We start from the raw sequence: 72,089 nt of genomic DNA, 5'->3' as shown, positions 1-72,089 counted from the left end.
GAGAGGGATACAGTTAACGGTTCGAGTCCAAATGACCCTTCAACAGAACATTTTTTATTTTCGCTTCTATATCCTGGTTTCCTGAATTTTGGTCATCCCTCTTTAATATGCTAACCCCATCATTAATTAACAGAGTCACCCCGCCACCTTTTCCTAGTTTCCTGCACTTCCTAAATGTCACATGCCCTTCAATATTCAGATCCCAATCTATCTCATCCTGTAGCCATATCACTGTAATGGCTATCAGATTTATTTCTATTTGCACGATCAGTTCATCTGTTTTGTTTTGAAAGCTATGTGCATTCAGATACAGAGTTTTTAGTTTTGTCCTTCTATTATTTTTGTGATGTCTAGCCTCAACTGCTGATTTACTCTTAGATTTGTACTCTCTGTCCCTTCCTGTCACAGTCTGTTTATCATTTCCCATATTAATACCTGTATCTTTTGCTTCGTCTCTACTCTTTGGTTTACCACATCTTCTCAAATTTGATCCTTTGCTTCCACTATTTAGTTTAAAACCCTCTCCACTTCCCTAGTTAGGCAGCTCATGAGGACACTAGCCCCAGCACGGTTCAGGTGTAGACCATCCCAACGGTACAGATCCTACTTTCTCCAATACTGGTGCCAATGCCCTACAACATGGAACTCAATTCTCTCATGCCAGTCTTTGAACCACGCATTCATTTCTCTAATCTATGCCAATTTGCATGTGCTTCAGGTAATAATCCAGAAATTATTACCTTTGAGGTTCTGCTTTTAATTAGGTGCCTAGCTCCTCATGCTTACTATGCAGAGTCTCCTTCTTCTTCCAGTCTATTTCATTGGTACCTATACGGACCATGACCACTGGATCCTCCCCCTCCCACTGCACATTCCTCTACAGCCTGGGCAAATATCCCAAACCCCCGAACCCCATCAGGCAACCATCTGGACACTCGCTCTTTGCTGCAGTGAGCAGTGTCAATCCCCCTCACTATACTGTCCCTACTACCAGTTACTTTGTGCTCCCCCCACTTGAATGGCTTGCTGTACCACAGTGCCATGGTCAGTCAGCTCATCCACCCTGCAGCTCTGACTCAGATCCAAACAAGCTGAAACAACCTCAAACCTGTTGGACAGCTGCAGAGGTTGATGCTCCTGCACTTCTGCCTTCTGGGTCCCCTTACCTGCCTCAGATAAAGTCACACCCTCCTGTCCCTGACCACCTTCCAAATCAGCAGACCCTATCCTAATGGGTGTGACTGCCTGTTGGTGCAAAGTGTCCCGATAACTTCCCCCTCCCTAATGTGTCGCAGTGTCTGAAGCTCTGCCTCCTGCTCAATGACTCTGAGCCGTAGCTCCTCAAGCCACAGTCACTTACTACAGATGCGCTTGCCCTGGATAAACTGGGTATCCAGGACCCCCCCACATGCTGCAGCAATGATACATCACCTGTCCTGCCATACATATGTACTGTAATTAATTACTTAATTATTTTATTCAATTATTTATTTTCTTTTATATATTTATTAATCTTATCACAAATTCCTGTATTATTTTAAACCTTAGGAATAGAATAGACGTTGGCCACTTACCAGATACTCACCAAACAACTATCTTATTCTCCTCAGAAGAGCAAGAACCAGTTTCTACAGGGTGAAAGAATTAAAAAAAGCAAAGGGGCAAAAAGCAAAGGGGCACCTCTCTCCCCTCCTCACCAAACTCTCTCAGCTCACCAGACTCCTGCAACCCATTGAGGTTGTACACTTAGTGCTGGTCTCATTGAGAATGTTTGAATTTATGTGTTCGAATCAAAGGGACTAGCTGAGTCTCTGGGTCCTCTTTTCACTCGCTCTTTTAGGTGGGGGTCACTGTATCCAGGTCCTCTTTTCATTCACTCTTCTAGGTATTGGTTACTGCTTAAGGGGCCTCTTTTCACCAGCTCAGGACAAAGTGGCCCTGGGAGCTCTCAATATCAACATCAGATCCTGTGAATTTTCATGACATCAGGTCAAAGATGGTCAAGGAAACATCCTGCTGGTTGCCACCTACTGTCCTTGCTCAGCTGATGAATCAGTACTCCTCCATGTTGAAGAGCACTTGGAAGTGAGCTGGCCAAGTCCTGAAGGGTATAGCTGCCAACAGGATTGCAATAGGAACCAACAAGAAGGAAAAACCTAACAGATCTTGCTTTCACCAATCTATGTAACAAAAATGCATCTGCTCAAGACAGTACTGGTAGCAGTGATCATAGCACAATCCTTGTGGAGATGAAATCCCATCTTCACACTAAGGACACCTTCCTCATGTTGTATGGGACTGCTCAGAGCCTGGGCCTCTTAGCTCTTGACCTCGTTACAGCCTTAGTCCAAAAACAAACAAAAGAGCTGAACACAAGAGGTGAGGTGAGAGTGACTGCCCTTGACATCAAGACCACATTTGACCGAGTATGGCATCAAGGAGCCTGAGCATAACTGGAGTCAATAGGGATCAGGGGGAATTTCTCCACTGGTTGGAATCATACATAGCACAAAGGAAGATGGTTGCGGTTGTTGGGGGACAATCATTTCAGTCCCAGAGCATCACTGCAGGAGTTCCTCAGACTACTATCCTAGGTTGCTTCATCAATGATTTTCCCTCCATCATAAGGTCAGATGTGGGGATGTTCACTGATGATTTCACAATGTTCAGCACCATTCGCGACTCCTCAGATACTGAAGCAGTCCATGTCCAAATGCAGTGAATCCTGAGCAGCATTCAGGTTTGCGCTAATAAGTTGCAAGTAATATTTACATCACACAAGTGCCAGTCAATTGGCATCTCCAACGAGAAAGAATCCAACCATCACCCCTTGATGTGCATTGCAATTGCTGAAGCCCCCATTGTTAACATCCCAGGGGTTACCTTTGACCAGAAGCTGAACTAGACTAGCCATATAAATACCGTGGCTACAAGAGCAGATCAATGTCTGGGAATTCTGCAGACAGTGGATCACCTTCTGAATCCCTAAAGCTTGTCCACCATCTATAAGGCACAAGTCAGCAGTGGAAAGGAATGCTCTGCACTTACCTGGGTGAGTGCAGCTCCAACAAAATTCAAGAAGCTCAAGGCCATCAAGAACAAAGCAGCTAGCTTGATTAACACCGCATCCACCGCCTTCAACATCCACTCCCTTCACCACCCAAGCACAGTGGCAGCAGCGTGTATTATCTATAAGATTCACTGCAGCAACTAACCAAGGGTCCTTCGACAGCACCTTCCAAACCCGTGACCTCTACCACATAGAAGAATAAGGGCAACAGATGCATGGGAACACCACCACATGCAAGGTCCCCCCCCCCCCCCCAGCTACACGTTATCCTGGCTTGAAACTATATTGTGGCTTCTTCACTGTTGCTGGGTCAAAATCCTGGAACTCCCTTCCTAACAGCACTGTGAATGTTCTACAACTACATGAGAGGAGGTGATGGCATAATGGTACTGCTGTTGGACTGATAATCCAGAGACCAAGGGGTAATGCTCTAGGGACACAGGTTCAAATCCTGCTATGGCAGTTGGTGGAATTTAAATTCAATAAAAGTCTAATGATGACCATGGAATGATGTTAAAACCCATGTGGTTCACTAACATCCATTAGGGAAGGAAACTTCCCCTCCCACCCCCCAGCAGATAAATCAGTGCTCCTCCATTTTGAACATCACTTGGAGGAAGCACTGAGGGTGGCAAGGGTGCAGAATATACTTTGTGTGGGGGAATTCAATGTCCATCACCAAGAGTGGCTCGGTAGCACCACTACTGACCAAGCTGGCTGGGTCCTAAATGACATAGCTGCGAGACTGGGTCTGCGGCAGTTGGTGAGGGAACCAACAAGAGGGAAAATGTACTTGACCTCATTTTCACCTGCCTGTCGCAGATGGATTTCTCCATGACAGCATCGGTAGGAATGACCACCACACAGTCATGGAGACAAAGTCTCGCCTTCACATTGAGGATACCCTCCATTGTGTTGTGTGGCACTACCACTGTGCTAAATGGGATAGATTTCAAATAGATATAGCAACTCAAGACTGGGCATCCATGAGGTGCTGTGGGCCATCAGCAGCAATTGTGCTCAGACACAATCTGTAACCTCATGGCCCGGCATATCCCCGACTCTACCATTACCACCAAGCCAGGGGATCAACTCTGGTTCAATGAAGAGCGCAGGAGGGCATGCCAGGAGCAGCACCAGGCACATCTAAAAATGAGGTGTCATCCCGGTGAAGCTATAACACAGGACCACTTGCTTGCCAAACAGCATAAGCAGCAAGTGATAGGCAGGGCTAAGTGATCCCACAACCAACAGATCAGATCTAAGTCCTGCCACATCAAGTCATGAATGGTGGTGGACAAATGAACAACTCACTGGAGGAGGAGGCTCCACAAATATCCTCATCCTTCATGATGGAGGAGCCCAATACATCAGTGCAACAGATAAGGATGAAGCATTTGCTACAATCTTCAGCCAGAAGTGCCGAGTAGATGGTCTATCTTGGCCTCCTCCAGAGGCCACCAACTTCACAGATGCCAGTATTTGCCAATTAGATTCACTCCACATGATATCAAGGAACTACTGAAGGCATTAGATACTGCAAAGGCTATGGGATCACAATTTTGAAGCAATAGTACTCAAGACCTGTGCTCCAAAACTTGCCATACTTCTATCCAGGCTGTTCCAGTCCAGCTACAACACTGGCATTTACCTGGCTACGTGGAAAATTGCCCAAGTAGGTCCTGCACACAAAAAGCAGAACAAATCCAACCCAGCCAATTACCATCCCGTCAGTCTACTCTTGATCATCAGGAAAGTAATGGAAGGGGTCATCAACAGTGATATCAAGCGGCACTTGCTTAGCAATAAACCGCTCACTGACGCTCATTTTGGGTTCCTCCAGGGTCACTCAGCTCCTGAACTCATTGCAGCCTTGCTCCAAAAATGGACAAAAGAGCTGAACTCCCAAGGTGAGGAGAGAGTGACTGCTGTTGACACCAAGACCACATTTGACAGAGTGTGGCATCAAGGAGCCCTAGCAAAACTGGAGTCAATGGGAATTGGGGCAAAACTCTCCGCTGGGTGGAGTGATACTTAGCACAAAGGAGGATGGCTGTGGTTTTTGGAGGTCAGTCATCTCAGCTCCAGGACATCACAGCAGAAGTTTCTCAGGGTAGTGTCCTAGGCCCAACCATCTTTAGTTGTTTTGTCAATAACCTTTCTTCCTTCCATCATAAGGTCAGAAGTGGGGATGTTCGCTGTTGGTTACACAATGTTCAGCACCATTCGTGACTCCTCAGATACTGAAGCAGTCCATGTCCAAATGCAGCAAGACCTGGACAATATACAGGTTTGGGCTGACAAGTGGCAAGTAAAATTCACACCGCACAAGTGCCTGGCAATGACCATCTCCAACAATAGAGAATCCAGCCATCGTCCCTTGATGTTCAATGGCATTACCATCACTGAATTCCCCACTATCAACATCATGGGTGTTACCTTTGACCAACAACTGAACTGGACAAGCCATATAAATACTGTGGCTACAAGAGCGGAACAGAGGCAAGGAATTGGTGTGACAAGTAACTCACCTCCTGACAAGTCAGGAGTGTGATGGAATGTTCCCCACTTGCCTGGATGAGTGCAGCTCCCACAACACGCAAGAAGCTTGACACCATCCAGAACAAAGCAGCCCACTTGATTAGCACCACATATACAAACATTCTCTCCCTCCACCACTGATGCATAGTGGCAGCAGAGTGTACCATCGACAAGATGCACTGCAAGAGTTCACCAAGGCTCTTTTAACAGCACCTTCCAAACCCATGACCACTACCACAAAGATGGACAAGGGCAGCAGATAGATGGGAACACCACCACATGGAAACTCCCCTGCAAATCACTCACCATCCTGATTTGGAAATATATTGCTGTTCCTTCACTGTTGCTTGGTCAAAATCCTGGAACTCCCCCCCACCCCTTACAGCACTGTGAGTGTGCCTACATCAAATGGCGTGCAGCAGTTCAAGAAGGCAGTCCCCCACTGCCTTCTCAATGGCAACTAGAGATGGGCAATAAATGCAGGCTCAGCCAGCAATGCCCACAGCCTGTTAAAGAATTAACAAAAATGAGAGATTCAGAACAGATACACCAGCTCAGAGCTCAGCAACCATGAGGCGCTGCAGACCACCAGCAGCAGCTGAATATTGTCTGCCACAATCTGTAATCTCAAGTCTCAGCATATCCTTCACTCTAAAATTATCATCAAGCCAGGCGACCAACCCTGTTTCAATGAGGAGTGTAAAAGAGTTTGCAAGGAGCAGCACCTATAGTGTACCTATAAATAAGATGCCAACCTGGTTTTGTTACAACATGGCGAACAATGAGAGCAACATGCTATCTACAGAGCTAAGTAATCCCTCAAACAAAGGGTCAGATCAAAGCTCTGAGGTCTTGGCACATCCAGTCATGAATGGTGGTGGACAATTAAACAACTAGTGGTAGGAAGAGGCTGCATGAACATCTCAATCTCAAGGTGGGAGCAAATGACATTGTTGAAGCATTTCCAACTAACTATCTTCAGCCACAAGTAATGAATAGATAACCCTGAGGTCCCCACCATCACAGAAGGCACTCTTCAGCCAATTTGCTTCACTCCACATGAAATCAAGAAACAGCTGAGTGCAGTGGATAGAACAAAGGCTATATGGGCACTGACAACATCCGATGCTGAAGACCTGTGCTACAGAAGTAGCCACACCTCTCGCCAAGCTGTTCAAGTAGAGTTACAACACTGTATTTGGGCATCTAGCTAACAAAATAGAAAATTGTCCAAATATGTTCTGTCCACAAAAAGGACAAATTAAATTCAGCCAATTACTGTCCCAGTAATTTGAATCATCAGCAAAGTGATAGGTGTTGTTGACAGTGTTATGAGGTGGCACTTAGCAATAACCTGCTGCCCAAAGTTCAGTTTGGGTTCCGTCAGGACTACTCAGTTCCAGGCCTCATTACAACCTTCATCCAAACATGGATAAAATTCTCAATTCTAAAGGTGAGCTGAGAGTATCTACCCTTGACATCAAAGCAACATTTGACCAAGGTGTGACTTCAAGGAGCCAGAGTAAAATTGAAGTCAATGGGAATCAGGTGGAAAATTCTCCACCAGCTAGAGACACACCTAGCACAATGGAAGATGGTTGTGGTTTTTGAAGCCAATCACCTCAGCCCCAGAACATCTCCACAGGAGTTCAACAGGGCAGTGTCCTAGGCCAATCATCTTTAGTTGCTTCATTAGTGACTTTCTCTCTTTCAAAAGGTTAGAAGTGGGGATGTTCACTTTTGATTGCACAATGTTCAGTTCCATTCACCTATAGTGCAGCAAGGCCTGGACAACCATCAAGCTTGGGCTGATTAGTGATAAGTAACATTCGGATCAAACAAGTGCCAGGCAACAAGAGAGAGCCTAAACTTCTCCCTTTGACATTCAATGTCCTTAACATTGTTGAATGTCTAACAATCAACATTCTGGGGATCAGTATTGCTCAGAAACTTAACTGGAGAAACCACATAAATGTTGCAAAAGCAGGTCAGAGACTAGGAATTCTGCAAAGCAACTCACTACCTGACTCCTAAAAGCCTGTCCACCACCTACAAGGTAGAATTCAGGAGTGTGATGGAATACTCTCCACCTGCCTGTGTGAATGCAGCTCTAACAATACTCAAGAAGCTTGACACCATCCAGACCACTTGATTGACACCCCATTCACCACCTTAAACATTCATTCCCTCCACCACCTGTGCACAATGACTGCAATGTGTATAATTTACAAGATGCAGCACCTCCCAAGCCTGAAACCTCCACCGCCTAGAAGAACAAGGGCAGCAGATGCATGGGAATATCACATCCTCCAAGTTCCTGTCCAAGTCACACACCATTCTGGACTGGAAATATATCATCATTCCTTTTTCAATGCTGAGTCAAAATCCTGGAACTCCCACTCTAACAATATTCCCTGTAAAATTTTGTTGTTGTGTATGACTAATTTTTTCAGTGCACAGCACCTTCAAATTTTTATGCATGGCCACTGTGCATGTGTGGTTTTTAACCCAGGACAAGGCCTGTGCAGTACTTTCCAGCTATGCACAGGCGCATCTTAGCAGGAACATTGCTACCCAACAGAAGTACCTTTACCACACAAATTTTTGCAGTTCAAGAAGTGGTTCAAAGCCACCTTCTCAAGGGCAGTTAAAGATAGGCAATAAATGCTGGCGTTATCGACAATGCCTTCATCACATGAATGAATGAAAAAAACTGTTTGTAAAATACTTTAATGGCATTTTTCATAAATATAAATAAAGATACATACACATGTTCGTCCTTTATTCGTCATCAGTAACAAAACTAGATTTTCACAACTGGATCAAACCAGACGATTATCAGAGAACCAATCATTTTTATTTTGATTAATAGTCTAGTTCTCACATTTACACATGGTCAGAAAATGTGTAGTCAAACTTATTTTTGGTGAATGTAGTGCATCTGGAAACAACTGAGGAAAGAGCAGTAGTTCACTAAAGGTCATTACTGAGATTCCAGACTGCTTTAGAAAAACTGAGATTACTAATTCAGGTGAACTTTTGCTGTCCCTCAGGTTTAGTTGGCGAAGTGACTGACAGCTTGAGCAAGAGAAAAAAATTAAACAATTCCCCCAGGTCACACTACCACTTTCCCTTGTTCAAGTCAGTTTGTCATTTAGACACCTTGGCCTTTGAGAATTATATGAGGAAAGATCTTGTGTGTCCAACGTTCCAGAAATGTTCAAGCAGTGTGCAGTGCTCTTGGGTAATGCTATACAAAGCCTGCTCTTCATATGCTTTGTATTTGTTTTGTTTGATTGAGATTTTGAAATCAAACACAACAAACATGACACAAAATTGAGGGCGATACTGAGGAGGACTGCAATAATTACAAGAGGACAATAATAAGTTTGCAGAATGAGCCAAAAGTTGGCAAATGAAGCTCAACATGGATAAATATGAGGTGGTACATTTTGGTAGGGAGAATAGAGAGGACATTTATTGCTTGGAAGGTGCAAGACCAGACAGGGTAGAAGAACAATGGGATCTCAGAGTACAAATAATTCAATCACTGGAAGTTATGCCACAGATTAGCAAGGGCATACAAAAAGCAAACCAGGACAAGACTTTATTTATAGAGTGATAGAATTGAAAAGTAAGGAAGTTATGCTAAACCTGTATCGAACCTTGGTTAGACCACACCTAGAGGACTACATACAGCTCTGGCCGCCATATTATTAAAAGGATACAGAGGCACTGGAGAGGGTGCTGAAATATTTACAAGGCTGATATCAGAAATGTGTGGGTATAATTACCAGAAAAGGATTGACAGGCTTTTTGTAAGAAAATAAGGCTGAGCAGTAATCTAATAGAGGTATTTAAAATTATGAAAGGTTTTGTTAGAATGGATACAGAGAGAATGTTGCCCCTTTTGGGGAAGAGCATAACTAAAGGCTGTTACTAAGAAATCCAAATTGGAATCCAGAAGAAACTTTTTTTACCCAAAGAGTGGTAAGAGTGTGGAATTCGCTACCACAAGGAATGGTTGAAGTGAATATACCGTATACATTTGAGTAATAGGCGATCTCATGTAAAGGTTGACCTCTGGCTTTGGCCAAAAATCCTTAATGTTTCATGCATTTTGTCATATATTGCTGAATCCTCATTTTGAGGGATGGTAGAGCAATTTGATTTTTCATGTTATTTGATGTACAATGCTACACAAGTTACTACTGGTAATTATAATTTTCTGATGTCACATTCATGCTACCAATACTATTAGATTACCTACACTTTACTCACAATATCCTCTGGTAGCATACTCAAATTTATAAAGCTATTTAGGATGACAAATACCATCAGTTATGAATCCATTCAGACGTGGAATGCCAGCAAAGCAATAACAGATGCTACCAACAGTTTTGCCAGGTTGGAAACTGCATTTCTGCCAATGCTGCCCACTAAACCAGCCAACGCTATGATAAATAACCTGTTACTACTGGTAATTTTAATTTCCTGATATTATGGTTGTATCCACTAGTCCTTTTGGATTATGTCCAGTTTCCACTGCTCATATTCTCTCTATTTTGGGTTGTAATGAAGAGACATTCCTGACAGGCCCAAATTATTTTAATAAATTTATTGTACATTTGATTAATATCTGTCTCCATGGAGGTTTTTATTTTATAAATAAATAATTAATAATAAAATACTGTTTTTGACATCATACTCTGCTAATACAATTCACACTATTAAGCTGTTTGAAAGGAGAATTCCGTTTGGCTACTTTTTGGCTAGTTTTGGGGCCAGTTTGGCAGGGACAGTCTCTGACCTAGTAACTCTGTGATCAACTGATGTACCGCTGTAAACAGTTAGGTAGCAAGACGCTGGGAGAGAATGGCACTACAATTAACATAAATTAAAGCGAGATAAATCTTTACTTACATATTCTAAGTGGAGTGTAATGATTGACTGTGTTTTTTCCTTCATTATACCTGAGAAGCAATCTAGGTTTCAGCTACCACTGCTTAGCTGACCGATAGCATGACATAGCTTACCAATAATTGGTAATATCTTTCATGTTTTAAGATAACAATTGTCCCTCTAACATGTGTGGATTTCAACCGCAAGAAAATATTAGTCGTGTGGAAATTGACCCCACACTTTCCACCTAAAAATTAAGTCTAAAAAACTCAACTACACAAACGTATATGGTAGATGCAGCTAAGCGGGTGCTGGACAAACATTTGAGGGAAAAGGGTTATAATGGTAGATTTAGATGAGGAAAGATGGGAGGATCCTCAAGTGGAGCATAAACACTGGCATGGACTGTTTGGTCTGAATGGTCTTTTTCAGTCTCATATATCCTATGTAATCCTATCTAAACAGGCAAACTGAATAAAAATAAATAAAATTGAATAAAACAGAAAGAAAAAGTAAGAAAAAAATAAATAACTTTTACAATAATATTGTGCATTTTATGACCTCAAGATATCCCAAAGCGCTTTACTATCAATGAAGTACTTTTGAAGTGTAGTCACTGTCAGAATGTAGAAAATGCAACAGTAAATTTATGCACAGGAAGCTCCCACAAACAGCAAAGAAATAAATGACCAAACAGACTGTTTGATATATTTGGCACCACTTGGACTAAATTTAATTATAACACAGATGGCTGAAAATGCCACAATGTGCATCAGTGATTTACATACATACAACTGTGATTTGTAACTAAAGGTTGCCCACAAAGTATACACACAAGGGCGGGGATGTTCCGGCCCCGTTGCAGGCGGGACCCGCCTTGGGCAAGGCTGTGCCTCAGCCAGAAGTCCATTGACCTGTGGTGGGACCAGAAGATCCCGGTGGCAGGTGGGTTTGGAAAATCCCGCCTATGAGCATCGATGATCCCTGTCAGAGGGTGGGGTGGTTGGGTATCTCAAGCTCAATCCAGTTGCTCCTTCCTCTCAAGGAGTCAGCCATTGGGAGGAAGATCAGCAGATGCACACCGTGGAGTCATCCACCCAGGTGACTCCAGGCGTATCTGGCCCATCCGAATCCCCTCATCCTGTGGCTCCAGCAGCTCCAGCTCCACAGGCCGAGGGGGATGCCACACAGCAGGATCCTGAAAGCTGGCCGGAACCCTCCAGGTCTCAACTCTTCAGGGACACTCGCCAGGTTCATCACAGATAGGACATTGCAGTCAGCAGGCTGCTTCCACCTCCACTGTGGCTATCAGGGGAGCAACAAAGCGTGGTGGAAGGGTTAGAAAAAAGTCAAGAAAATTTAGTTTGCACAACATGGGCATGGGTGTTAATCATTGGTACTTAATGTTAACCATTGTAAATACATTCCAAAGAATATCTCCTTGTCTATGGCTCCTTGATATTTTGACCAGTGCTCATGTCAATCAGATGCGAAACCTTGGTTCCTGCACAAAATAAAGGCTGTAATCCAGGTCCCCTCCCCTGTGCAGAGTGTAGCCTTTGAGCACAGTGATTGTCTGGCTTCAAAGTCACTGTCCAGATTAGTGATGTCTGCACCTCCATGTGGATTGTATTTGCTGCAAGAATCTCGCACCCAAACATTACTGGGTTCTGTGATGCTTTCTGTGCACTCTCAGCACGTTAGAGGTAGGGCTGTCCCCCCCATCTCGACACCTTTCCTGACAGGTGAAGGTGTGGTACTGAAGGGAACAGGTGAAGAAGCCTGCCAAAGGATCAAGTTGTTTTAAAGTCCATGTGGCTGCTGTTTCTCAGCAGCATCTCCATTGTATGAGACTCTTTACAGAGTGTATGTGAGCCACCCTCAGCCAGACAGGTGTCAAACATTCCCAGATGCATTGTGAAGATCTCAGGAGTGTCTCCTGAGATCTTCCTGGAATGCCTCCAGGAGTGGAGGTGGCATCTCACCATCATCCTTCTGGAATTTTGTGGCAATGAGGGCCTCACAAGTGCATCTGCCTCATCTGACCAGTGTAATGGCCTCATCTCCTGCACCCTCATCTTTCAGGACCTCATCACCCTCATCGCCTTTGACTTCTTCCTCATCGGAGGAGACTTGCAGGCTTTTGCATCATCCAAGTTCTTCCCTCTTTGCATCGTCAGGTTGTGCAGCATGTAACAAGTCACTATGAGGTGTGACACCCTCTGGGAAGTGTACTACAGTGCTTTGCCAAATCTGTCCGGAACCCCATTTTCAGGATGCCAATGATGTGCTCAGCCAAACTCTGGGTTGTGGCATGAGCCTCACTGTAACTTCTCTCACCATATGTCTGAGGTCACCAAACGTGTCATCAGCCACGTCCTTTGTGAGTAGCCCTTGTCTCCGAGGGGCCAACATTGCAACATATGTGGTCCCTGGAAGATGTCAAGGCTGAGACCTGCTGAGGATGTATGAATTGTGGACACTTCTGGGGTATCTTGAACACACCTGCATGATCCGTTTGTTACAGTCGTAGACCAGCTGAACATTGAGTGAGTGGAAGCCTTTGCAGTTCACAAACTGGACTGCTTGTTACCAGGGAGATTTAAGAGCCATGTGAGTGCAATCGATGACATCCTGCACCTGTGGGAATCTGGAAATCTCAGCCTATGTCTAGAGATGCTTGAAGTGGATGAAGTATCTTTGTTTTATCTTTGTTTTTCATAACCATTTTTATTCTGAAACAGTCGCTTGCCTGAAGCCAGAGACTACATTGTGAGGGTCAACACTGCATCAAGCATTGTTGATCAGGAATCTCTCCCGTTCTTACCACCTGCCTTACACATGTTGGAAGGATTTGCAGGTTGACAACCAGCCTGCTTTGTTGCATTATGAACACACATTCCTTGGCCATCCGCTCCTGGAGCATCTGGCTCAAAGGTAGGAATGGTAACCACTGTGCCACATGACTTCCTCTGATATACACTTTACCATCGAATGACAATCCTAATGATATACAGTTTACAATTCAATAATAATCCTGGCGAAATGCAGTAATCCAATAATAATGCTGACAATATATAGCTTATTATCCAATAATTGTTCTGACAATATACAGTTTACAATCCAATAATAATCCTAATAATATACAGTTTATAGAGGGTGCGCCCCTAGCCATGCTGCTCCAGTACAGCTAAAACACTGGTATCAACTCAGCAATGTGGCAAGTTGCCCAGGTATGTCCTGTACACAAAAAGTAGGACAAATTCAACCCGGGCAATTATCACCCTAATGGTCTACTCTCGATCATCAGTGAAGTCATGGAAGGAGTCATCAACAGTACTGTCAAATGGCAATTGCTTAGCAATAAGCTGCTCACTGATGCCCAGTTTGGGTTCCGTCAGGGTCACTTACCTCATGGGCTCATTACAGCCTTGGTTCAAACATGGATAAAAGAGCTGAACTCCTGAGGTGAAGTAGGAGTGACTGCCCTTAACATCAAGGCATATTTGATCGAATGTGGCTTCAAGGAGCCCTAGCAAAACTAGAGTCAATGGAAATCAGGGGGAAAGCACTCCACTCATTGGAGTCACACCTAGCACAAAGGAAGATGGTGTGGTTGTTGGAGGTCACTCATCTCAGTTCCAGGGCATCACTGCAGGAGTTCCTAAGCATAGCATCCAAGGCCCAAGCATCCTCAGCTGCTTCACCAATGACCTTTCTTTCATCATAAGGTCAGAAGTGGGGATGTTCACTGATGATTGCACAATGTTTAGCACCATTTGCAACTCCTCAGAGACTGAAGCAGTCCATGTCCAAATGCAGCAAGACCTGGACAATATTCAGACTTGAGCTGACAAGTGGCAAGTAAAATTCATGCCACACAAGTGCCAGGCAATGATCATCTCCAACAAGAGAGGATCTAACCCTATCCCCCTTGACTTTCAATGGCATTGCCATCACTGAATCCACCCCCGCCCCCCATCAACATCCTGGGGGGGTTAGTATTGACCAGAACTGAACTGGACTAGCCACATAAATACTGTGGCTACTAGAGCAGGTCAGAGGCTAGGAATCCTGTGGTAAGTAACTCACCTCCTGACTCCCCAAAGCCTGTCTACCATTTACAAGGCACAAGTCAGGAGTGTGATGGAATACTCTCCAATTGCCTGGATGCGTGCAGCTCCAACAACACTCAAAAAGCTCAACACCATCCAGGTCGAATCAGCCCACTCAATTGGCACCACATCCACAAACTTTCACTCCCTCCACCACCGATGTACAATGGTAGCAGTGGCAATGTCTTCGGGGTTACCATTGACCAGAAATTGAACTGGACTAGCCATATAAATACTGTAGCTACAAGAGCAGGTCAGAGGCTAGGGCTGGGATTTTCTGTGCCCACTGGTGTCAGACGCATTCAGCAGTTCACAACAACATAAAACGTGTTTGTGATCGTCCGCTCAGCCTGCCGACAATGGGCCACGTTTCTCGTCATCAGACATCGGGAACCTCTTTGTAATATATCTGCATATCATTATTAGGCTAGCCCTCTGGAATCAGCCCCCACCCTGCTGGGCTGTTCGCCCACGTTTGCAGGAAAACATGCCAACTTATTTCACAACGGCATTTAAATGACGTGCACCTGGCAGGCTGCACTTCACTTGGGACTTCAAGATTTATTTGTCTACCTTGCTTTGGCCAGCACTTGCAGTCATCAGCACCAGGCTTCATAGACAGTACCACATCACTTTTATCAGAGGCACATGACAGGTCTCTACTTACCAGATCAGCCATGTATGGGTGGACTTTCATTGGCTGCAGGACTAGGGCTTGCTTGGGGAAGGGGGAGAAGTGGCCGCAGGCAAAGGAAGAGGCTGCAGGACAAGGGCTGTACTGGGGAAGGAGGATATCCCAGGGTATGTGTGGGGGCACACGTTGATCTGTGCAAGTGGCCTCAAGTTGGTAAGGACTGAGGAGGCAGGGGAGGTGAGGCCAGATGGACATGTGAGGGTATTTGTATGAGAATGGGTGATGATGACTTTTGATGAGCTGGCAGTGAGTGAGATGCCAGTGAATGTGTGATGGGGTTGAGTGCGTGAGTTTAGAGTGATGAGATGGTTGCCATACCCTGGCTGCACAGATGAGATCATTCATCCTCTATCTGCACTGGATGGCCAACCTCTTCTGTGCAGCATTGGCACTGATCACCGCTGCCATCGCCTGCCAAGCTGGATTGGAGATGCCACTGCCCATCCTGTAGCCAGAGTGGGGGTAGAGGACTTCGCGGCAGGCCTCGATGGTATCCAAAAGGCGTTCAAGCAATGAGTCACTAAACCTAGAGGCTGCAGTATTTTTGCCTTTCTTGGACATCTTCCCTGTAGTAGTCCTGGGCTGAAAGCATTGAGATGTGTGCGTGTGTCTTGACTTTAAATGTAGCTCCCGGAATGATGAAGCGTGATGGCGTGGCGTGCTAATGAGAGCATGCCCACCATCGAAATGCCATGTTTCCTGGAAATACGGTGGGTTTGGGCTGACATGGCGTGAAAAACTGCCATTGCAGTCGGCGGGTAAAACATCATTTTACCCGTTCGCTGCCGTACTTGGTGCAAATCTGCGAAGATTCTGCCCTAGGAATCCTGCAGCAAATAACTCATCCCCTGACTCCCTAAAGTTTGTCGATCATCTACAAGGCACAAGTCCAGAGTGTGATGGAATACTCTCCAGTTGCCTGGATGAGTGCAGATCCAACAACACTCAAGAAGCAATAACATCCAGGGCAAAGCAGCCCAGTTAATTGGCACATAGACTCCCTCCATCACCTCGGCATAGTGGCAGCAGTGTGTACCATCTATAAGATGCACTGCAGGAACTCATCTGCCTCCTTAGACAGTACCTTCCAAACACACAGCCACTACCATCTAGAAGGACAAGGGCAGCAGATACATAGGAAAACCGCCACCTGCAAGTTCCCTTCCAAGTCACTCACCATCCTGACTTGGAAATATATCGCCATTCCTTCACTGTTGCTGGATTAAAATTCTGGAACTCCCTCCCTAACAGCATCACGGGTGTAATTACACCACATGGACTGCAGCGGTTCAAGAAAGCAGCTCACCACCACCTTCTCAAGGGCAACTAGGGATGGGCAATAAACGCTGGCCTCACCCGTGACACACACATCATATGAATAAATTTTTAAAAATTATTTTGATGATATACAGTTTACTATCCAATAATTATTCTGACTATATACAATTTATGGTCTATTAATAATCCTAATGTTATACAGTTTACTATACAATAATAATTCTGATGATATACAGATATACAATGCCAGGAAACTGCGTCTCCCTATCAATTGCTTGTCTTCAGCACATTCAAAACTTAAGTACCTTGCCCTTCATTGAACTGCTGCTGATAAAATTATTTAATATTCCCAATTGATATTTTAAAGTTTTTTTTAAGTGTTTAAATGCTTATAAAAGTACTTTAAATTGATGAAGAGTAAAAGTTTGCAAAAGTTTAACAACTACTCAAAGTCACCATAAAGCATTACAAAGCACCAAGCTGCACAGTGACTGAATGCTTCAGCTAAAGGGGAGTCACTTCTTCCAGTGATGTCTCTGGGGACGTGGCTTCACCGAGATAACCCCTCGCCTCTCGCCCTCGAACATGAATTCACCACTGGGACCATGCTGCAGCTGGAAAAGTAAGTTCCCACTGTAGCCTATGGACAAGGTAGGTTTGGTTTCCCTTGGGCAGTCAGCAGCCAGCGGCACAGCTTCATCGCTCAGAGGAAAATCTGGACCAATAGTTTTAACGTGAAGAGAAAAGAAAATGTTTGCAAAATGTTCAAGATTACAACAACAACTTGTATTAATATATCATCTTTAAAACCATAAAATGTCCCAAGGTGCTTCACAGGAGCATTATAAAGCAAAAAAAAAGACTACAAGTCATATATAGAGACACTAGAATGAATGACCAAAAGCTTGGTCAAAGAGGTATGTTTTAATAGTCTTTTAGTAGTACAGAACTTGAGTATTAATGAAAAAAGAGCCAGGTTGAAGCTTTTCATCTTGCACTCATCAGGACAATTGCAAGAATATCCATGTCAGGGGAAGCAACAACTTTATACTGTATGAGATGCGAGTGCTGATTGGTTGGCAACTGGACTCTGATTGGTAGAGTTGTGGCCATGGAGAATGCACCAGTTAATTGTAACTGACAGTTAACTGCCAAGCATTGTTTGAAATTTAAACCAGGCAGCTTGATTCTGATTGGTCAAGGCATTGTCCTGAGGAATGAACCAACAAATGACTATCACTTATCTTAGTTAGCTGAAACAGGCACAATGTATGTATATGTTCTTTCTGTCTGCAAAGAACAGGGCCCTCTGTATTAGTATATGTGGCTTCCAGTACATGCAAATGTGCCACACCATGAGCCTGATTGACAATCTTAAATTAGTTGTCAACCTAATTCTTAACACACTGAGGATTATTTAACAAATGTTGTCCAATCGTGGAATCACATCTAATGTTGGACACTGTCAATGGTGGGGAAACTGAAATCAGGAATGCTCAAGAGACCAGAATTAGATGAGCACAGATATCTTGAAATCTTGTTGGGCTGGAGTAGATTACAGAGTTATAGAGGGACAAGGCCATGAAGTGATTTGTAAACAGGGATGAGAATCTTAAAATAAAAGAATTGCTTGACCTGTATCAATGTAGGTCAGCGAACATAGGGTGTATAAGTGAACGGAACTTGGTACAAGTAAGGACATAGAGAACAGAGTTTTGGATAGCCTATGTTTATGAAGGGTAGACTGTGGGAGATTGGCCAGGAGTGCATTGCAACAGTCTAGCTAGAGTTAACAAAGGCATAAATTATGGTTTCAGCATCAGATGAGCTGTGCTCAGGTAATGCTATGGAAGTGGAAATAGGCAGTCTTAGTGATGGTGAGGATATGTGTTCAAAAACTCATTTCAGGGTCAAATATGGCACCAAAGGTGCTAACAGCCTGGTTTAGTTTTGGGTAGCTGCCCAGAAGAGCTATGGATTTGGTAGCTCAGGAACGGAGAATGGAATGGGGTCTGAAAACAATGGGCTATAGCTTCCTCAGAGTGGTGATCGGTGTCTGATTGCCACTCTGTGCCCAGTTACTTACACAAAATTTCTTCAGTGCCTGTCTCACCCGACCTTCCGACTCAGGCCAGGCAAGATCTAGGCAGCATAGCCCAGTGTTGAGGGCCAGCAGAGCCGGATTGGAGAAGGACACATCCCCTTTCTTATGGCACTAGTTGCCGTAAATCAGGTAAGTTTAAAGGTCCAATTCAAATTGACAGGGAGAAGGTAAGAGTCTAAAGTAAGTGGTTAAGATTTGGGAGGTGTGGGGGATTGGAGGATGGATGGGGGTGGGGCGGTTCAGACATTGGGGTGGTGGGAGAGTTGGACATTGATGGGTGTGAGTGGGAAGTGCATGTTCAATTGGGTTGTGTGTGGGGGGTCGGTACAGCAATGGTGGGGGTCAGGTCAAGTGGGCTCGGGTCAGGGGTTGGGGGTTCACCCTTTCCGGGGTGGGGGTGATCGAGTCAAATCAGGTTGGGGGCAGTCCCATGGGGAGTTGGTCGGAGGCGGGTGCAGTGGGGGGAGTTCCCTCAGGGGTTGAGGGTGTGTGGGGAATCCCGTGGGCAGGGGTTGGGGGGGGGGGGGCGGTGGGGAGATGGGCGGTGGGGGGATGTCTGTGTCTTAACAATAGTTACCCAGAAGTTAGAAGAGGTTTTAATTTTTAAATCTTTTAATTTTTTTTGTGTAACTATTTGTGTAACACAACTGGAACATCAAAGTTTGCAATTTAAATCACATTTTCAGATGATTCCCAGAGCAGGGCAATTGCCCAGAGGGAGTTTGCACTTCCTACCAATTACCGTGTGAACCCTTACCTTTGAAATTCCGAGGGGGGTTCCCCAGCGCAGCTTTGGACATCTGACACTAGGAACTCCGAAGTTATGGCCCAATGTCTTCGGTGTTCCCAATGTTCATTGGAAGGGGTTTCTGCTCATCCAGTACAGGTTGTTGGATAAGCTGTCTCATAAATTAGCAACACCAGAGTTGAAAGAGAAAGGTGGTGGTGAGTTACAGCTGAGTGTTGTCAGCACACATGCAAAATCTAATGCTCTGCTTTTGGATGATGCCACTGAAGGATAGCATGCAGGTGATAAATAGGAGAGGGTTGAGGATAGATCCTCTGGGGACAATTTGGAGCAGGAAGAGAAGCCATTGCAGGTGATACTCTGGCTACAAGTAGGTAGGTAAGAATGGAACCTGACAAGTTCAGTGGAGAGACATTGCCCTAATCTTCTTCTCCCCATGCCAACTGACATTAGAGCCCTGATTTTAACTCTGGGTGGGTGGTGATCATAACAGGAAAGAAACACCAGCATGGAGTTGCGGTTATTTTAGTACAAGCCCACAAGGAATTCTCACAACACTTTGAACAAAACTTACTTAGGTCTCTTCTGGCCATTCTACCTCCTGCTAAATTTTGCTAATGATTTTCGTGTCATGGATATCTGCAGTTAAGAATTCAGCTGCGCGGCTGATGACATTTTGAATCTAAGGCAGGCTTGTCAGGTTGTCTTCCTGAACAGGTTTTTTATTAAGTGAAAATGGCACTGGGTGGGAAGGCATCAGGAACATGGTGTAAACACTCGAAACTCTCATTTTTCCTCCCCGCCTACACTATGGGCAGAATTTTCTGCCTGCCGGGCAGGTGGGCCTGAGCCAATCTCCGGCGGCCGGGGAGCCGATCCCCACTGGAGAAGCGGCCCGCGCTGCCATTTTACATGGATGGGCCAACTAACGCCCGCCCAGTGTGACGTCCGGTGGGGAAGCGCTATGCACTTCCTGTACGGGCGGGGGCGTTCCCCAAATGCGAAAGTGCGCTCTTTCGCGCATGCACATGAAAGACCGCACATCTCCCTGAGACTAAGTGCTGCCTCAGGGAGATCGCTGACACTTTTAAAAAGATTAAAAATAGGAATTTAAAAATATCCTTAACAATGTCACATGAGATGGGACATGTTCACAAATTACAGTAAAACCTTATTAAACTGTTTAAATCCCTGCATGAAACCTCATCCCGCCGGTGGATGAGGTTTCATGTTTTTTCTATTGCCCGCCAGGGTTCCTGGCCTGCCCGCCAACCTTAAGGTTGAACGGGCAGGTCCTTTAATTGTTTTAATGATCCTGTCAATGGCCTCAATTGGCCATTAACAGGTTGGCGGGTGCACAGCTGATTTTGCTGCGCCCCCACCTTCCTGAAAATTTAAATGGGGCGGGATGACATTGGGGGTTCCGCCCGACATCATCCCGTGTCATTTTACGTGCTGGCAAGCGGGCCCCGCCCCCTGCTCATCAATGGCAAAATTCTGCCCTAGGAGATTGAAATTAGAAGCTGATTATTAACTTACTGGAAATCTGAAATACAAAACCAAAATTCTTAAACCAATCTATTTGGGAGTTATTTGTTGAACACATTGGCCATATTATGCTTTAGTCCAGCTTTGCCAGAATTGTAGATAAGGACAGTTAACCTGTTTAAGCTGGTTTACTGATGGTATGAAATACACATAGGGGTAAGTGTAGCAGCTTGAGGACAAGGGCACATGGGGACTACATACAACATCACGCTTTCAAATATAGGTTACAGCGGGAAAGCTCTTAAAGAAGTTTCCCTGCAGCCAATTACTTTGGAACTAGTTATGAAGTTAGTCAATATGCTAAATGCAAATGTAAGTATGGACCTTATGGAAATATACATTCAATACATGACTGAATCTGAGACCATTCTAGATTGCACACATTAAGCTACTAATTGTACTTGAAAACAACCTATCAAGGGATATAATTTGAGTTTTTAATTTTTTAACTATTGAATTTAAAACAATTGTACAAACTGAAAAAGAAAAAGCATTTGACAAGTTATCTCTTGATTATGGTCACCTGAATATACTGAATATTTTGAAGCATTGTTTTTCGGAATTCTCACTTCCAAATATTTAATTGTTGTCCCTGTGGTTACCAAGTAGCAAAGGAGTGAAGGTCAGGGTTGATGCATCATGGGTTAGGCTTATTGTTGAAACAGATGCCTAGTCAGTTAGAGATACTATCTACAACTGTTCCGGAGGGGTTAGAGCAGAGCAGATCAAATGACCTGGGAAATCAAAACTCTTTTCATTCAGCAAACAGGTGGTTCAAACATGGATCATGTTGTCATGATGTCATAACTTAAGCGTCAAAGAATTGCTAGTTTCCCAGAGTTAAAGCCTGTAACTAATCCACCAGTCTTTGAAATTTAAACAGAATGGAGTAAAACATTCCCTTCCGAGTTCTCTATTAAAAGAATTTTTCACTTATATGGGACCCAATTTAACAGCAAAATTGTGTCAAATTGAACTTGTCAGTTTTGTGATCATTAGGGGCTGAGCAGTCGTTCTGTTTATTGGAAGGCCTCATTATTTCATGGCACAAGCTTTTTTTTTTCTCTTAGCTCACATCTAAATGTCAGCTATAATTAAACTTGAGTCATTCTTGCGAAGCTTAGGTAACTCTAATTAGATGTCCATCTCCCAAGTGGAAATATCTCACAAAGCATCCAAACTGTGCCATAATAGCAAAGTTTACAAAATCCTAAATGGTACTCCAGTCATTAATCATGAGTATTATGACAGGCGTTTCAACTTTTTCAAGCTTTTGCATTCTTGGAGGGCTTGCTGTTTTTATTATAGTTAGAAATTTAAAGTGAAATTGTCCTTAAGAATGCTCCAGTGTTACAATCTGAAGCAAATATCACTCTATATGGATTTACATATATCCAAGAAATTATATTTGCCATTTTTTCACTGTACTTATGAGTGTGGTATATGTACTGATTTTGCAAAATCCACAACTTGAAGTATAAAGTTGGTATGATAGCTGACAAGATTCCTCTTTGGCCTTTAAAGAACTCAACCACCTCCCTTACTGAGGATGGGCTCATACCCACCAATAGGCTACAAGTTATCTCAAGGGCAGAGAGCATGAATGAAAAATCCCACAGAAGTAGATGCACAAATTCACTAAATGTGAATAGATAAAATGGACATTATGCATAGATAAGTGGAATAAGTGCCCAATAAACTTTATAAAATACAAAAGCAAAATACTGCAGATGCTGGAAATATGAAATAAAAACAGAAAACGCTGGAAATATTCAGCAGGTCTGACATCATCTGTGTACAGGAAACAGTTAACATTTCAGGTTAGTTAGCATTCGTTGGAACCCATAAACTTTATTATGTAAAATCAGCACCTACAAAACATAGATATATAAAATAAATACACACTGAGCATAGCTACATTAAACAGAAGCCCATATCTGCACCTAGGAGCCCTGGTGGATGTCAACATCGGCCTGAACTCAATCCTTCAGGACTATATTGAGAGGGGACAAAATCATATTGGTCTTGCAATTTTCCTTCAATGACTCTGTGTAGGCTAAGCTTTTGGCACACAAGGAATGTTTTCAAACAGTTCTGGAATTTGAGGTAGAAGTTGGTTAAAAATGTTGTAAGAACCTTGGGAAGAACAGGCCTGTTTCCATTTGCACTCAATACAAACACATTTCTGCAAGAGGTCTAAAACAGGCCATAGGCCCCTCATTTATATACGTAAGGGGCATCATACTTGTTTTCGGCAGCCACCTGGAATACTGACAAAGCTGCCTTTACCAATACAACAGTACCCATAACACTAGTGATGATCGAGCATAATACATTGCACTCCAAACTTTGTCCCTTTTGCCCCTGCCATTCCTGCTCCTTCTGACCCCACAAAGGCAAGATTTTCATCTGAAGGACCTCTTTGTTCTTCATGACAACTGCCAACCGCAGCAACTTTCCCACTCAGGCATAAGTCCTATTGGCATAATGGGTCGCCCTTTGTGTTAACGTATGAGACAGGCACCACAGCCGACTACATGCCAGGAATGATTAGTGTGCAGTGGGAATGGCGAGATATGGTAGTATGTTCTAATTGAAAGTTCATTCCTATAAGGTGGGGTGCATTGAAATCCACCTTTTGTATTATGTTTCTTCTCTAACTACTTTTCCCCAACAAAATCAGGTTTAATTTTGTGACTCTCCATTTGTAACTTGAAGTATTAAGCTCCTGATTCACCTCTGAATATTTTCCAATGTATTAAGCTTGGGAGACAGTCAATGAACAAAGTGTTGTTCCATCTGCTCATGCAGGCACACAACTGTTGTAAAACCATGGATATGTGCCTTCTACCTGTAATAAGCCTGGCTACCAATAGAGGGCTAAAGTAGTGCTGGAAGCCTATCCACAATTATACAAGGGTATGTCAGGGTGACTCAGCGGAAGCATTAATCCTGATGGAAATGTGTATAAATGTACAAAACTGATGGACAGAAAAAATACAGCTGGACCATCAAGCACAGGATGAGGATCTTCAGTTAGGTGAATAGACTGGAGAAGCTGGGCTGTTGTCCTCAGAGAAGTGAAGATTAATAGGAGATTTGATAGAGTGGTCTGCACAGAGTAGATAGAGGGAAGCAGTTCTCATTGGCAGAAGTATTGAGAACTGGGGGATACTAATTTAAGGCAAATTTCAAAAGAATTAACATGACAGGAGCGAACACTTTATCAAGCAACGTGTTAATAAGAACTGGAATGGAGGGTGTGGTGCAGGCAGAGTCAATTATGGCTTTCAAAAGGGAATTGGATGCTCATCTGAAGAGAAAAAGATTGAAGAGCTCTGGGGCCACAGTCATGATGGGCCAAATGGCCTCCTTCTGTGCTGTAACCATTCTATGATTCCACGATAGGCAGAATCTGTGGAGAAATAAACAGAGTTAACTTTTCAAGGCGATGACCTTTTGTCAGAATAGCTCCATTTGAATTGCATCACTCATGAGCTGATAAGCTTGTTTCAAAAGTTGTTGAGCCTTTTGAGAGAAGAACAACTTCTTGACATCTAACCTTGTTCAAAAGCAAAATACTGCTGATGCTCGAAATCAGAAATAAAAAACAGAAAATGCTGATATGTCCATGGAGAAGCCAATAGAGTTAATGTTTCAGGTCAGTGGGTATTCATATATACTTAAATAACTTGTGCAGACATGTCCTCTCAATCTCCCCAGTTTACAGATTCAAAACTTTTGTCTACATAGGCATCCACATGCAGACTTGGAGCTATTCGAGCAGTAAACCTAATGAAGAGGAAAATCTAAATCATAATATTTTCCATCAAGTAGCCAAAATCATGCTTATCTGTTATTATTTCTGGTTTTGTAATTTTTGTGTGTTCTTGAAAATTAGTTTACCGAGGAATAATGAGGTGATAAACCTTTCTACCAGTGACACAGTGTTTTCTGGTTCTCTGTTTGCTGCAGACCAGAGGCTGCAATATAACCTAACTACAGCAACTGTCAGGAGCAATATTTTGCTAATTTCATCATATTTGACACTGGCAACAACTTCATATGCCGCAGTGAATGGAGACTAGAATATGAGCTTGAGTTTTAAAGGCATGAAAACTGTGGAGTGGACCTGTAAATTAGAGCACTGTTCCACCAGTGATGTATCTGCTGCCAGTCCACCCACCACCACCCACCATGATTTTACTGGCAGCAGGGGAGGCATCGGGTGGGTCACCCGCTCATGGCCCTTAAGTGGGCAATTAGTGGTCAACGGGAGAGGACTGTGCCCAATATGCAGCCGTGTGGGCTGCTGGTCAATGAAATGGGGGGTGTCTCTTTCCCTGGCTCATGTGCCAATTGAAGGCCTGGTTCTGTGTCATGGTGCCTCCCCTCGATTATAAGGTGGACTCTTTAATCTGGGTTGCAGCCCAGTGGAGAAGTTACTCTGAAGCTATAAAGCATGAGGAAGGCCACAGGTAAATACCTCAATTACTGTTCCCTAGTAAACAGCTCAAGATGCTTGTGTGAGACATAAGTCGGGACCTGCTCAAGGGCAGATGATGTAATCATTCATCTTCAGGATTAGTTGTAAGCTATATCTCTAGCTTGTTGTTACATATGACAGGACCACTATTTTACTTAATTCCCAAATGAAACAATCCTATTTCCTCATGATTAGTTCTCCTTGCCTTAGGAATGAACAAGTCAGTTTACAGGGAATAAAACTAGACCCCACACAGACCTTTACTTAAAATGTTATTATAATTTAAAAGATTTTTCACCTGATCATACCATAACACAACAGAACACCCTAAGCCATCTAATGTTAATCTCCAAAAGGTCCGAGCACTCCTGCACCAATTAATCAAACCGGCTGCTACAAACTCAATTCTGTCTCATCTCATCACCTCAGCGTTCAGGATGAGGTGATAGTGCCAGCATGCCAATGCAGCAAGGTCAAGACTGGTAGGATGGCGGCCACCATGGAAAGCTTGGTCCAGGACGTTGCTCCTGCACTGTTGCGTGGAATGGACTCCATCGCTGATGCTATAGCTGGCCTTCAACAGTGTCAACGTGAGAGGGGTGCAGGGCAGCTTGATCTCACCCCAACTTCCCCTTCCCCTCAAGGAGTCAGCCAGGGACCCTCAGGCACCCATAGGGAGGAAGATCAGTAGGTGCACAGCCCAGGGCCATCCATCCAGGTGGTTTTGGGATTGTCTAGCCCATCCAAGTCCCCTTTTCCTGTGACCTCAGCAGCTCTAGCTCCACAGGCCAAGGAGGGTGCCACTGCCACACAGCAGGATCCTGAAAGCAAGCTGGGGTCCTACAGGTCTCAGTTCTCCAGAGAATGCCCACCAAGATCATCACAGACAGGGTGTAGCTGTCAGCAGGCTGCCTCCACCTCCGCTGTGGACACCAGTGGAGCACCAAATAATAGCAGCAGAGTTAGGAATGTTAAGAAGATGTCTTTGCACAACCTGGGCACAGGTGTCAATCACTTGTACAAAATGTCCACTTTGTTAATAAACTCACAAGAATGTCTTCTTGCCGACGGCTCCTTGTTCTGATGAGCAGTGCTCATGTCACTCAGATATGAAACCTTGGCCCCCACACAATATAAAGGCACGTGTCTCAGTCCAGGGCCCATTCCCTGTGCTTTGTGCAGCCTTCCCAGCACACTGATGGTGCGCCTTCACAGTCACTGGATACATCAGTCATGCCTGCACCTTGATGGGGTTTATCATTGCTGCCAGAATGTCCTGGGCCGGCGGCACAGAGTTCCATCATTCTCCCTGTGTGAGCTCTCAGCATCTCTGAGGTGCGGCTGGCCCTCCATCTCATCAGCATCTGTGTCTGGTAACAGTGTGGTCCTGAAGGGTTCAGCTCATGAAGGATGTCATAGGATCAGGAGAAGTTAAAGTTTCCCCACTGCATCTCCATGATATGACTCAGTTCACAGAGCACATGTGATCTGCCAACTGCCAGACAGGAGTCAGACATTCACATAAGCCATGCGAGGATCTATGGAGTATCCCCACTGCATATCATCATCGTCCTCCTGGAATGTAGGAACTACAGGCATCTGCTGCATCTCCATGACAGGAGCCTTATCACAAAAGGTATTTGTGCTGCCATCAGCCAGAATGGAATCAGACGTTCACAGATGCAATGTGAGGATTTATGGTGCCCCCCCACTACATGTCGTCATCATCTTCCACAAATCTAGCAGCTATGAGGGCCTCCTGAGCACACCTGCCTCATCTGGCCAATGCGATGGCCTTACCACTGTCATCCTTACCTTCGAGGGCCTCGTCACCCTCATCCCCATCGGCATGCATCTCCTCCATCTCCTCCTCAGCCAGGTCCCCTCCCCATTGCACTGCCAGGTTGTGAAGAGAGCAGCAGGTGATGATGATGTATGACACCCTCTGTGGAATATACTGCAGAGCTTCACTAGGCTAGACCAGGCATCAGAACCTCATTTTCAGCATCTCAATGCTTTGCTCCACCAAGATGCGAGTTGCAGCACGAGCCTCATTATACCTTCTCTCTGCTGCAATCTGAGACCACCGCACAGGCGTCATTAGCCACGTCCTCTGTGGGTAGCCCTCCCTGCAGCCTCTGTGGATGCTGGAAGATGTCAGGGATCTGGAACTACTGACAATGTAGGCATCGTAGACACTCCCTGGGAAGTGTGCGCAGACCTGCAGGGGGCATTTGTGGTGGTCACATACCAGCTGAATATTTAGCGAGTAGAAGCCCTTGTGGTTGACATAGTCAGCTGCTTATTGCCATGAAGATCTAGGTGCTATGTGTGTGCATTTGTTGGCACCCTGCACCTGTGGAAAACCTGGAATCTAAACTAATCCAAGTGGTCTTGCATCTTGGCTTTCCTGATTCCGGGCAATATGCACAAAGTTGTGTGCCTTCACGAAGATAACATTTGTGACCTTGTGGATATATTTGTGCATGGAGGCCTGCCATATCGCACAGAGGTCACCTGTGGAGCCCTGAAAGGAGCCACTGGTGTAAAAATTAAGTACAGTGGTCATTTTCACGGCCACTGGCAGTGGATGCCCTCCATGTCCCTGTGGCGCTAAATCTTGCAGCAGGTAGCAGATGTGACCGACCAGTTCCCTGGACATGTGCAATCTTCGGCAACACTGGTTCTTGGTTATTTGCAGGAATGACAATCACTGTCTATGGATCCTGCATCTAGCTAGGCACCAACCAGCGATGGCTCACCTTGGTTCTTCACTGGTGTGCGCAATGACAGAGTTACATGAGGGGACATGTTATTAACATTTTTAAATTCTTTATTTTTTAATATTCAAAATTCTTCAGCTCCTTGAGGCACAGAGCTGTCTCATGTGACTCTGTCATAGGAGCAGGGACATGTTGGAAATTCATTTGAAAATGTTAACATTTTATTTTAAATCACTGATCGAAACCTCATCCCACCCATGGATGAGGTTTTGCAAAATATCCAAAGACTGCTTGGTCTTGTCGCCTGCCCACCGAACATAAGGCTGGATGGGCAGTGAAAAATTTCACTTAATTAGAACTTTAATGGCCTTAATAGGCCTGTTAATTATCGGCGGGTGCGCTGCCGATTCCTGCACATGCCTGCTCCGACCAAAATATCCCGTGAGCGCGCAACGATGCGGGACGCTCGCCCGATGTCATCACGTGTCATTTTACATTTGTTCGGGTTGGGCGCATGCCCACCCGACGAGCAGAATATTCTGTCCATAATCTAATCAAGCAGAGTCAGCGTGGCTTTATGAAGGGGAAATCATGCCTGACAAATTTATTAGATTTCTTTGAGGAGGTAACAAGCAGGATAGATAAAATAGATAAAGAGGAAGCAGGAGATGTAATATATTTGGATTTCCAAAAGGTGTTCGATAAGGTACCGCACATAAGGCTACTTAACAAGACGAGAGCCCATGGTGTTGGGGGTATTGATAGTCGCATGGATAGAGGATTGGGTAACTAATAAAAGACAGAGAGTTGGGATAAAGGGGTTATTTTCAGAATGGCAACCTGTAACTAGTGGGGTGCCACAGGAATCAGTGCTGGGGTCACAATTATTTACAACATATATTAGACTTAGGTGAGGGAAGTGAATGTACTATTGCTAAGTTTACGGATGACACAAAAATAGGTGAGAAAACAAGTGATGAAGGTGACACAAGAAGTCTACAGAGGGATATAGACAGGTTAAGTGAGTGGACAAAAACTTTCCAGATGGAATATAATGTGGGTAAATGTGAGGTTATGCACTTTGGCAGAAAGAATAGAGGAGCTGAATATTATTTAAATGGAGAAAGACTGCAGAAAGCTGCAGCACAGAGGGATTTGGGGGTCGTCGTGCATGAATCACAAAAAGCTAGCATACAAGTTCAGCGGGTAATAGGGAAGGCAAATGGAATGTTGGCCTTTACTTCAAAGGGAATGGAGTATAAAAATAGGGAAGTCTTGATAAAACTATACAAGGCACTAGTTAGACCACACATGGTCTACTGTGAATTGTTTTGGTCTCCTTATCTAAGGAAAGATGTACTGGCACTGGAGGCAGTCCAGAGAAGGTTCACTAGGTTGATCCCGGGTATGGAGGGATTTTCTCATGAGGAGAGGTTGAGTAGGTTGGGCCTGTACTCATTGGAGTTTGGAAGAATGAGAGGCGACCTTATTGAAACATATAAGAGTCTTGGGGGGCTTGACAGGATAGATGCTGAGAAGAAAAAAAAATACCTGGAAAAACTCAGCAGGTCTGACAGCATCTGTGGAGAGGAATACAGTTAACATTTTGAATCCGTATGACTCTTCAACAGAACATCTCCGTAGATTCTTGTTTTTTTTGTTTTTGATTTTTGTTCTTGTTTCGGATTTCCAGCATCCGCAGTTTATTGCTTTTATCCTAGATGCTGAGAAGTTGTTTCCCCTTGTGGAATAGTCTAGGACTGAGGGGCATAATCTCAGAGTAAGGGGTCACCCACTTAAGACTGAAATGAGGAGGAATTTCTTCTCTCAGAGGGTAGTGAGTCCCTGTGGAATTCTTTACTGCAGAGGGCTGTGGAGGCTGAGTCATTAAGTATATTCAAGGTTGAGATCGACAGATTTTTAATCAGTAAGGGAATCAAGGGTTATGGGGAAAAGGCAGGAAAGTGGAATTGAGGATTATCAGATCAGCCATGATCTCCTTGACTGGCAGAGCAGACTTGGTGATCTAAATGGCCTACATCTGCTCCTATGTCTTATGGTCTTATGCTCTCTTCTCCTTCGTCTCCACTCTCTGTTAGCCATGAGGCATACATCTAGGTCCCCAATCTCCATGTTCCTGATGTTCTCCTCCTGCAGGATAAAAGAGAGAAATGCACACCTGCCATGATGCCCGACACCAGCGGGCACGGAAATCTCTGCCCTATGTCAGAGACAATGAATATTAACAGAACAAATGGATTGCTTTTCTCACCTTATTTTTTAACACAGCCTTACTCTAACTCTATCTTCCCATTAATGCTCCTGGACTAAATCAATGCAGGTTTTTTTCTGAAGAGAGCTACTTCAAAGTTAGCTGACTGATCATCTGAACATTGATTCATTTCCGTGAACAGATATTCAAGGTCCTAATCTGTGCTGACAGTTAACTATGTCACAAAACTAATGCTCCAGCACTTATTTTCCAACAGATGTTGCTGGATTGATTCATGCAGAGATTTTGCCTTTGTTTGACTCCAAGCCTAATTGATACTGATTGCTTTGCTTAGTCAATACTGCAGAATTAACTGATATACTGCCCATGTAGATGTTCCAAGTTCAACTAAAGCAGACTCCCTTCCTGGGTTCAACAGAATTTACTAACAATGACTTACATCCATAATAGATGCTTCAAGACTAAATAATACTGTTTTCACATTTCTTTGCCTAGATAGACTTCAAGCCATGGTGATAATACCTATTTATGTATACATAGGTAATGTCAATTCCTACATTATCTGCCTCCAATGTCCAAAAGAGGGGGAAAGTACCTTTCCTAAGACATGACACTGCACTGTTTTTTTTAAGTTCACTAAGTCTATATTACAGCCAAGAGGGAAGTCTGCTGTAAAAATTCCACTGAAACTCTCATGAGATTACTGTGGTAGTGTACTTGGTGAATGCAATTGGCAATGTGGACTCTGCAATGTATCCTCCCACCCCTAGCCCCATCACAGGATTTATATTAAATTATGGAAAATTTGAAGGAAACACATACATTGTTTACTGCCATTAACTGCATTATTGTACTTGCCATTGTTACAAACCTGCTTTCTTAACAAAGCAGATGGCAATGCTCCTTTCACCTTCACGATACAGGACAGTGAAACAACAGTTATAGAATATATTGGTCATTTTGTGCTTTCTTTCCTTCTTCCAAAAAATACAACAGTTGTGATGCCATGCCATACAAGACAATGGGCCTGGTGCTGGAAAATGGGATTAGAATAGTTAGGTACTTGTTTGACTGGCACAGGCTCAATGGGCCGAAGGGCTTTTTTCTGTGCTGTAGGCCTCTTTGACTCTATGGGATGAATATTTCCGTCCGCGAGCAGAGGGCGGGGCCCACTCGCCGATGCAAAAATTACACGGGATGACGTTGGGGGAAACCCCCGACGTCATCCCGCCCCATTTAAATATTCAGGAAGGCGGGGGTACAGCGCGATCAGCTGTCCACCCGCCGACCTGTCAATGACCAATTGAGGCCATTGACAGGATAATTAAAACAATTAAAGGATCTCCCAGTTCAACCTTAAGGTCAGGAGCCCCAGCGGGCTTCTGAAAATACATGAAACTTCACTGTGGGATGAGGTTTCATGTAGGTTTTTAAAAAGTTTATTAAAGTTTTTGAGAAATTTATTAATATGTCCCATCTTGTGTGACATTGTCACATGAGGGGGACATGTTAATAACTTTTATTTTTCTATTTTTAGAGCTTGTAAACCTTTCACAATCTACCTGAGGCAGCGCTTAGCCTCAGGGAGAAAAGTACGAAAGAGCACACTCTCGCTTTTGGGGAATTCCTCCCCGCCTGCACAGGAAGAGCATGGCGCTTCCCAGTGGACATCACACTGGGCAGGCCTTAATTGGCCTGCCCACTTAAAATGGCGGCGGGGCCCACTTCTCCGGCAGGGATTGGTTCCCCGCCTGCCAGAGATTGGATCAGGCCTACCCACCCGACAGGCAAAAAATTCAGCCCTATGACTCTATAAATAAATATTTTGAAACAATAAATTAGTTGTTTGACAATGAATTCTTTCAGAATGACTGATTGCTATGAATACACAGTGGAAGGTCACTAACTCCAACAATAAACATAGATGCAATTTACAGGAGATAGCCTGTAACTTCCTAAAAAAGAGAGATATAATTCCCTGTACTTCCACTCCAGAATCAAGGTAAAGGAAGGGATGGAAGCAAAGAGATTAATACAAAATGATTTTGATGAAGGAGAAATAGCTGGGCAAATTATTGAAGAAGTTGGAGGCGCTGCTGGGAAAGTTTAGAATCAATTAACGGCCTCATTTAGCTGCTCAAACTGTGAGTAATCTGTGATTAATTATACAAATATTAAAAATCACTGCATCATTTCTTAGGCATATTCTCTGTTTTTATTTCAGGTTTCCAGTAACTGCGGTATTCTTCTTTCTTTAAGAGAACAGTTTGAGTATTTGCATTATCACCACCAAGTTGCTGGTTCCAAGTTTTTTTTTTCAAATAAGTGCTTTTTTTAATTCATTCATGGGATTTGGGTGTTGCTGGAAAGGCCAGCACTTATTGCCCAAATCCTAATTGCCCTCAAAGGTGACATTGAGCTACCTTTTTAAACAACTGGGTTACTGCTGTAGGTACATCCACAGTACTGTAAGGGGCAAGTTCCAGGATTTTGACTTCCAAATTGCGATAATAAATTACTTGGAGGGAACCTAAAGATGGGGATGCTCCCATGTGCCTGCTGCCTTTCTCTTTCTGTGTAGTAGAAGTCCTGATTTGGAAGGTGCTGTCGAAGAGGCCTGGGTGAACAGCTGCAATCCAGCTGGTTGCACAGCAGCCATCGTGCACTGATAGGACAATCATGTGGTGCATGTGGTGCCAATCAAGCAGGCTTATTTGTCCTGGATAGTGTATTGTTGGAGCTACACTCAGTCAGGAAAGTGGAGAGTATTCTATCACAATCCTGTGCATTTTGTTCATGGTGGAAAGGCTTTGGGAGTCAAGAGATGAGTTATTCGCTGCAGAATACCCAACTTTTGATTCCCATTTGTAGTCACGTGATTTTTATGGTTAGCCGAGTTATATTTCTGGTTAATGTGGATATTGATGGCAGGGCATTCAGCAATGGTAATGCTGTTATATGTCAAGGGGCAATGGTTAGATTCCTTCTTGTTTGACCTGGTCATTGTCTGGCATTTGTGCTATATGAATATTACTTACCACTTATCAGCAAATCCTGAAAGATGTCCAATTGTTGCTGCATACGGATATGGACTGCTTCAATATCCAGTTAAGTACCACGGTATATTTCCTACCTGGGACCTGAGCAGAAGTAGTTGGGAACCGGGAGCAGCATAAATAGAGCCCAAGGATCAGAGTGTGGTCTTTCCTACATGGGACCGGAGCAGAGGCAGCTGGGAACTGGGAGCAGTATAAATAGAGCACTGGGATCGGAACACAGCCTTTCCTACCTGGGGCCAGAGCAGAGGCAGTCAGGAGCTGGGAGCAGCATTAATAGAACCCGGGGATCAGAGTGCGGCCTTTAATACCTGGGACCAGAGCAGAGGCTGTCAGGATCCGTAAGCAGCATAAATAGAGCCCAGGGATTGGAGTACGGCCTTTCCTACCTGGGAGCAGATCAGGGGCAGGTCGGGAACCAGGAGCATTTCAGTTTCTGAAGTAAATGAGTGGAAAAAAACAATGGTGACATCACAGGAAACCAGTAGGTTGATTGGCTGGTAAGTGCTTGGTGTAAGAAGCAGTGTGTTAAAAGCCAACTTATGACACAGGCGTTAAGGTAGATCTATAAATAACAAGAAGCAAAATTTTAAAATAAAAAATGTATATGAAATAAAATAATTAACATAAAATTGTTAAAATAAAATCATTAAAATAAATACCTGAACACATGCCTGTGTGATTAAGAAACGTATAACTTTTAGCTTTTAGTGGTACTAGCATTTAATAAAAACAGTAAATTGTAGTGTACATAGAAATTATTCTAAATTAATTAAGAAAATAATTAAAATTAATTAGTAAATTAGAATAAATTAGTAAACAAGTACTGTAGTAAGCACTTTATGTAAAGTTTAAAGTATGTCAGTGCAGCTCGGCCATGTGGAATGTGCATCTTATGGGGTGCGGGAAGCCGTGCAGGCACAAAGTGCCCTCGATGACTATACCTGCAGGAAGTGTCACCAGCTGCAGAAACTTGAGCTCCGAGTTGCGAAGCTTGAATGGCAGCTGGAGTCACTGTGGTGCGTATGCAAGGCTAAAGATTATGTGGTTAGCACATTTAGAGAGGTGGTCACACCACAGCCAAGAAGTACACAGGCGGAGAGGAAATGGGTGACCGCCAGAGTATCTAAGAAAAACAGGCAGGTAGTGCAGAAATCCCCTGAGGCTTTCTCGCTCTCTAACCACTTTTCCATTTTGGGTACTGGTGAGCAAGATGATTCCTCAGAGGGCTGTAGCAAGAGCCAGGTCCATGGCACCACAGATGGCTCAGCTGCACAAGAGGGGTGGAGGAAGAATGGATTTGCTATACTAGTAGGGGATTCCATAGTTAGGGGAGCAGACAAACATTTCTGTGGCGGTAGACGTGACTCGAGAATGATATGTTGCCTCCCTGGTGCCAGGGTCAAGGATGTAACAAAGCGACTGCAGGACTTTCTTAAAGAGGAGGTTGAACAGCCAGAGGTCGTGGTGTATATGGGACCAATGACATAGGTAGGAAAAGGAATGAGGTCCTGAAAGCAGATTTTAGGGAGTTAGGAAGGGAATTAAAAAGCAGGGCCTCAAGAGCAGTAATCTCAGGATTACTCCCAATGTCACATGGTAGTGAGCATAAGAATAGGAAGATTGAGCAGTTCAATATGTGGCTGGAGAAATGGAGTAGGAGGGAGGGCTTTAGATCTCTGAGGCATTGGGACCAGTTCTGGGGCAGTTGGACCTGTATAAGAAGGACAGGTTACACCTTTACAGGACTGGGACTATTTGCAAATTAATTATTGAGATGTGCAAGAATTATTGAATAACCAAAATTGGAGACTTCAATTATCCAAATATAGACTGAGATAGGAATAGTACAAAGGGACAAGAGGGGCAAGAGTTCCTGGAATGTGTTTAGGATAATTTTCTGCAGCAGTACGTTTCCAGTCCAATGAGAGGACATGTACTCTTGGACCTGGTTTTGTGGAATGAGCTGGCTCAAGTGGATCAAATATCAATGAGGGAGCCTCTAGGGGACAGTGACCATTGTATCATAAAGGCTTAGGTTCATCATTGAAAAGACAGAGAACAATCCAGAGCAGGGATAATTAATTGGGGGAAAGCCAATTTCAATGGGATGAGAATGCATCTGAGTCACGGGAGTTGGAATCAAATATTGGCAGAAAAGGCGGTGGCTGGCCAATAGGTCACTTTCAAAGAAAAAATCTTACAGGCAATGTCAAGGTATATTCCTCGGAAGAGGAAGAGTAGGACAAATAAATCCAGGCATCCTGGATGACGAAAGAGATAGAGGTAAAGGTGAAAAGAAAGAAGTGCACATATGACAGATGTCAGGTAGAAAATACAATGGAGAATCAGGCTGAATATAGAAAGACCAGAGGGGAAGTGAGGAAACTAATAAGAAAAGCAATGAGAGAGCATGAAAATAGGCTGGCAGTGAAAATAAAAGGGAATCTCATGGTCTTCTATATGCATTTAAATAATAAAAGAGTGGTAAAAGAAAGAGTAGGGCCGATTAGGGATGAAAAATGAGACTTGCATTTGCAGGCTAGAGAAATAGCAGAGATGTTGAATGAATAATTTGCATCTGTCTTTACAAAGGAAGAAGATGCAACACAGGCTGAGGTGAGAAAGGAGGTAACTGGTGCACTAGAATAACCTACAATTGAGAGGAAGGAGGTGTTGGAAAGGCTATCTTCACTTAAAATAGGTAAGGTATAAGTGATAATCTTCCAGTCTTCCTTAGACACGGGGGAGGTGCCAGAGGACTGGAGAATTGAGAATGTTACACCCTTGTTCGAAAAGAATTGTAAGGATAAAGCTGATAACTATAGACCAGTCAGTTTGACCTCAGTGGTAGAGAAACTTCTGGAAACTATAGTACGGGATAAAATCAGTAATCACTTAGACAAGTTCAGGATAATTAAGGAAAGCCAGCATGGATTCATTATGGGAAAATCATGTTTAACCAACTTGCTGGAATTTTTTGAGGAGGTAACGGAGAAGGTTGATAAGGGAAACACTGTTGATGTGGTGAATATGGATTTTCAAAAGGCATTTTATACGGTGCCACGCAACAAACTTGTGAGCAAAATTCTAGTTCATGGAATAAAAGGGAAAGTAGGCACTTGGATAAGGAATTGGTTGAGTGACAGGAAACAGAGAGTAGTGATAAATGTTTGTTTATCAGATTGAAGGAAGGCTCATCGTGGAGTTCCCTAGGGGTCAGTGTTGGGACCCTTGCTCTTCCTGGTATAAATTAATGACCTAGACTGTGGTGTGCAGGGCATGATTTCAAAATTTGCAGATCATATGAAGATTGGAAATGTCAACTGTGATGGGGATCGTCTTGAACTTCAAATGGACGTAGACATGTTGGTGGATTGGGCAGACAAGTGGCAGATGAAGTTCAATGCACGGAAGTGTGAGGTGATTCATTTTGGCAGGAAAAATATGATGAAACAGTATAAAATAAAGGGAACGCCTCTAAAGGAGGTGCAGGAACAGAGGGTGCTCAGTGTAAATGTCCATAAGTCATTGAAGATGGCAGGGCATTTTGAGAGAGTAGCTAATAACTCATAGTATCTTAGGCTTTATTAGTAGGGGCATTGAGCACAAGAGTAAGGAGGTCATGTTGAATTTGTATAGGACACTAGTTAGGTCTCATCTGGAGTACTGCATCCAGCTCTGGGCACCATACTTGGGGAAGGATGTGAAGGCATTGGAGAGAGTACAGAGGTGATTCACAAGAATGATTCCAGAGATAAAGAACTGTAGCTATGAGGATAGATTAGAGAGGCTGGGATTCTTCCTTGGAGAAAAGAAGGCTGAGAGGAGACTTAATAGAAATATTCAAGGTCCTGAGGGATATGGACAGGGTAAATGGTGAAAAAATGTTCCCACTCAAGGGAACATCAAGAACGAGAGGGCACAGATTCAAAATAATTGCCAAAAAGAGTAAATGTGAAGTGAGGACAATTCTTTTCATCCAAAGGGTCCTTGGAGTCTGAAACAAACTTCCTGAAAGGGTGATGGAGGCAATTTCGATCGAGGTATTCGAAAGGGAATTGGATTGCTACCTGAAAGTAAATAATGTGCAAGGTTATAGTGATAAAGGGAGTGGGACTAGGTGGAATGCTCTTTCTGCAATGTACGGATACTGTGAACTGTCCAAAGTCTCTGACTCTAATTCAGGCTCGGACATATTCACCAAGGGTCCCAAGGAGCAGGGGAATTGCCCATTGGAAGTTGAAACGTCCCGCACAATTCCCATTGAGGTCAGCGTGTCAGGACTTACACAGGGTTGAGGCGTGCATCTGGGGCCGTACGTGTGGTCTCCAATGATATGGATACAAGTATATCTGGGCCAAGGTTTCTTTTGAATGGTAAGCAATTGAGGTTCTGGTACATCTGGATTGATATGTAAAAATGAGCTTTTTATTTCATCTACAATTATCTGTAAATTTGTCTTTTATCCCAGTACTCTCATGCTAAAACATGGACAAAAATAGTATTCAGAAAAGATTAAAATGCATTGTATGGGTCTTTATAAAAATAAAAATGATCCTTTTGCAGTGCAGGAATATAATAATATGTGTGGAGATTTCAAATATATAAGATTTATATTTTCTTTCATCAGGGGACACTGGGAGGTCAGTGTGAAACCATATGAAACACTATTCATTTTGCACGTGAACTTTTAAGATAGCCCCCTAGGTTTTTTTGACAAGACATTTCTCATAGTAATTATAAAGGTCTGACCTTGTCAGAAAAATAACCTTGAACCCAAATGGAAAATTGAAACAAGACAACTTAGAAGCCCGTCATCAAAGTTTTGATGAAAGGTTACATCTGAAATGTGAACCTGTTCCTCTTTCAGATGTTGATCAAACATGCTGTATTTCCATAAGTTTCTGATCTTATTTCAGATGTCAGGACTTTTGTGTCTTTTTCTCCTTAAGTAGTTTGGGAAACTTAATAGGGAATCTTGTGCAAATCTCAGAATTACTTTAGTTTTGCTAAAAGGTAATTTAAAATTCAGTTAATTGTCACTGTTTATCACAGGAAGGTTTCCTTCAGCAACTACTGTCGGACTTCTGGCCTGTCACAATGGTTCTCCTTCACAATTATTTCAGAACTAGTCTTAGGTTTCTGTGTAGTAATTAAAATGAGCAGTTAGATTATTTCTCTTCAATCTAAATAAATATAGTTACAATTGTTCTGGAGCACATTTTAAAAATCCTACTCACCACAGAATTAAAAGCTGGAAATGCACCACAGGTTAATCAATATAAAGAAGAAGAGAGGTTAATAGTTTAGCTATTGCTATTCACACTACCAAAAATCAAAACATCGACCTATTTTCAGCTGCTGACTGAAATTAGCTTGAGAAGTGTAATTATCACATAGATTTTCTTATCATAACACCAATGATCTCTTGGAAGCACAGTGCTTTCAGAGGCTGAGATTGTTCCATATATTGGTGGCAGAGATCTACAGGCTCCCTGTTCTCCGCTGGACCTGGTGGCCGTGTATTACCAATGGCTGTGGAAATGGTCATCACCCTGAACTGATAAGTCACTGATGGATTGTTTTCTGTCAACCTTGCTTGTGGTGACACTAGAAAGAAAAGGCAGTCACTTGGATTTGCATCTCTGGCTGGCCTCTCAAAGGTGCAGGTACCATTGACTGCACCCTTGTGGAAATCCAAGCACTGGCAGATCCACCAGGATTATTCATCATCTGCATGGGATGTCATTCAATCAATGTGCAGCTGGTGTGCATCAGATTCATGGGGAGCTGCCAAAATATTTTCAAACTGTGGCAGTCAAGCTCTTTGACTTAAAACAAAATTTGCTGGAAAATCTGTGGAGAGAAAGACAGAGTTAACGTTTCAAGTCTGCATGACTTTTCTTCAGAACTAAAAAGCAGTAAAAGTGTGGTGAAATATATACTGTTTAAGGGGAGATGGGACAGGTGAAACTGGATAGAAGGCCAGTGATAGGTGGAGGCAAAGGAGAGATTGCAGAAGATGTCATAAACAGAAGGTCGAAGGGGTGTTGATGGTGGTGATTCTGCCTAAAGGAGGTGCTAATGGTGACATTAAAGGTAGAAAGCAGAATGAGCAAGTGACAGATGGCCCTAGTGGGGATGGTGGGGGGGGGGGAGGGGACAGTGTGGGAAAAAAGATTGAAATAGGCTAAAAGTTGGGGATGAAACAATGAATGGAAATAAATTTAAAAATAATAACAATAAAAATATGAGGGAAAAATATATATATAAAAATTGAAAAATAAATATTTGAGAAAAGGGGATCAAAAAGGGGTGAGGATGGAGGAGAGAGTTCATGGTCTGAACGTGTTGAACTCAATTTTAGGTCCGGAAGGCTGTAAAGTGCCTAATTGGAAGATGAGGTGCTGTTCTTCCAGTTTGTGCTGAGCTTCACTGGAACATTGCAGCAGGCCAAGGACGTTCATGTGGGCATGAAAGCAGGGTTGTGTGTTGAAATGGCAAGCGACAGGAAGGTCTAGGTCATGCTTGCGGATAAACTGAAAATGTTCCACGAAGCAGTCACGCAGTCTGTGTTTGGTCTCTCCGATGTAGAGGAGACCGCATTGGGAGCAGCGAATGCAATAGGCCAAATTGAGGGAAGTGCAAGTGAAGCGCTGCTTCACTTGAAAGGAATGTTTGGGCCCTTGGACAGTGAGGAGGGAGGAAGTAAAGGGGCAGCTGTTACACCTTCTGCGATTGCATGGGAAGGTGCCATGGGAGGGGATTTAGGTGTAGGGGATGATGGGAGGAGTGGACCAGGGTGTCCCAAAGGGAAAAGTCCTTGACTTTGTTTCCGTAAGCATACTCTGGGTCTAGCTGATGAAGGCCAGGCGTAGCTCCACTCAGACTTAGCTGATGACACCTGTGAGGAACCCAACCAATGAAGTGTAAGACTGATGTAACAACAGCCATTTGGCCACCAGAAGCATCATTGAGCAAGCAATTGTTATTTTCAAGATGTGTTTCAGGTGCCTGGACCAACCCAGAGGCAGCTTTCAATATTCACCAAAACGATTGTGGTGTACTTTTTAAAAATTCTTTGATGGGATATGGGCATCGTTGGAAAGGCCAGCATTTGTTGCCCATTCATAATTGTCATTGGATGGAGTGGCTTACTGGGCCATTTCAGAGGGCAGTTCAGAGCCAACCACACTGCTGTGTGTCTGGAGTCATAAATAGGCCAGACTGGGTAAGGATGGAAGATTTCCTTCCCTATAAGGCATTAGTAAACCAGATGGGTTTTTAAGGCAACCAATTATAGTTTCATGGTGCCATTACTGAGACTAGCTTTCAAGTCCAGATTTTATTAAGTGAATTTAAATTCAACCAGTTGCCATGATGGGATTTGAAATCATATCCTGAGACCATTAGCTTGAGTCTCTGGATTACTAGTCCAGTGATATTATCACTATGCCATCATCACCACCACAACCCCTAAACGTTACGCAGCAGCAAAGATTGGAGCTACCAGGAGCAAAGCACAAGGAACACATTGTCTGTAGATAATTCTGCTGAAGAGTAGGATGAAGATGGCAACCTAATGCAATGACAGGCATTGTAGCCTGGGATGCTGGGAATTCCTTTGACTTTTGACATGCTCACCATGAACAATAGTTTTAGAGCCCATGAGAGCTCTACCAATGACTGCTCTACCTGCACCTTGCAGGGCCAGATTTGGCCATTGGGAGAGGAGGTAGCATGTCAGTACTGGCTGAAAAGAGGGAAATAGTTGAGAAGTGGAAGATCTTTGAGATAAGTTCCTACTTCCATATTGCATTTACTTGGCAAAGTGGAAAATTGCTCAACTGTGTCCTGTCTGCAACAAACAGCTACTTACCACCTCATCAGCCTATTCTCATGTGCTCTACCCACCAACCTGGACTGTAACAACAATGTCCAGTTTTCCTGTGGCCATTTCATCTGTTTAGTATCTTCTCAAATTAAATAATGGATGGTGCAAAACCTCTTTCCTCAAACTTTGGAAGAGCTTGTAAAAATTTAAACATCTCCCTACCTCATCAGATTGACACCTCAATTAATGGTTTGTGTTATGAGGAAAGGTTGGACAGGGTGGGCTTGTTTCCACTGGAGTTTAGAAGAATAAGAGGTGGTTTGATTGAAGTATACAAGATCCTGAACAGCCTTGACAAGCTGAACGTCAAAAGGATATTTTCTCTTGTGGTTGAGTCCTGAAGTAGGGGACACTGTTTTAAAATTACGGGTCGCCCTTTTAGGACCGAGATGAGGGGAATTTTTTTCCCTCAAAGGTCCCACATTGGAATTCTCTGCCTCTGAAGGTGGTGGAAGCAGGGCCATTGAATATTTTTAAGGCAGAGATAGATAGATCCTTGTTAGGCTAAGGAATCAAAGGTTATTGTGGTTAGATGGGAATGTTGAAATCAAAACACAAGAAGATCAGCCATAACCTTATTGAATGGTGGAGCAGGCTCGAGGGGCTGAATGGACCACTCCTGTACCTATTTCTTATGTTCTTACATTCTCAATAATCAGCAAAGTAAAGGTTTCCTTGATGGTGCTATTGAAACAGCACTTACTCAGCAAGACAAACTAAAGGGGCAGATGATGTGTTCAACAGGATGTAGATGAATGAGCAACTGTACTCATCTTTGCTGACCTGGTTAGGTATTAAAATGCTGAATGTGGGGCGATGGTGCAATGCTCCTGCTGCTGACCTCTTCGGCCACCAGCTGCAATATCCTCTTCAGTGCAACAGGAGCTTGCTTCTTCCCATTGTTGGGAACACTGTCCCTCTCCAAACCCTCATTGCTCTCAATAGGGCATCAAGTGATACATTGTTAAATCAAATCATAGTTCATTCCCATCCTTAATCCATCACAACACTTTTCAATTTGCCACAATGCATAACTCCTCCAAATTTTATCTTTGGATAGGATCCAGTGCCTTGGTTTATTGGGGCTAAAGGATCTAGATTGCACGCCTGTTTCAGGATGACCGAGTTGGTACCAAGACAGAGAAGATCTGTAGACCGTTGTTAGAAGAAACACATTCTGTTTATTTACAAAAGGAACTCAGCAGCTACACTTGTGTGCTTACAACTCAAAACTCTGTCTTTTAGTCTTCAAACTCTAACTCAAGACTACTGACTACAGAGGTAGCCCGCACTACTCTGCTATTGGGTATCAACATGTGATCTTACATCGCAACATTTGTCTTAAAGGTATACTACACATCAGATTACTACATATCTTCTCCTTTACTCAGAAATACCTTTTACAGTTTTTCTCAAAATATCAAATTATTCACACATCAATAATTTACAAAGGCAGTCTTTCTGGGGGTTTCCTTATATATGTAGAATGTGTCAGCCCTATAACTTCTGATGTTTGATCCAGAACCTTGCTCACTGTTGTCATCTGAACATCTGGTTCTTCAGTAAGGACCTGCAAATCTGTTTTTTCGACTCTTTCAGGTACAATTGGCCCTTCGGACACATCTGTACTCAGTTGAGTTCTTTCAACAGGAGATGCTAATTCAGTCACGAGCACTAGTGGAATTATTTCTGGGTATTTTGTTTCTCCTCTTGTTATATGATCCACATGTCTCTGTATGACTCGATCTTCCACTTTCATTTGGTAGGAAAGAACTCACATAACTCTTATTTCACCAAACAATTATGTTGGTCCTTCTCTAAAATTTTTCACCAATACTTTCTCTCCTATGTTAAATGTCCTGTCATGACTGTGACAGTAATGTCCAATTTTCTGACTTATAGTGGATATAGCCTTGTTTTTGCTGAATAATCCTAATAAAGGCTTGTGGTCCGATATGATAGTAAAATAATGACCATGTACATATTGGTGAAATTTCTTAACACCAAAAGTGATTGACAGGCCTTCTTTTTTTCTATTTGGGAGCACCCTTTTTCTGCAGTATTGAGTGCTTTCAATACATATCCTATAGGTCATCCTGATCCACCATCGATTCGATGGGAAAGCACTGCTCGCACTCCATAGGGAGATGCATCACACGTTAATACCGACTCTTTTTTGGGTCAAAATGTACTAGAAGTGTAGATGATTGTAACAACTGTTTCACTTTTGTGAAGCTTCTTCCTCTGGCGTTTGCCAAGGCCATCTCTGATTCTTCTTTAGCAAGTAATACGGTAGTGTCAGTTCTGTCGACAAATTAGGCAAGAAGAATCCATAGTTATTTATTATCCCCAAGAACGATTTCAGTTTGGATGTATTCTTTGGCACAGGTGCTTCTCTAATGGCTTTCACTTTTTCTTTAACTCGATGTAGGTCTTGTGAATCTACCTTGTGACCTGGATAAGTTACTCCTTCATTTGCAATGTGCACTTTTTTTTATCAACTGCACTCCAACCTGTGAAAAACGTTTCAAGACTTCTTCCACATTAATCAAATATTCCTTTTTAGTGAGTCCAGTCACAAGAACATCATCCAAATAAACTACAACGTGGGGCAGTCCCTGTAGTAAACCTTCCATGGTTCTTTCGAATATGGCACAGGCTGAAGATACACCAAAATGTGAATTGGCATACCCCTTTGTGTGTGTTAATGATGACAAACCTCCTTCTCTAATTCCAATTGTTGATAAGCACGACTCATATCAAGCTTCGTGAAGGCAGTTCCTCCTGCCAGTTTAGTGTATAATTCTTCAATTTTTGGTATGGAGCATTTGTCCAATTTAGCCACTTTATTGACTGTTTACTTGTAGTCCCCACATGTTCTAATGCTTTGGGCAGGTTTGAGAACAGGTACAATTGGAGCTGCCCACTCTAAAAATTATACTGGTTGTATCACTCCCACTTTTTCTAATCTGTCCAGTTCAGTGTCTACCTTTTCCTGCATTGCATAAGGTACTGGTCTTGCCTTCATGAATTTTGGTCTTGCCTCTGAATCTACATGATTTTTTGCTTGTAGTCCCTCAAGCTTTCTAAGTTCATTCTTGAAAACTGAGGCATATTTTTGTGGTAGCTCTGATAGCCCATTAGTTCTCAGTTGGAAGATTTCAGTCCATTCTAATTTAATTTCTTTCAGCCAGTTTCATCCGAGGAGACAAGGTCCCTCACATGCTATTACCCTCAAGGATAATTTCACTGTTTGACCTCCATGGTGTATTGTGACTTTACATATGTCCTAGACTTGAATGTCTTCTCCCATGTAAGTTTCCAATTTGGCTTCAGTTTCTTCCAAATTTAGTTATGTTCCCCATGATTCAGGTATTTGAAAGCATGCTCACCTAACACCATAGTGGCTGCTCCAGTATCCATCTCCATTTTGATAGGCCTCTCATTCACTCTCATGGTTACAACAGAACATGGTTCTGTTCTTCCTACCTTTAAATTACATAATGAATAAATATCTGAATCTATTTCTTTAGGCTTTTCAATGCTGTTAATCTCAAAGAGTTTTTGCTTTTGTCTGAAAGTCTGCCTGATTCTACTTCACATGTCTCATGCGGTGTCCATTTCGATGACAGAAAAAACATTCAATATTTTTTTAGTGTGATTCATTACAAGGTTGTCTGCTTCTACCTCTGTTATCATTATGCCATGTTTTTGCTGCTAAGTTATCTCTTTTAATTTGTCTGCTAGCAGTGGCTGATTCCTGCTTCTGAGTAATGCTTTGTGCTTTCGCACTTTTCAGCTGAGGCTCCCTGCCCAGCGTGGAAGATGGTGCCATTTTGTGCTCCTATTATGGCTTTAGAGTCTCACACTGCACCTTGCATTGTTGGAGCGATTTCCAATGCCTTCTGAAAATGTAAATTTGTTTTAGACAGTAATCTCTTCTGGATCGCGTTTTCATTTATGCCTCACACCAACAGGTCTCTAAGCATATAATTGATAGATGTACCAAACTCACAATATTCAGTTAATTGTTTCAGACTTGCCGCATAACAAGTGACTGTCTCCCCCATGGCTCTATTCCTTGAATTAAATATGAACCGTTGCATCGTCACTGACGGCTTGCGCTGGTAATGATTCTTTATGAGGTTCACTAAATCATCAAAACTTTTTGAATCTGGAGCACTGGGTGCCTACAAATTTTGAATTAATCCATATGCCTTACTCCCACATGTGGATAAGAGGATCGTGGGTTTCTGCTCCTCCCTTGCGATGTTGTTCGCCTGGAAGAAGAACGCGAAGCATTCAACATGATGGGACCAGTCATCTGAGGTTGGATCAAAAGGCTCCACTCTTCCAAATTGTGGCATGCTCTGAGGGGATTGCTTCAACAATCAGGAAGGAAATTTTTCTTTACTTACAACTACCCTGCAAGGTATGGCTCAATTTCGGTTCTTCTAATTTCCTTTGTTCTTTCTAGCTTTGTACCTCATCCTTTTGTGTCTTGTCTTGCTTTTTACTCTCACCAGTTTGTTGGATCCAGCGCCTTGTTTTTTGGGGGCTAAAGGATCCGGGTTGCACACTTGTTTCGGGGTGACCGAGTTGGTACCAAGACAGAGAAGATCTGTAGACCGTTCTTAGAAGAAACAGATTCTGTTTTTTTTACAAAAGGAACTCAGCAGCTACAGTTGTGTGCTTACAACTCAAATCTCTGTCTTTTACTCTTCAGACTCTGACTCAAGACTACTGACTACAGAGGTAGCCCACGCTACTCTGTTATTGGGTATCAAGATCGTGTGATCTTATATTACAACATTTATCTTAAAGGTATACTACACATCAGATTACTACCCGTTCTGCAAACTGGATGCCAAATCCAAAAATGAAAAGGTAATGAGGTGGCCCCACTGAAATTGTGCAATCCAATGTGCCAAGACATTGTCCAGGTTTGGCACCCAGTATAGCACCTCTAATCACATCTGAGTTATTGTTATGTCCATTGTAAAAGTGGTCATGGTTGTATTCTATTAGCATCATGGTGTAGAAAAGTACTTCAGGAGCAGCACTTGACATACCTTAAATTGATGTGGGAAATTACTATACAGGTATACCTGTATGCTAAGCACAAAACGTAGCAGGCTACAGGCAGAATTAAGTGGTCCCAAAACCAATGGATTATAGCCAGACCCTGAAACCCTATTGTATCCTGTCTAGATGGTGGTGAGCAACTAGAAAGCTAACAGAGAGAGTAAGCTTCATAATATCACCATCCTCAACCAGCATATGATTGTAAGAGATGAAGATGAGCTGTTTACAAATGTCATCAGCCAAAAGTGCTTGACCCTACTCAGCGTCCTACAAGGTCCCCACATTCATATATTTCAATTCCCAGCCAATTTGGTTCATCCCCTGTGACCTTAAGCTAAGGCCGAGTGCAGGAATGCAGAATCACTTTTTATGATGTTGTTTTGAATTTCATGTTCTACTTTATTTGCAGTTTTATGCATTTGTATTTTTTCTTTTGATCATTATCTTGACAGAAAATTGCACTCCAGCTTCCCTGAGACGGTGGTGGGGAGGCAGTGGCATAGTGGTTTTGTCACTGGACTGGTAATCCAGAGACCCAGGGCTCTGGAGACCTTGGGTTTGAAACTCACCATGGCAGTTGGTGAAATTTGAATTCAATAAACATCCGGAATTAAAAAATTCTAATGATGACCATGAAACCATTGTCGATTATTGGAAAAACCCATCTGGTTCACTTATATCCTTTAGGGAAGGAAATCTGCCACCCTTACCTGGTCTGGCCTACATGTGACTCCGGATCTACAGCAATGTGGTTGACTCTTAAATGCCCTCTGAACAAGGGCAATTAGGGATGAGGAATAAATGCTGGCCTAGCTAGCGATGCCCCCATCCCATAAATGACTTTTTTAAAAAAGAGACTGGAGCGTCATCAATTTTCCCTGTGTCACCTTGAAATGGGAGGGAGGGAGAGAGGGACGGAAAATTTGAAATGCAAACCTATCTTACAATTTAAGCACATTCCAATGTGAATCACCGCTTCTCCCTTGCAATGCCAATAATATTGGTGTGAAGGATCAACATAAGAAGAAAATAAATAAGGAGAAAATTTTGAAAAAATAAAATTAACAATGCCTTAGTTGATTAAAAGTCACAAAACATTATATATATGCATTAATTTTACTAAGTGTAAGAAGTTAAAGTGTTAAAATTTTACAAGGTACCTCTGATAGCTCAATGTGAAAAATTAAGCCATATAGCTCAGCAAGGGCCCAAATTTGATCTTCAATTTGTTTTGAGTTAACTGATCTCAGCTGGGATGCTACTAGAGTTACTTTAATTGGTTTCAGTACCTAGAACCTGGAAAAATAATTATCAAGCAAATTCCTTTCTTGTGATTATTCCTCAGTGTAAGCTGGGTTCAGCTGATAGTATTCTCACCTCACCTTGGAAAATGAGCACATTCTTGTACAAGTGCAAAGAGAATTCAAAGATGCCTTTCAGATGAGACATTAAACTAAGGCTCTGTAATTACTCGAAGGAGCAGACAAGAAACAACTAAACTTCAGTACAGACAGCTTTTAAAAAATTAATTCATGGGATGTGGGCGTCGCTGGCTAGGCCAGCATTTATTGCCCATCCCTAATTGCCCTTGTTCAGGGGGCATTTGTTTTAAGAATCAACCACATTGTTGTGGGTCTGGAGTCACATGTAGGCCAGACCAGGTAAGGACAACAGATTTCCTTCCCTAAGCTGCACGCTTAATCAGGACTCTTGTCAGGAAATCCCATACCCCCTCTGATTTCCCATGCTTTGGGCTCACTGATCAGAGCCTTAACAGAACATCACGTGACCCTTGGTAGACAGCAAGACGGACTATACCCTCAGTTCAACATTTCCTCCCCCTTTAGTTTTTTTTACAATTTCTATTGACAGGGAAACATTTGAACATCCAACCATTTACATATATGCAATTTCAGGTGATTAAAGATCAAGTCTTTGAGGTACTCTCCTTACACGGCTAGAGTGACGTAATTCTACCACTTGGGGTTCCTCAACAGGATGGGCAGGATCTGAAACAGCAGCATGAGACACATTTTTGGAAAGTGGCAGTTCAGGGTTTGGCAACTCTACAGAGCATGTCTATTCTAGGTTGATCAGCTGCCTCAGGAATTGATAGTTCGATGTTAATCACAGGCAAAATAGTTGATTGTTGGAATGTCTCTCTGACTTGAATATGATCTATGTGCTTACGGATGATTCTATCTCCCACTTGTACTTGGAAAGATAATGGACCAGTCTCTGAGACAATGGTCTCAAGAGCCCAGTAGGGTCCACTGCCAAAATGCCGTACGAATACTGTGTCACCTATAGAGAATGTGAGAACTTTGCTGTGTATGTCGTGGTTTTTGATTACTCTGATTAAGCTCTACCTTCCCCTCTAAATTTGAAAATACCAGATGTAACCATGTACGTAGGTGGCATTTCCTCAATAATTCAGATGGTGTTGAATCCGTAGTCGAATGTGGTGTTGTATGATAATAGAAAAGAAAGCGGGGAAGCTGAGATCCCAGAATGCCTTCCGATAGCTTTTTCATACCAGACCTAAAAGTTTGTAATTTCCTTTCGGCTAGGCCATTTGATGAGGGATGGTAAGGGGCTGGTTTAATATGTCTGTTTCCATTCAAATCCATGAATTCCTGAAACTCTGTGCTGGTAAAAGCAGTGGCATTATCTGAAACAACAATTTCAGGCTGGCCATGTATGCTGAAACTGTAACGGAGCTTCTCCATAGTTGTGTTTGATGTTGGCGACTTGACTTCATTTACATCCATCCATTCAGTATGTGCATCTACAATTAACAAGAACATGGTACCGAAGAATGGTCCCACGTAATCAATATACAATCGAACCCAGGGTCAATTAGGCCACTCGCATGGATGCAGGGGAGCCGGAACAGGCAACTTCTGTTTTTGCTGACACTGGAGACAGTGCTTGACCAAGTTTTTAATATCTCCATCAATGCCTGGCTACCATAAATAGCTTTGCACAAGCATTTTTATTTTTGTTATGCGTGGATGGGCCTTATGGAGTTCTGTCAAGAGTGGCTCCCTACCGTGTGGTGGGACCACAACTCTTGACCCCCCATAGCAAAATCTCACCTTAGCAGCCCAATTCTGTCTCTGACATGGAATGGTCTCAATTATTCAGACACAGGTGAGTTTGGCCGTCTTTTTAAGACAAAGTCTCTGACTTTCGATAATGTTGGATCTCTGTTTGTCCCATTACTAATTTGTTTCACACACACAGGTGAAAAATCTAAGAAGCTCAATAATAGCACTAATTCCAGTGGAACAGGAGTATGCACAGTGCTGCCTGGCGATGGGAGGCGACTGAGTGTATCTGCATTGTAATGTGTAGGCCAGGACATTACATAAAAATATATTCATACGCAGGTAGTGTCAGAGCCATCGTTGTATCCTTGCTGATGCTATTGACGGAATGGCCTTGTCCTTGCTAAATAAATCCATTAATGGTTTATGGTCCGACACAATGGTGAAATGGTGATCATGCAGATACTGGTGGAATTTCTTCACCTTGAATACCACTGATAAACCTTCCTTTTCTAGCTAGGAATAGCCCTTTTTGGCTGTGCAAAGGGTTCTCAAGTCATAGCCAATGGGCCTATCAGATCCATTTTCCATTCAATTGGATACACAGCTCCCACCCCATAGGGAGAGGTATCACATGATACTACCAGCTCTTTCGAAGGGCTGTAGTGTACCAATAGACACGACAAACGCAACAATGAATTTGCTTTCATGAAAGCTTCTGTTGTGTCCCCCAAAGCCAACTGTGGCTCTTTCTTAATAACGAGTGTAACGGTGTCAAGACAGCTGCCAGATTTGGCAAGAAATGGCTATAGCAATTGATCGTGCTAGGAAAGGCTTGAGTTCTGTTACACTGGATGATGATGGCGCATCCTTTATTGCCTGAACTTTGCCTTCTACCGGGTGCAGTCCCATGGCATCCACCCTGTGGCCTAAATAAGTCACATCTGGTGCCTGAAGTGTGCCCTTTCCCTACTTTAACCGTACGCCGGCTTCCATGAATCTTCTTAGCACCTCCTCCATGCTGGTCAAGTGTCCGGTCTCAGTTAACCCCGTGATGAGGACATCATCTAGATATACAATTACTCGTGGGAGTCCTTGCAAAAGACTCTCCATTGCTCTCTGTAAGATAGCACACGCTGACGAGACCCCAAAGGGTAGGTGGGTTTGCTGATAGAGACCCTTATATGTGTTGATGGTTATGTACTCCCTCAATGTGCTAGCGAAATCTAGTTGCTGGTAAGTGTGGCTCACATCCAATTTCGTATAGGACTTGCCTCCAGCCAGTTTGGAATATAAGTCATCTATCCTTGCGATAGGGAACTTGTCTATTTTGGCTGCTTTATTTACGGTCAATTTATAGCCTCCACAGATATGTATGGTGAGGTCAGGTTTAACCACAGGAACTATAGGCGCAACCCATTCCGAGAATTGAGCAGCTTGGATAATGCCCAACTTTTCTAACCAGCACAGCTCCTTGTCAACCTTTTCTTTCAATGTATAAGGCACAGGTCTTGCATTAAAGAAGTGAGGTGTCACCTGTGGCTCCACATGTATTTTGGCCTGCATGCCTTTTAATTTCCCTAGTTTATCCTGAAGAACCATATTGTATTTTTTTAGAATTATGGTCTTAGAAAGTCTGGAACTCCATCAGATTTGAGGTGAACCATCTCAGACCATTCGAGCTTGATCTTCTGTAGCCAGCCTCAGCCTAAAAGACTGGGTCCTTCTCCTTTCACTATTATTACAGGCCGCTGGGCTGTCTGTTGCTTGTAAGAAACTTTGGCGATGCCCTTTAACCAAATGGGTTCTCCCGGGCGTGTCCTTAATTTAACGGTTGTTTGCTCCAGGTTTATTGGCTGTCTACCTTCAATAAGGTACCTGAAAATGTGCTCTCCCACCAATATCGTTGAGGCACCCTTCATTATTAGTGGTTTCTCATAAACTTGGATTGTCACAGAGATCGTTTCAGTTTTCACAGCTGTTGCATAATACAGGGAATAAACATTGGTGTTGGTAGCTTCAGTCTTTGCTGTATTCTTTAATTCAGTTATGTTGGGTTTGCTGTTTTGCAGGCTGCTTCAGCCTTACCACGTGACCTTTCTTATGGCGGTAATGACATTCTGTCTCCTTGAATTTACAGATGTCTGCTCCGTGGTCACCTCTACACCTGTAACAACTTAATCTCAAAGTCACTGCTGAAGTGTTTCTCACAGCGGAATTTGCACCTCGCTTCGATGCTGAGCTGGTTTTTGTGCCACAGTTGACGGTAAGTTCCCGCCCCACATGAAGAACGATGCCACGTTGTGTGTGTTTTATCAAAGCCTGCGAGTTTCTCACAGCACTTTCTACGGTGGGGGAGATTTTTAGGATGCACTTATGTCGACTTCGGTGAGTAAACAACACTGTATGGTGTCGTCCTGAGCTCCACAAACTAATCGCTCCCTGAAGCCGCAGTGTTCTGTAACTGCTTGAGGCTCGCTTCATAGGTTACGAAGGACTCTCCTGTGGCCCTAACTCTGGAATTAAATTTAAAAAGCTGCATTATTACTGACGGTTTCAGCCAGAAGTGTATTTTCACGAGGTCCACTAATTCATTATAAGTCTTAGAATTGGGCATGCTCGGGGCCATCAGGATGTGAATGATAAAAAAAAACTGCGGATGCTGGAAATCCAAAACAAAAACAGAATTACCTGGAAAAACTCAGCAGGTCTGGCAGCATCGGCAGAGAAGAAAAGAGTTGACGTTTCGAGGCCTCATGACCCTTCGACAGAACTTGAGTGAGTCCAAGAAAGGTGTGAAATATAAGCTGGTTTAAGGAGGTGGGTGGGGGGGGGGGGGGATGTTGGGTGGGGGGGAGAGAGAGAGAAGTGGAGGGGGTGGTGTGATTGTAGGGACAAACAAGCAGTGATAGAAGCAGATCATCAAAAGATGTCACAAACAACAGAACAAAAGAACATATAGGTGTTAAAGTTGGTGATATTATCTAAACGAATGTGCTAATTAAGAATGGATGGTAGGGCACTCAAGGTACAGCTCTAGAGGGGATGGGGGGAGCATAAAAGATTTAAAAATATTTAAAAATAATGGAAATAGGTGGGAAATGAAAAATCTATATAATTTATTGGAAAAAACAAAAGGAAGGGGGAAACAGAAAGGGGGTGGGGATGGAGGAGGGAGCTCAAGACCTAAAGTTGTTGAATTCAATATTCAGTCCAGAAGGCTGTAAAGTGCCTAGTCGGAAGATGAGGTGTTGTTCCTCCAGTTTGCGTTGGGCTTCACTGGAACAATGCAGCAAGCCAAGGACAGACCTGTGGGCAAGAGAGCAGGGTGGAGTGTTAAAATGGCAGGCGACAGGGAGGTTTGGGTCATGCTTGCGGACAGACCGCAGGTGTTCTGCAAAGCGGTCGCCCAGTTTACGTTTGGTCTCTCCAATGTAGAGGAGACCACACTGGGAGCAACGAATGCAGTAGACTAAGTTGGGGGAAATGCAAGTGAAATGCTGCTTCAATTGAAAGGAGAGTTTGGGCCCTTGGACGGTGAGGAGAGAGGAAGTGAAGGGGCAGGTGTTACATCTTTTGCATGTGCATGGGGTGGTGCCATAGGAGGGGGTTGAAGAGTAGGGGGTGATGGAGGAGTGGACCAGGGTGTCCCGGAGGGAACGATCCCTACGGAATGCCGATACGGGGGGGTGAAGGGAAGATGTGTTTGGTGGTGGCATCATGCTGGAGTTGGTGGAAATGGCGGAGGATGATCCTTTGAATGCAGAGGCTGGTGGGGTGATAAGTGAGGACAAGGGGGACCCTATCATGTTTCTGGGAGGGAGGAGAAGGTGTGAGGGCGGATGAGCAGGAGATGGACCGGACACGGTTGAGGGCCCTGTCAACAACCGTGGGTGGAAAACCTCGGTTAAGGAAGAAGGAGGACATGTCAGAGGAACTGTTTTTGAATGTAGCATCATCGGAACAGATGCGACGGAGGCGAAGGAACTGAGAGAATGGGATGGAGTCCTTACAGGAAGCGGGGTGTGAGGAGCTGTAGTCGAGGTAGTTGTGGGAGTCGGTGGGTTTGTAATGGATATTGGTGGACAGTCTATCACCAGAGATTGAGACAGAGAAGTCAAGGAAGGGAAGGGAAGTGCCAGAGATGGACCACGTGAAAATGATGGAGGGGTGGAGATTGGAAGCAAAATTAATAAATTTTTCCATGTCCCAACGAGAGCATGAAGCAGCACCGAAGTAATCATCGATGTACCAGAGAAAGAGTTGTGGAAGGGGGCCGGAGTAGGACTGGAATAAGGAATGTTCCACATACCCCATAAAGAGACAGGCATAGCTGGGGCCCATGCGGGTACCCATAGCCACACCTTTTATTTGGAGGAAGTGAGAGGAGTTGAAGGAGAAATTGTTCAGTGTGAGAACAAGTTCAGCCAGACGGAGGAGAGTAGTGGTGGATGGGGATTGTTCGGGCCTCTATTTGAGGAAGAAGCTGAGGGCCCTCAGACCATCCTGGTGGGGGATGGAGGTGTAGAGGGATTGGACGTCCATGGTGAAGAGGAAGCGGTTGGGGCCAGGGAACTGGAAATTGTTGATGTGACGTAAGGTGTCAGAGGAATCACGGACGTAGGTGGGAAGGGACTGGATAAGGGGAGAGAGAAGGGAGTCAAGATAACGAGAAATGAGTTCTGTGGGGCAGGAGCAAGCTGAGATGATCGGTCTACCGGGGCAGTTCTGTTTGTGGATTTTGGGTAGGAGATAGAAGCGGGCCGTCCGAGGTTGGGCGACTATCAGGTTGGAAGCTGTGGGAGGAAGATCCCCAGAAGAGATGAGGTCAGTGACAGTCCTGGAAACAATGGCTTGATGTTCAGTGGTGGGGTCATGGTCCAGGGAGAGGTAGGAGGAAGTGTCTGCGAGTTGACGCTCAGCCTCCGCGAGGTAGAGGTCAGTGCAGATGTGAATGAGGTTTTCTGTTTTACTGCCACTTACACTCAAAAGGATGGTTTCCTGCTTTTCCACCACGGTAATTTTGTTCGCTATGAAATAAAAACTGAGGCACTCTACATACCAGCTCCAGTATTCCATACTCGCAGCATTCGGATCGATTCTGTTGAAGAGTGGCATGACTGGTGAGTAGCCTTCTTTCTTTTCTGAAAATTTGATGTACTCACAATAACAAGGTGAGGTGCAGAGTTAGAGCTGATTTTACCCTCGTTACCAAATGTAATTACTCGATGCAGCAGAGAGGTTTCAACAAGAAACAATCAAACTTTATTAGAGAGCTTTTCAGGTGCTGCACACTCAGTCAGGACTCTTGTCAGAAAGCTCTATCCCCCCCAGATTGCCTGTGCTTAGGGCTCATTGGTTGGAGCCTTAACAGAACATCACATGACACCTGATAGACAGCAGGAGGGGCTATGCCCTCAGTTACCACAGGCTCCATTTACTTCATCAGGTGGAGGTTAAAGCTCCCTTTACGGAGAAGAGCAGATAGTTGTCCCAATTACCTGGGCAATATTTGTGTTTCAAACCACATCGCTGAAAACAGATTAACTGATTGTTTATCTGATCTGTTTTTTGTGGGATCGTATTGTGCACAATTATGCCGATGCTGCATTTGCATGCACAACTGACTATACTTCAAAAATGATTTATTGGATACCAATTATTGCTTTGGTTTATCCTGAGGATATGATCAGGCTATTTTTTTTCAGTAATCTCCTGCTAAAAAGTTTTGATATGTTGGCATCCAGGGGATTACAGGATTGGGCTCTGCTGATATCCCCATCAATAGCATGGCTGAACTCAGTGAATGTTGGAGATCTTGTGGCACAGTGGATAGCATCCCTACCTCTGGACCCAAAGTCCTGGTCTTTCTGACTAAGGAAAGTGCATCATTAATGCAGCCCAGCAGATTGATTATCAACCTGAAAATCCTTCCACAACGTGTCAATGGCAGGCAGTAAGAGTGGGAGAGATGCTTGGTTAGCTATGTGATAGAAAGAAATTTGAAGCCTCTACCATCGCTACTGTTCCACAGTAACTTGGACTGAGTAAACTGTAACACACCTCACTGCATGGAAACCCATTATCATATGTGAGTGTCTTTAATCCAAGCCAGTGGGTAATCTATGCAAAACAAAAACAAAAACAGAATTACCTGGAAAAACTCAGCAGGTCTGGCAGCATCGGCGGAGAAGAAAAGAGTTGACGTTTCGAGTCCTCATGACCCTTTGACAGAACTTGAGTTCGAGTCCAAGAAAGAGTTGAAATATAAGCTGGTTTAAGGTGTGTGTGTGGGGGGGCGGAGAGAGAGAGAGAGGTGGAGTGGGGGTCTGGTTGTAGGGACAAATAAGCAGTGATAGAAGCAGATCATCAAAAGTTGTCAACAACAATAATACAAAAGAACACATAGGTGTTAAAGTTAAAGTTGGTGATATTATCTAAATGAATGTGCTAATTAAGAATGGATGGTAGGGCACTCAAGGTATAGCTCTAGTGGGGGTGGGGAGAGCATAAAAGATGTTCAAAATAAATAAATATTTTTGTTTTTCCCTTTATAATGGAAATAGGTGGGAAAAGGAAAATCTATATAATTTATTGGAAAAAAAAGAGAAAAGGAAGGGGGAAACAGAAAGGGGGTGGGGATGGGGGAGGGAGATCATGACCTAAAGTTGTTGAATTCAATATTCAGTCCGGATGGCTGTAAAGTGCCTAGTTGGAAGATGAGGTGTTGTTCCTCCAGTTTGCGTTGGGCTTCACTGGAACAATGCAGCAAGCCAAGGACAGACATGTGGGCAAGAGAGCAGGGTGGAGTGTTAAAATGGCAAGCAACAGGGAGGTTTGGGTCATGCTTGCGGACAGACCGCAGGTGTTGACTGCAGCCCCTAGGTTTAGCGATGCATCACTGCAACACCTTTTGGACTCTGTGGAGGCCTGCCACGATGTCCTCTGCTTCCAATTTGGCCACAGGATGGGCAGCGGCATCACCAACCAGGCTTGGGAGGCAGTGGCAGCAGTGAGCAGTACCAACGTGCTTCAAAAGAGGACAGCCACCCAGCGCCACAAGAGGATGATTGGTCTCCTTCGTTCTGCCAGGGCAAATCACTCTTCTCATCACTCTCAACTCTGTTTGATTGCGTTAAGCTTTTCTAAATGTCCTGCTATTTCTTCCTTAATAATGGACTCTAGCATTTTCCCAATGACGTATGTAGGCTAACTGGCTTCTAGTTTCCTGTGTTTTGTCTCCCTCCCTTCCTGTACAGGGGCATCACATTAGCAGTCTTCCAACCCACTGGGGCCCTCCTGGAATCCAATGAGTTCTGGAATATTTCGACCAATGCCTCCAATATCTCTGCAGCCACTTCCTTTAAAACTCTTGGATGCAGGCCATCAAGTCTTGTCGACTTGCCTGCCTTTAGTCCCATTAGTTTGTCAAATACTTTGTCCTTCATAATAGATACTGTTACAAGATCTTTCCTTCCATTAGCTCCTTGCTTATTTGATATCTTTGGAATGTTTATAGTGTCCTCCACTGTGAAGACTGATGCAAAATATTGGTTTAAATTATCTGCTGTTTCCCTATTCCCGATTATCAATTCTCCAGTCGCATCCTCCAAGGGTCCCATGCTCTTTTTAGCTACTCTCTTTCTTTTTATATACCTGTAGCAGCTCTTGCTGTTTGTTTTTATATTTATTACCAATTTACTTTCATAATCAACTTTCTCCCTCTTTATTAGCTTTTTAGTCATCCGCTGCTGGTTCTTAAAAATTCCCAAACTTCTGACCTATCATTAGCTTTTGCCACTTTGCCTTAGTCTTTGATTGGATACTCTCCTTGACCATCTTTATTCACCACGGGTTGTTCATCCTTTTCATCGTGTCATATATCATTGCTAAAGGCATGCAAGTAATTGTATTAACATTCCACTATCCCTTTCACACTGATCTGAAACAGTATTAAGTCAGCACAATAGTAAGATTCCCATAAGCCTCCTAAAGCAAGCCTGACTGCCTCTAGTCAGGAAAGAGAAAACAGCTTGGATTTTTATTCCTGACCGCTATCCAATAGTTGCTGCTGCAAAATATATTGTGGATTGGGTTCAACTTGAAAGTTGCTATGATAAGTAAACTGTTCACACTCACTTTTTCATCTCACACTTCAAGAATAGTCACTTGAGTCCTAACCTAAGATCATATTCAAGGATGAATCAGCACCTTCAAACATTCAGGAACAAAATAGAAGAATAAAAATGTGCTTGTGGTAGTCTAAAACACCATTATACACCCCATTGTTACTTGGTTCAATGTTTATGTTTACAACACATACCCGAACTCATTTCTAAACCAATTAACTCCGAGGACTCAGTTACATCCTGCCGCCCACATGCCCACCCGAAACAAAAAGAAGCAGACAGATGGCCAGCTGTCAGATGGCGAAGATCAAGCCACACAGAGATCACTCATTATCACTCAGATAAGTTATAGAATGGGTAGGGGTTACGGTTGAAGGAGGAAGTTTTGATCTTAAGTGAGGAAGGTCAGAGGTGGGCGGAGCCTGAGCAGAGGCCCAGGATTACTCCTGCTCTTCCTGACCCTGTAAAAGAGCATTTAACATTTACTTTACTTTCACCATCTGCTCTGTCAGTGGTTAAAATGCTATGCTCAGTATGCCAAAATAGGAAACCTACTTGAGTATCAGGCAGGTGCCTTGGTCGCCTAAAAAAAAATTCCTGCTTGAGGTGGCAGTAGGTGACAATTCAGTTGGTCAAAGGGCATTATGTCCTTGGAAGCAATTTTAACTACACTACCCCTCTTCTCTGCTGAGCAGGATGGGTTAAAACATGTGTGAATCATATCATCAAGCAAGCGGACACTTTTAAATGTTTGGAATTGCAGTAATTATGGTTTTGTTTAGTGTGCAATGTACCCTTAAGAATAATACTTACTATTACAAATCACATGATCTGTAGTAACTAATAGGACAGTAGTGCAGGCTACCTCACCAGACAGTGTAGTGTTAGAGTTGGAGTTGAAAGCACACATGTAGTCACTGCTGAATATATTATAAATAAACTTCATGTTTATTGTCTGCAGAACAACTCTATTACTAACAGTACAACTCAGCCACCCTACAACAAACTGGCAATGGTGATATAATACGATTGAACAGAAGAAATCAAGTTAAAAAGAAATCGGCGCTGTACCTCACCCAGTGATTGTAAGTAGCAAGCTCCATTAGAATTGAAGATCCTTTTGATCCAGCCATAGATGATTTCTCTCAATACATAGAACACCTCATGTTCTTTCTCAAACAAGCGAGATTACAGGGGAAGGGAAGTGGCGAGCAATCCTTTTGAGTACTTGTGGGAGTAAAACCTAAGGTTTGATTTGAAGTTTGGTGGCACCCAGTGCCCCAAATTCAAAGACTTTTGATGAATTAGTGGACCTTGTGAAGGGTCACTTTCAACTCAAGACTTCGGTCACGACGCAGAGGTTCAGGTTTAATTTGTGAAATAGAGCCCGGGTGAGGCAATTGCACACTGCATGGTTAATTTGAGACAGCTACCAGAGCATTGTGAGTTTGTCACAACTCTGAACAATATGCTCAGAGATCGTTTAGTGTGTGGTGTGAAAGAGGACACTATTTAATAAAGGTTATTGTCCGACGTGAATCTGGATTTCAAGAAGGCACTAGAGATAATGTTGGCCATGGAAAGTACTGTAAGAGATTCACAAGCAATACAGGGTTTGCAAAATGGCACCATCCCCACATCGGCCGGGAAACCTCAAGCGAAAGTGACACAAAAGTGACTCTGCTGAGAAGCCGAAGAATAAAGAAAAATAACTTGGCAGTGAAATCAAAGAATAAATTTAATAGAGGTGGAAACAATCAGTCTTTTATTAATTGGCAGTTTAAAAAATTCAAATACCACTATTATCACAGAAATGGATATATAATGAGGCAATGCTAGGAAAGGCTTGTAAACAAAGCAAGAAATCCGATTCAATCTTTAATATAGTAGAGCCTGAAACAACAATGCTGACATTTACTTGTTGTTTAATCTGAAAGTCAGAAAGATAGAGCCATTATTTGTCACAGTGAAAGTAAATGGCAAACCTGTTAAAATGGAAGTAGCCATGGGAGATTCCACTACAGTAATTGGGGAACATACCTTCAGATATTTGAATAATGATGAACATCAATTAAGTTTAGAACAAACAGCTGCCAAGCTAAAAACATATATGGGTGAAGACATCCAAGACAAAGGCATAAGTAGAGTAACTGTCCATTATGGAAACCAATCGGTAAAGCTACCAGTGCTGGTATTGAGAGACAGAGGACAAAGCCTTCTGGGGTGAAATTGGCTAAGGGAAATCAACCTTGCTTGGCCACTTGGATTCCAAAAGGAAGCTGGAAGCATTCCTGTTTTGAAAAAGGAGTGTGTAAGGATTCAACAACCTGAAGAAATGTGTGTTGTCTTAAGCCAAAATAGCAGAAGAAACTTGAAGAGGCCCTGCTTGATGACAGAGTTCGAGATGACATGATCAACCTTTGCAGGGAAAAAGAAAATCTGTTAAAAGACCTTCATGCACTGCAAGATCCCATCAAGTCAAAGTCTGTATCTCTAGAAAAGTATGAAGATAAGAAGAAAGAACTCAACACTTCTGTGAACAAACTGAAGAATGAGTTGGCAGAGAAGACAGAACAATGTTCAATTTTCCAGGAGGCAGCAAACAAATACAAAAAAAGAGATGAAAGAGCTGAAGAATCAGCTAAAGCCAAAGCGAAAGAGGCTTTGGAAGCAAAAGTCGTAGAATTTTCCAAGAAGCAGACAAGATAGTGATATTTTGGGAGACTCAGCCATTGAGCTCAGACAAGTTGAGCTTGCATGTGAGAGATGTCTGGCCAATAGTGAAGTCAAAAAGAAGGCCAAGATTAAAGTCTGCACTAGAAGGAAGGAGGCACGTAGAAAGAAGATTCAGAAGTACCAATAGGGCCTTAATTCTGGCAGCATATGAATACAATTTTATATATAGGCCTGACATTCAGATCGCAATTGCCAATGCCCTTAGTCGCATGGCCTTTACAGGAAAGTGATAAGCACGTCCCAGTTCCAGAGGAACTTGCTTTACTGTTAAATTTCTTAGATTCGTCACTGGTATGTGTTCAACAGATCAGAGGCTGGACAAGTTGGGACACAGTCCTATCTCTAGTATGAGAACCGGTGCCACATGGTTGGTCACAGGAGCCCATATCTGATGAAACAAAACTGTACTTCAACAGAAGACATGAAAAGACCAATCAGGACTGCATCTTATTTTGGGAGCACAAGTGATAGCTCCTCCAAAGGGAAGGGAGCCTCTCTTAGTCGAGCTACACAGTGCCCATGCAGCAATTTCCCGAATGAAGGCCACAACACGCAGCTATTTATGGTGGCCAGGGATGGATGGCAAAATAGAGAGTCTGGTAAAGCATTGTGCAATGTTAGCAACTGCAAAAGTTGCCAGTGTCAGCTCCATTACACCCATGGCAGTGGCCAGGTAGACCCTGGATGGAGTTACACATTGACTACTTTGGACCATTCCTAGAAACACCAACGTGAAGTCACCACCATCAGGCGCTACAATTGAAAAACTATGTCAGAGTTTTGCCATTAATGGACCACCAGAAGTAATCGTTTTCAATAATGGCATGGCATTTATGAGTGCTAAATTGCAACTTTTTATCAGCATCAACAGTATCACTCATGTAAAAAGTACACTGTACCATCCTTCCTCAAATGGACTGACCCTAAAGAGCAGTTCAAACATCCAAGGCAGGCATGAAAAAGCTAACTGGTGATTCCTTAGCAACCAAGCTAGCATGCTTTCTTTTTTATTACAGGACTACCCCTCACACAACAACAGGTGTCACACCTGAGGAGTTATTGTTGAAAATGAGATTGAGCTTAATATTGCTGAATTTAGAGGGGAAGGTGGAAAGGAGTCAGGGAAGCCAAAAATCTAGACACAACTGGCATATCCACGAGACGAAGTTTACTATGGGAGATCCAGTATACGTGAAAAATTTCGGGAAGGACCAAAGTGGTTACCGGGTGAAATACATGTGGTGACTAGACCTCTATCTTACCATGTGGAGGTGGAAGGCCGGATCGTCCATAAACATGTGGATCATTTAAGGAAGAGAGAGAGACAAATCACCAAGATTTGGCTCCACCAGTGAATATAACTGGGCCTGCATTTCCTGTTAAGGAAACTCAACCCAGGACTGACAGGTCTGATGTTCCTGTAAGAATTAGGGATACAGAACTGCAAGTGTCCACTGAAGCACCTGATGTTCAGCCAACTCCGGAAAAGGACGTTCCTAATAAAGAATCTGAAGTTGTGGAGCTATGACATTCCACACCTACCAGGAAACCACCTGAAAGGCTGAACTTGTAAATTCTGCACCCAGTGTAAATGTTGTTATCTTGAAAAACGTGTACTCGTAAACATAATATGTATAGACGTGTTAAAGGGGGAGGAATGTAGTAATTATGGTTTTATTTAGCGTGTAATGTACCTTTAAGAATAATACTTGTTCAGAAAGATCACATAATCTGTAGTAACCAATAGGAGAGTAGTGCGGGCTACCTCAAAAGACAGTGTAGGGACAGAGTTGGAGTACATGTGCAGTTGTTGCTGAGTATATTGTAAATAAACTTAATGTTTGCACTAAGATAGTTGTCTGCGGATCAACTCTATTACTAACAGTACAACCTAGCCGCCCTACAACAGGTACGTCTACACTTTATCCCACTTTAGTCATCAGAAATTTCACTGACGGATCCTAAGTCATGTCAATGATAAAGGAAGTGTTTTAGTCAAATCCAAAAATAGCTTTATTCTGGAAAAATGTTTTTCATTACTAGGTCAGATTTCAGATGAACTATGTGATAACAAGGTGGTTTCACTATTTGGCTTCACCGACATTGAAATATGTATTTTATGCTTTATGCTAGTGTTTAGATAAGGCTCTTGTGGCATAGGATGGGTTGAAAAGGCAATTCTGTTATTGCATCCTGTTGTTGTCACTCATGGTGACACAGGAATATGCAACAATCCCTACCAGCTCTACCAGGACTTTTGCTAGTTAGACTAGCCCTAGCCTGCTGTGATAATCTGCTCTCACCACAGGCAATTCTGAGATAGCCCTAGGGGCCTAAGCAATCCAGGAATGCAATCTTCTCCTATTACTAAATCCTTTGAGTCATTTTCAGCTTAAGAAATTCCTTTCCCGGGTGGTTAAGTGACTGTCCAATCTTCTGTCTTTTTTATGCTTTTCTGCTGAGTTTAACAATGAAGAATGATTGAAGATCAAGGATTAAGTCTTTGCAGTTCTTCTATTTGCTTTAATTTTATGAGCAGGAATGTTACATTTGCTAAATTATATTGTGATAAAGTGCTCCTGGTATTCTCACAGCTTGATTATGAGATGAAATGCTGCCAGGGATATAAAGAAGATTTATTCAACAGGAAAAATGACTATATCTTTTTCTTTTGATATAGATTATAAATGTTATAAATTTATTAGCCTACAAAATTATACATATGATTTAATTCATCATTTGTTCATGAGTAAGAATGTTTGCTCTAGTTAAGTGCATTTTATGATCTTTATGTCAAATTGTTATCTAACAAATATTTTGTAAGGTGTAGCAGACTTTTTTTTTTCTTGCCAATTTTCTCTCCTCCCCACCTCTCCTGAAGGGGTTGACTTGGGGGTATTGTTACATGAATAGTAAAATAATACATGATGTAATGGTGAAAGGGGCATTATAAAAGCATCAGGAGTGTTTATTCAGGCTCATATCCTAATTTACCTGGGTGTCGTCTACTCCAAACCTTACTGTAGTTACTCTATTGAGAAACATTTGCATAACAGCAAATCCAAAGCAAATTTGATGAGGTGGGGACTCTGTAGAGTGTAGGAGATGCTTTTCTATTTTTACTTAGTTCTGTTGAAGAGTCATACGGACTCAAAATGTTAACCGTGTTCCTCTCTGCAGATGCTGCCAGAGCTGCTGAGTTTTTCCAGGTATTTTTATTTTTGTTTTGGATTTCCAGCATCCTCAGTTTTTTGCTTTTAGCAAATTGGGTTGTCACAAGCTCTTTAATTATTCTGTTCAATAAAAGAACATGATACAAAACTAAATGATTAGATGAATTATGTACATTAAAAATGAAGCTGTTCAAAATTGCGGATAAGTTAGGAGATTTACTTCAATGTTTTCTTCTCTTTCTTACTTAGCCTTATAATGCAGTCTTAGCATCTTCAAGTTGTAATATGCTTCAGCTTGTATCAAGTAGGGAGCATTTTAGCCAACTGTTGCAAAAGGTGGGTGGGGTGGGGGCGTGGGTGCCACACCGAATGTGGCAGTGTAAAATGAGGTGTTGTGAGACATCAGTAGAAGCACAATTGTATTCAATCATGATCTGTAACCTCATGGCCTGGCATATCCAACACTCTACCATTACCATCAAGACAGGGGATCAATGCTGTTTCAATGAGGAGTGTAGGAGAGCATGCCAGGAGCAGGACTAGTTATACCTAAAAAAATGAGGTGTCAGCCTGGTCAAGGGACAACAGAGGACTGCATGTGGAATCAGCATGCTATAGACAGAGCTAAGCAATTGCACAACCAATGGATCAGATCAAAGCTCTGTATTCCTGCCACGTCCTGTTGTGAATGGTGGTAGACAATTAAACAACTAATTGGAAGGGGAGGTTCCACAAACATGCTCGCCCTCAATGATTGTAGAGCTCATTACATCAGTTCAAAAGACCAGGCTGAAGACTCTTCAACCAGAAGAGCTGAGTGGATTATCCATCGCAAACTCCTCTCAAGGTCCCCAGCATCACAGATACCAATCTTCAGACTTTTAGATTTACCTCATATAATATCAAGAAAAGGCTGAAGGCACTGGATACAGCAAAGGCTTGACAGGGTCTTCACTGTGTAGTACTGCAGACTCCTGCTCCAGGACCAACTGCATCCTTAACCAAGCTGGTCCAGTACAGCTACTGGCATCTACCCGACAATGTGGAAAATTGCCGGGAATGTCATGTCCACAAAAAGCAGGACAAATCCAACCATGCCAATTATCGCCCCACCTCACTAGCCTAAATCATCAGCAAAATGTTGGAAAATGCTGTTGACCGTTCTATCAAATGGCACTTATTCAACAATTACCTGCTTGCAGATGTTTAGTTTGGGTTCTACCAGGGCCAGTCAGCTCCTTTACAGCATTGATCCAAACATGGACAAAACAGTTGAATTCCAGAGGTGAAGTGAAAGTGAATGCCATTGACATCACGGCAGTATTTGACTGAGTGTGGCAACAAGGAACCCTAGCAAAACTAGAGTCAGTGGGAATCAGAGGGAAAACTCTCCACTGGTTGGATTCATACCTAGCACAGCCCTGGACATTGCTATGGGAGTTCCTCAGGCGAGTGTCCTAGGCCCAACCATCATCTGCTGCTTCATTAATGACCTTCCCTCCAACATAGGATCAGAAGTGGAGATGTTCGCTGATGATTGCACAGTGCTCTGTACCAGTGGCAACACCTCAGACACTGAAGCAGCCCATGTCCATATACAGCAAAACCGCGACAATATTCAGGCTTGGACTGATAAGTGGAAAGTAACGTTCATTCTGAAGAAGTTTCAAGAAATGGCCATCTCCGACAAGATCTAAATGTCTCCCCTGGACATTCAAAAACTGAATCCCCCATTATCAGCAGCCTGGGGGTTACCATTCACCTGCAATTTAACTGGATCAGCCATATAAGTACTATGGCTACAACAGCAGGTCAAAGGCTGGGGATTTTGCAGCAAGTAACACACTTTCTGACTCTCCAAAGCCTGTCCACCATCTACAAGGCAGAAGTGAGGAGTGTGCACGAGGCTACGTCCTTTTATTTTTGAAAAAAACGATTTTCAAACTTTCAACTGACTGGAATTTTTGCAATTTGAAATGAGACAGAACAAACCACTTAAAAAAATGCAAGGCCACTTTCCAAGATGAAGGTGAAAAACAAACAAATCACCCTGAGGTGAGTGAGAAGAGAGAGGCATTTCCTGTGGTTCAGAGACCCATCAAAACTTATTACTGTCTAAGGAAGAAACATTCAACTGCAAAGTACTGGTTATTGAAGCAATGGCTGCCACAAATAGACCCACATAAACCCTTTGGAGTTACACAATGGGTGGAATATTTCAAGGCCAGTCTGCAGCCACAGTGGAGAGATTGCAAGAAAGCTTTCAGCAGAGGGATCAGGCAGGAAGCTGGGCTCTCTCCCTCTCTCTTTTGGGACAAGTGTATTACCCGTTTCAAAAACCAATACTACTTGAAATCTACAAGCGAACTGAGATCTCATAATAATTGCAGCATCTTTTACAAATTAATGCATTCACAGCTGAACCAGATTGGCCGCAAAATTAAAAAATCTACACCTCCAAGGCAATCAAATGACACTTAACTGTATATTCTTTTTAACATTTTCATTTATTGGACTCTAACTCCCATTATGTCTGGTACGTGTGTGTCTGGTTTGTGTGTGTGTGTGTGTGTGTGTCTCGGCCCAAATGACTGGACGAGGGCCGAATGCTTGATTTTGCGTTTTAGTTTTTTTTGGCTTTATTGGTTAATAAAGTTGCTTTTTCTTTAACTTAAGAAAGCCTTGTTTTATTGGCTCCTTATCACTTACAGCTTAAATAGTCAAATACATCTGGATTCAGAAAATACATATCCTCATGAAAAAAGAAACTTAAACCTTTATTGTGACCAACCAAGGAGGTTGAATAGAGGGGAGCCAGTTCAACCCTTCTAACCTGGTCGTAACAAGGATCATGAACTATTCTTTGCTTGCCTGGATGAGTGCAGCTCTAACACCAGTCAAAACGTGACACCTTCCAGGACATAACACCATGCTTGGTCAGCACCCCATCCACCAACTTAAAAATTCACTCTCTCCTCCATTGATGAACAATCGCAGTTGTGTGTACCTTCCACAAGATGCACTGCAGCAAATCCCCAAGCCTCTTTTGAAGAACAAGGGCAGCAGATGCATGGAAAAAAGCCACAATCTGCAAGTCCCCCTCCAAGTCTCATGGTAACCTAACTTGGAACTGCTGTTGTTTCACCACTGGAGCTCCCTCCTTAACAGCACACGGATTTACACACTGTCCGTGTAGTATACTTACACCACACAAACTGTAATAGTTCAAGAAAGCTGCTCACCATCACCTTCTCAAGGGCAGTTAGGAATGGGCAAAACATGCTGGCCTGGTCCGCAATGCTCACATCGCAAGGATTAATTTTAAAAAGTTGAAATCCATGCTGCCTGTTAACCTTGTGTGCAGCCATCATTACGTGTTTTGTTCATTCGATGCAAGCCTGTCAGGAGGGGCCCAATATCAGGAGAATCCAATGCTACTTAAAAACAGAAGGCACCTCTGAATGAAGTATAGATGCTGTCTGCCAGAACTGGTGTTAGGGACTGCTGCATGTAGGAGGGGAATGGCTGAAGCTGGGAGATGCAGGGGCTAAGGACAGAATCCTCCCAGGTTTGCACAAAGTGCAGTAGCGGGTGGGGAAAGGACATTTTACCCATCAGCCGCAATGCCAGGTTCTCACGGTGCATCATCCCATTCCCGGCCCATCCCACCTCAGTAATAATTCATTCACAGGAAACATGCCGGATCACTGGAGGGCAGGCTCTAATTTGCCCACCCCTCCATCACCTCAGCACTTCCACACTCCAGGCGCCATTTTTAAAGCACACCAGAGCACATGCTTACTTCACGTGTACAGACCAGGACAATGCTCCAGGTAACAGATGGCCCCCAAAGCAAAGGAGATGGCAGCCCTAAATTTAGTAACGCCTGCTAGATGCAGTGTAATGTTGCCATGATGTCCTCTACACCTGCTTTGGCTGCAGGAGGTCCACCAGAGTCACCAATCTGGACTGGGAGGTGGTGACAGTGGCAGTCAGCACCACCAGAGCACAGAGGAGGTCAGTCACCCAGTGCAGGAAGAGCATGAATGCTCTCATTTGTTCCACCAGGGTAAGTCATTCTTCTCATCACTCTCAACTCAAACACTCACAAACCCATCACATATCCACAGGGATCTGACACCTTAAGGGACAACACCACTAACTCTCACACACATCCTCACATCTCCATCAGGCTCATATACTCTAGAGCTCACATCCTCATCCTGCCCATGGCTCCGCTCACCACACAAACATTCCATGCAGTGCCATGTGTCCTGCTCACACTCTCCCCATCTGTTTTCATGCAGGACAAGCTGGCTCACAGCAGCAGGGAGAGTTCCCAGACAGGGGGATGGAGTGGCCCATATCAGGACACTCACTCACTTTGAGGAGTGTGCCATTGCGCTAACCGGTTAGGACGTGAACGATGGTGAGGCCGGCGGTGAACACCCATGTGAGCATTGTGCACCACATCATCCATCCCTCAATGCAGCTCTCCCCTGCTTTTGACTCTGTTGCCATGCACTAATTATCTCCTACTTTGCTTTACAGGGAGCTCTGCCAAGCAACAGAAACCCTCAGCCAGACAGTCCCTCAGCTATATCCCAGTCCTCACCTCCAGCCAAGAGGACACCTCCTCTATTGAAGAGCTGGAAATATATAGCCTGGAAGACCCATCACAGCGCTTACCCACACCCTGCACCAGTGCAGGGACACACACCTCAGTGGGACCTAGATCTAGAGCAGATTCGGGTTCACAATCTGGTCACCACACAGACACATGTCCACAGCAGGAGGAGGCAGGTTCAGTTTAGCTCCCTAGCACTTGGAGGACTGCAAAGGAAGAGCCCCTGGATTTGGCCTTCCAACTCAACGTGGAGAGTCCGTAGAAGGCCAAGGAACATCACGCAGAGCTGTTGAAAGCCCTCAACAGAATGGCACATAAGTGCATCCGCCTGATCTCTGATGAAATGGTGCCCACATGTGGCTGTATGGAAGTCTACATGGGAAGGATGGCAGATGCCATGGAGACCCAGGTCCAGCAGAATGCAAATATGCGCACAGACCTGCACTTCATCGCGGTAGCCATGGGTGAGTTCTGGCAGTGGCAACGCAAGAGGGAAATGGGGCACCTCGACATCCCCCACATGCTCCTCCCCTTAAGGAGTAAGGCCAGAGCCCTCGGGCTCCCGAAGGAATTTGAAGTGGCAGCTGGGCACCCCTGGGCTGTCTGCTCCTCCCAAGTCCCCTTTGCCTGTGAGCTCCTCAACCTCACCCTCTATCACTGCAGAGGGAGCAGCTGGCCCACAGGAGGATAGCCAAAGCAAGCCGGGGTCCTCGAGGCCACTGTTTTCTAGAGGACGCATGCTGAAGTTATCAGAGGCAACAGGGCCAACTATTACACAGGCTGTCTCCATTTCTGATGTGGATGTCAGTGCAGCACACAGAATAAGTCGTAGGCTTAGAAAAGTTAAGAAATTCTGATCACAAGTTGTTGCACGGGTGAACACATTTTGTCACCTTATTCAGTGAAAGTGAATATATTTTCAGATTATGATGTGTAATGGTGTCTTTCAGCTTCACTGACAGACTTCACAAGTCCTCCCACTACTTCGCCCCAGTCACCCCTACTCTACTCCATCAGCAGTTCAGCTGCACGGTAAGTGATTCTGGATGGAGAAGTCTGTGTGTGTAGCAGGACCTTTCAGAGACTCATGCGAGCACTCTAGCATGCATGCGGAGCCTTCATTCATCACATTCAGCTCAATGTCCCGAGCGTTTTCAATGCTGCCTGCTGGGCTTCTCTTTTGGTTGACCATCTGAGCTGAGCTGCATCTCCACCCACCCACTGATCACACTCCCATGCAGCACCTGCGCCCATCCAACACTTTTGATTTCGACAGCCATAGTACCCGTTAAGTGTTTTTCAACACCTCTGCCCTTTCCCCTCCGCCAGACACCCATTTCCTTTCCCCGATCACTGAGGACCCCCCCAGGATCACCTTCCACCTCCCCACCGTCACCTACCAACCAAAGCCCTTTTCTTTCCAGGATGTCCAGGTGAATGTGTACATTCCTTACCTTCCTGAGAATCCCAGCAACATTCACATTTACCTCCCTGATCTCCTTCCTCCCACTTCCATGGTCCGTGTCCCCAACAACCAGCCCACTGTCCCTTCCATCGCACCCTCAGCCTCCTACCCTTCTGGTTCACCGTGCCCCCTCTCATACTCACCATTCCCTCCTACCACGTCCACCCTGGCTGGAGTCATACCTAGCACAAAGGAAGGTGGCTGTGGTTGTTGGTCAGTTATCTCAGCCCCAGGAAATCACTGCAGGATTTCCTCAGGGTAGTGTCCTAGGCCCAACCATCTTTGCTGCTTCATCAATGACCTTCCTTCCATCATAAGGTCAGAAGTGAGGATGTTCACTAATTATCGCACAATATTCAGCACCATTCACAACTCCTCAGATACTGAAGTGGTCCATGTCCAAATGCATCAAAACCTGGGCAATATCCAGGCTTGGGCTGGCAAATGGCAAGTAACATTTGTGCCAATCAAGTGTCAGGCAATGACCATCTCCAACAAGAAAGAATCCAACTATTGCCCCTTGATGTTCAATGGCATTACAATCACTGAATCCCCCACGATCAACATCCTAGGGGTTACCATTGACCAGAAACTGAACTGGAACAGTCATATAAATACTGTGGCTGGAAGAGCAGGTCAGAGGCTAGGAATCATGTGATGAGTAATTCACTTCCTGACTTCCCAAAGCCTGTCCACCATCCTGACTTGGAAATATATCACCCTTCCTAACAGCACTGTGGGTGTACTTACACCACATGGACTGCAGCGGTTCAAGAAGGCAGCTCACCAAGGGCAACTAGGGATGGGCAATAAATGCAGGCCCAGCCAGCGAAGCTCACATTCCGCAAGTGAATATTAAAAAATCCCTCAGTTTGCTCCCCAGAAGGCAGTCATTGACTCCACAGCCTCCTCAATTTACATAAAAGGAGTCCATTTGGCCCATCATGTTTCTGCCAGCCAAAAAAAGGCTATTCAGTCTAATCCCACCTTCCAGTCCTTGGTTTATATCACTATAGGTTATCATACCTCTAGTGCATAGCCAAGTGGCTTTTTTTTTTCTGCCAATAGCACCCTTTCAAAAGTTCAATGATTTGAACTTGAAAAGTTCAAAGTTTGTCAAGGTAAGACAACTGTTCAAATGCCTTCACAACATAATTGCACCACTCATAGCCATAAAGATTGAAGCAGTTACATCTATCTCTACCATCCTGGCAAAGCACACTTCATATTATTCTTTCCTTCATCCTCAAGCAGCATTACAGAGACACTGCGACCCTTTTCTCACACATGATGGCAGTTAATCAACCATAACAACCAATCTGCAAACACCTCACAAAACTCTCAGTGAAACATTTTCCTCTTTCTTGCAGAAAAAGGTGGCGGATATCATCAGGGAGTCAGTTTCCAACAGTGAGGGACTAGTGTGATGATATACCCTGTTCCCTTATGCTGGCAGTCAAAGGAAAGGGCAGACTATTAGCAAGAGATCTGTGTACATGAAGCATTATGCACCTGTCTCCAAATGTAATACAAATTTTGATGTGTAGGAAGGGGAAAAGGGCCCTCATATATTCAGATGACATAATTTTTAACCTGAATAAAAGAAATTTAAGACAATGGTATCTCCAATACTAAATAGCCATAAGTACAGTTTTCAGCACAAGACCATTTTACCTTATGCTTCACACATTGTCAGTTCACTTTTCAATTAAAATAAATGAAAGACTTATGACTAAAATGTCTTCTTCATGGCAGATTAACATTTTTAACATTGGTTTCAAAAGCACTTTGTTTATTTTTTCTGAAGCTTGCTCCCCCATGACTTCTGAGACCCACCCACAGAAATTACGGAATTTAGAATATATGAGCTTATTATCTGCTTTTTCTTTTAAAAGGAGAAAAAAAAGAACGACTTTACAATTGACAGGCTAGAATATGAGTGCATACTTCAAAAGTGAATGTTTTAAATTAAACGTGGCTAATGTTTCATTTTGTGGACTAAAAGTACCAAATGCGTGTAAATTGGATTATTTTCCTCTGAGCTCCTCACTTTGAAATTTTTGTTTTAATTCACTGACAAAATGCAACTTTCTGTAGAAGACACTCCCATCTGATCACAGCAGCCTGGGCAGATGTGTCAGCAGAGGTTAATGTCCATTAGGCCCACCGAATAACTGCCCAGTTGTGAGGAAAAGGATGAATGACCTGATGCACTCCGCAAGGATAAGTAGTACTGTCCACTCATTGCAAAGTGACATTCATAAGGACATCAGGCAATGTAATTGTGGGAGTGCATAGGGATGTCAGACAGCAGTTTGGTCTGCAGGACTCAGCAGCAGATTGGACGTGTACACTGAATGTGTGGCAGCCACTTCATGCTCTCAATCTTCTATCAGTTGCAGGACACCCTGCTTATTAATCACTTACTG

The sequence above is a fragment of the Carcharodon carcharias genome, chromosome 1, assembly GCF_017639515.1.
Source record: "Carcharodon carcharias isolate sCarCar2 chromosome 1, sCarCar2.pri, whole genome shotgun sequence".
NCBI lineage: Eukaryota > Metazoa > Chordata > Chondrichthyes > Lamniformes > Lamnidae > Carcharodon > Carcharodon carcharias.
This window is presented reverse-complemented; position numbering follows the sequence as displayed.